Source organism: Odontesthes bonariensis, chromosome 1 (assembly GCF_027942865.1).
Source record: "Odontesthes bonariensis isolate fOdoBon6 chromosome 1, fOdoBon6.hap1, whole genome shotgun sequence".
NCBI classification, from domain to species: domain Eukaryota; kingdom Metazoa; phylum Chordata; class Actinopteri; order Atheriniformes; family Atherinopsidae; genus Odontesthes; species Odontesthes bonariensis.
In genome coordinates this window covers 10,493,075-10,565,163 of record NC_134506.1, presented here as the reverse complement: position 1 = coordinate 10,565,163, position 72,089 = coordinate 10,493,075, and the positions used below count along the sequence as shown (strand labels likewise).

The window sequence follows — 72,089 nt, the reverse complement described above, 5'->3', positions numbered from 1 at the left end:
AACATCTTGCAGGCAGATGGTAGTTGCTGCAGGTGGAGATGGAAGGTAGAACATTTTGCAAGCTGATGGTAGTTGCTGCAGGTGGAGATGGAAGGTGGAACATTTTTCAGGCTGATGGTAGTTGCTGCAGGTGGAGATGGAAGGTAGAACATTTTGCAGGCAGATGGTAGTTGCTGCAGGGGGAGATGGAAGGTAGAACATTTTGCAGGCAGATGGTAGTTGCTGCAGGTGGAGATGGAAGGTAGAACATTTTGCAGGTTGATGGTAGTTGCTGCAGGTGGAGATGGAAGGTGGAACATTTTGCAGGCTGATGGTAGTTGCTGCAGGTGGAGATGGAAGGTAGAACATTTTGCAGGTTGATGGTAGTTGCTGCAGGTGGAGATGGAAGGTGAAACATTTTTCAGGCAGATGGTAGTTGCTGCAGGTGGAGATAGAAGGTGGAACATCTTGCAGGCAGATGGTAGTTGCTGCAGGTGGAGATGGAAGGTAGAACATTTTGCAGGCAGATGGTAGTTGCTGCAGGTGGAGATGGAAGGTAGAACATTTTGCAGGTTGATGGTAGTTGCTGCAGGTGGAGATGGAAGGTGGAACTTTTTGCAGGCTGATGGTAGTTGCTGCAGGTGGAGATGGAAGGTGGTACATTTTGCAGGCTGATGGTAGTTGCTGCAGGTGGAGATGGAAGGTGGTACATTTTGCAGGCTGATGGTAGTTGCTGCAGGTGGAGATGGAAGGTAGAACATTTTGCAGGCAGGTGGTAGTTGCTGCAGGTGGAGATGGAAGGTAGAACATTTTGCAGGCAGATGGTAGTTGCTGCAGGTGGAGATGGAAGGTAGAACATTTTGCAGGCAGATGGTAGTTATTGCAGGTGGAGATGGAAGGTGGAACATTTTGGAGGCTGATGGTAGTTGCTGCAGGTGCAAATGGAAGGTGGAACATTTTGCAGGCTGATGGTAGTTGCTGCAGGTGGAGATGGAAGGTGGTACATCTTGCAGGCAGATGGTAGTTGCTGCAGGTGGAGATGGAAGGTAGATCATGTTGCAGGCAGATGGTAGTTGCTGCAGGTGGAGATGGAAGGTAGAACATCTTGCAGGCAGATGGTAGTTGCTGCAGGTGGAGATGGAAGGTAGAACATTTTGCAGGCTGATGATAGTTGCTGCAGGTGGAGATGGAAGGTAGAACATTTTGCAGGCTGATGGTAGTTGCTGCAGGTTGAGATGGAAGGTGGTACATTTTGGAGGCTGATGGTAGTTGCTGCAGGTGCAAATGGAAGGTGGAACATTTTGCAGGCTGATGGTAGTTGATGCAGGTGGAGATGGAAGGTGGAACATCTTGCAGGCAGATGGTAGTTGCTGCAGGTGGAGATGGAGGGTAGATCATGTTGCAGGCAGATGGTAGTTGCTGCAGGGGGAGATGGAAGGTAGAACATCTTGCAGGCAGATGGTAGTTGCTGCAGGTGGAGATGGAAGGTAGAACATTTTGCAGGCTGATGGTAGTTGCTGCAGGTGGAGATGGAAGGTGGAACATTTTTCAGGCTGATGGTAGTTGCTGCAGGTGGAGATGGAAGGTAGAACATTTTGCAGGTTGATGGTAGTTGCTGCAGGTGGAGATGGAAGGTAGAACATTTTGCAGGCTGATGGTAGTTGCTGCAGGTGGAGATGGAAGGTGAAACATTTTTCAGGCATATGGTAGTTGCTGCAGGTGGAGATGGAACATCTTGCAGGCAGATGGTAGTTGCTGCAGGTGGAGATGGAAGGTAGAACATTTTGCAGGCAGATGGTAGTTACTGCAGGTGGAGATGGAAGGTGGAACATTTTGCAGGTTGATGGTAGTTGCTGCAGGTGGAGATGGAAGGTGGAACATCTTGCAGGCTGATGGTAGTTGCTGCAGGTGGAGATGGAAGGTGGAACATTTTGCAGGCTGATGGTAGTTGCTGCAGGTGGAGATGGAAGGTAGAACATTTTGCAGGCAGATGGTAGTTGCTGCAGGTGGAGATGGAAGGTAGAACATTTTGCAGGCAGATGGTAGTTACTGCAGGTGGAGATGGAAGGTGGAACTTTTTGCAGGCTGATGGTAGTTACTGCAGGTGGAGATGGAAGGTAGAACATCTTGCAGGCAGATGGTAGTTGCTGCAGGTGGAGATGGAAGGTAGAACATTTTGCAGGCAGATGGTAGTTGTTGCAGGTGGAGATGGAAGGTGGAACATCTTGCAGGCAGATGGTAGTTGCTGCAGGTGGAGATGGAAGGTAGAACATCTTGCAGGCAGATGGTAGTTGCTGCAGGTGGAGATGGAAGGTAGAACATTTTGCAGGCTGATGATAGTTGCTGCAGGTGGAGATGGAAGGTAGAACATTTTGCAGGCTGATGGTAGTTGCTGCAGGTTGAGATGGAAGGTGGTACATTTTGCAGGCTGATGGTAGTTGCTGCAGGTTGAGATGGAAGGTGGTACATTTTGGAGGCTGATGGTAGTTGCTGCAGGTGCAAATGGAAGGTGGAACATTTTGCAGGCTGATGGTAGTTGCTGCAGGTGGAGATGGAAGGTGGAACATCTTGCAGGCAGATGGTAGTTGCTGCAGGTGGAGATGGAAGGTAGATCATGTTGCAGGCAGATGGTAGTTGCTGCAGGGGGAGATGGAAGGTAGAACATCTTGCAGGCAGATGGTAGTTGCTGCAGGTGGAGATGGAAGGTAGAACATTTTGCAGGCTGATGGTAGTTGCTGCAGGTGGAGATGGAAGGTGGAACATTTTTCAGGCTGATGGTAGTTGCTGCAGGTGGAGATGGAAGGTAGAACATTTTGCAGGTTGATGGTAGTTGCTGCAGGTGGAGATGGAAGGTGGAACATTTTGCAGGCTGATGGTAGTTGCTGCAGGTGGAGATGGAAGGTGGAACATTTTTCAGGCAGATGGTAGTTGCTGCAGGTGGAGATGGAAGGTGGAACATCTTGCAGGCAGATGGTAGTTGCTGCAGGTGGAGATGGAAGGTAGAACATTTTTCAGGCAGATGGTAGTTGCTGCAGGTGGAGATGGAAGGTGGAACATCTTGCAGGCAGATGGTAGTTGCTGCAGGTGGAGATGGAAGGTGGAACATCTTGCAGGCAGATGGTAGTTGCTGCAGGTGGAGATGGAAGGTAGAACATTTTGCAGGTTGATGGTAGTTGCTGCAGGTGGAGATGGAAGGTGGAACATTTTGCAGGCTGATGGTAGTTGCTGCAGGTGGAGATGGAAGGTGAAACATTTTGCAGGCAGATGGTAGTTGCTGCAGGTGGAGATGGAAGGTGGAACATCTTGCAGGCAGATGGTAGTTGCTGCAGGTGGAGATGGAAGGTGGTACATTTTGCAGGCTGATGGTAGTTGCTGCAGGTGGAGATGGAAGGTAGAACATTTTGCAGGCAGATGGTAGTTGCTGCAGGTGGAGATGGAAGGTAGAACATTTTGCAGGTTGATGGTAGTTGCTGCAGGTGGAGATGGAAGGTGGAACATTTTGGAGGCTGATGGTAGTTACTGCAGGTGGAGATGGAAGGTAGAACATTTTGCAGGCAGATGGTAGTTACTGCAGGTGGAGATGGAAGGTAGAACATTTTGCAGGCAGATGGTAGTTACTGCAGGTGGAGATGGAAGGTAGAACATCTTACAGGCAGATGGTAGTTACTGCAGGTGGAGATGGAAGGTAGATCATGTTGCAGGCAGATGGTAGTTACTGCAGGTGGAGAAGGAAGGTAGAACATTTTGCAGGCAGATGGTAGTTGCTGCAGGTGGAGATGGAAGGTAGAACATTTTGCAGGCTGATGGTAGTTGCTGCAGGTGGAGATGGAAGGTAGAACATCTTGCAGGCAGATGATAGTTGCTGCAGGTGGAGATGGAAGGTAGAACATTTTGCAGGCTGATGGTAGTTGCTGCAGGTGGAGATGGAAGGTAGAACATCTTGCAGGCAGATGGTAGTTGCTGCAGGTGGAGATGTAAGGTAGAACATTTTGCAGGCAGATGGTAGTTGCTGCAGGTGAGATGGAAGGTGGTACATTTTGCAGGCTGATGGTAGTTCCTGCAGGTGGAGATGGAAGGTGGAACATTTTTCAGGCTGATGGTAGTTGCTGCAGGTGGAGATGGAAGGTAGAACATCTTGCAGGCAGATGGTAGTTTTGCTGCAGGTGGAGATGGAAGGTAGAACATTTTGCAGGCTGATGTTAGTTGCTGCAGGTGGAGATGGAAGGTAGAACATTTTGCAGGTTGATGGTAGTTGTTGCAGGTGGAGATGGAAGGTAGAACATTTTGCAGGCTGATGGTAGTTGCTGCAGGTGGAGATGGAAGGTGGAACATTTTGCAGGCAGATGGTAGTTGCTGCAGGTGAGATGGAAGGTGGAACATTTTGCAGGCTGATGGTAGTTGCTGCAGGTGGAGATGGAAGGTGGAACATTTTGCAGGCTGATGGTAGTTGCTGCAGGTGGAGATGGAAGGTGGAACATCTTGCAGGCAGATGGTAGTTGCTGCAGGTGGAGATGGAAGGTAGAACATTTTGCAGGCAGATGGTAGTTGCTGCAGGTGGAGATGGAAGGTAGAACATTTTGCAGGCTGATGATAGTTGCTGCAGGTGGAGATGGAAGGTAGAACATTTTGCAGGCTGATGGTAGTTGCTGCAGGTTGAGATGGAAGGTGGAACATCTTGCAGGCAGATGGTAGTTGCTGCAGGTGGAGATGGAAGGTAGATCATGTTGCAGGCAGATGGTAGTTGCTGCAGGTGCAAATGGAAGGTAGAACATCTTGCAGGCAGATGGTAGTTGCTGCAGGTGGAGATGGAAGGTAGAACATTTTGCAAGCTGATGGTAGTTGCTGCAGGTGGAGATGGAAGGTGGAACATTTTTCAGGCTGATGGTAGTTGCTGCAGGTGGAGATGGAAGGTAGAACATTTTGCAGGCAGATGGTAGTTGCTGCAGGTGGAGATGGAAGGTAGAACATTTTGCAGGCAGATGGTAGTTGCTGCAGGTGGAGATGGAAGGTAGAACATTTTGCAGGTTGATGGTAGTTGCTGCAGGTGGAGATGGAAGGTGGAACATTTTGCAGGCTGATGGTAGTTGCTGCAGGTGGAGATGGAAGGTAGAACATTTTGCAGGTTGATGGTAGTTGCTGCAGGTGGAGATGGAAGGTGAAACATTTTTCAGGCAGATGGTAGTTGCTGCAGGTGGAGATAGAAGGTGGTACATCTTGCAGGCAGATGGTAGTTGCTGCAGGTGGAGATGGAAGGTAGAACATTTTGCAGGCAGATGGTAGTTGCTGCAGGTGGAGATGGAAGGTAGAACATTTTGCAGGTTGATGGTAGTTGCTGCAGGTGGAGATGGAAGGTAGAACATCTTGCAGGCAGATGGTAGTTGCTGCAGGTGGAGATGGAAGGTAGAACATTTTGCAGGCTGATGGTAGTTACTGCAGGTGGAGATGGAAGGTAGAACATCTTGCAGGCAGATGGTAGTTGCTGCAGGTGGAGATGGAAGGTAGAACATTTTGCAGGCAGATGGTAGTTGTTGCAGGTGGAGATGGAAGGTGGAACATCTTGCAGGCAGATGGTAGTTGCTGCAGGTGGAGATGGAAGGTAGAACATCTTGCAGGCAGATGGTAGTTGCTGCAGGTGGAGATGGAAGGTAGAACATTTTGCAGGCTGATGATAGTTGCTGCAGGTGGAGATGGAAGGTAGAACATTTTGCAGGCTGATGGTAGTTGCTGCAGGTTGAGATGGAAGGTGGTACATTTTGCAGGCTGATGGTAGTTGCTGCAGGTTGAGATGGAAGGTGGTACATTTTGGAGGCTGATGGTAGTTGCTGCAGGTGCAAATGGAAGGTGGAACATTTTGCAGGCTGATGGTAGTTGCTGCAGGTGGAGATGGAAGGTGGAACATCTTGCAGGCAGATGGTAGTTGCTGCAGGTGGAGATGGAAGGTAGATCATGTTGCAGGCAGATGGTAGTTGCTGCAGGGGGAGATGGAAGGTAGAACATCTTGCAGGCAGATGGTAGTTGCTGCAGGTGGAGATGGAAGGTAGAACATTTTGCAGGCTGATGGTAGTTGCTGCAGGTGGAGATGGAAGGTGGAACATTTTTCAGGCTGATGGTAGTTGCTGCAGGTGGAGATGGAAGGTAGAACATTTTGCAGGTTGATGGTAGTTGCTGCAGGTGGAGATGGAAGGTGGAACATTTTGCAGGCTGATGGTAGTTGCTGCAGGTGGAGATGGAAGGTGGAACATTTTTCAGGCAGATGGTAGTTGCTGCAGGTGGAGATGGAAGGTGGAACATCTTGCAGGCAGATGGTAGTTGCTGCAGGTGGAGATGGAAGGTAGAACATTTTTCAGGCAGATGGTAGTTGCTGCAGGTGGAGATGGAAGGTGGAACATCTTGCAGGCAGATGGTAGTTGCTGCAGGTGGAGATGGAAGGTGGAACATCTTGCAGGCAGATGGTAGTTGCTGCAGGTGGAGATGGAAGGTAGAACATTTTGCAGGTTGATGGTAGTTGCTGCAGGTGGAGATGGAAGGTGGAACATTTTGCAGGCTGATGGTAGTTGCTGCAGGTGGAGATGGAAGGTGAAACATTTTGCAGGCAGATGGTAGTTGCTGCAGGTGGAGATGGAAGGTGGAACATCTTGCAGGCAGATGGTAGTTGCTGCAGGTGGAGATGGAAGGTGGTACATTTTGCAGGCTGATGGTAGTTGCTGCAGGTGGAGATGGAAGGTAGAACATTTTGCAGGCAGATGGTAGTTGCTGCAGGTGGAGATGGAAGGTAGAACATTTTGCAGGTTGATGGTAGTTGCTGCAGGTGGAGATGGAAGGTGGAACATTTTGGAGGCTGATGGTAGTTACTGCAGGTGGAGATGGAAGGTAGAACATTTTGCAGGCAGATGGTAGTTACTGCAGGTGGAGATGGAAGGTAGAACATTTTGCAGGCAGATGGTAGTTACTGCAGGTGGAGATGGAAGGTAGAACATCTTACAGGCAGATGGTAGTTACTGCAGGTGGAGATGGAAGGTAGATCATGTTGCAGGCAGATGGTAGTTACTGCAGGTGGAGAAGGAAGGTAGAACATTTTGCAGGCAGATGGTAGTTGCTGCAGGTGGAGATGGAAGGTAGAACATTTTGCAGGCTGATGGTAGTTGCTGCAGGTGGAGATGGAAGGTAGAACATCTTGCAGGCAGATGATAGTTGCTGCAGGTGGAGATGGAAGGTAGAACATTTTGCAGGCTGATGGTAGTTGCTGCAGGTGGAGATGGAAGGTAGAACATCTTGCAGGCAGATGGTAGTTGCTGCAGGTGGAGATGTAAGGTAGAACATTTTGCAGGCAGATGGTAGTTGCTGCAGGTGAGATGGAAGGTGGTACATTTTGCAGGCTGATGGTAGTTCCTGCAGGTGGAGATGGAAGGTGGAACATTTTTCAGGCTGATGGTAGTTGCTGCAGGTGGAGATGGAAGGTAGAACATCTTGCAGGCAGATGGTAGTTTTGCTGCAGGTGGAGATGGAAGGTAGAACATTTTGCAGGCTGATGTTAGTTGCTGCAGGTGGAGATGGAAGGTAGAACATTTTGCAGGTTGATGGTAGTTGTTGCAGGTGGAGATGGAAGGTAGAACATTTTGCAGGCTGATGGTAGTTGCTGCAGGTGGAGATGGAAGGTGGAACATTTTGCAGGCAGATGGTAGTTGCTGCAGGTGAGATGGAAGGTGGAACATTTTGCAGGCTGATGGTAGTTGCTGCAGGTGGAGATGGAAGGTGGAACATCTTGCAGGCTGATGGTAGTTGCTGCAGGTGGAGATGGAAGGTGGAACATCTTGCAGGCAGATGGTAGTTGCTGCAGGTGGAGATGGAAGGTAGAACATTTTGCAGGCAGATGGTAGTTGCTGCAGGTGGAGATGGAAGGTAGAACATTTTGCAGGCTGATGATAGTTGCTGCAGGTGGAGATGGAAGGTAGAACATTTTGCAGGCTGATGGTAGTTGCTGCAGGTTGAGATGGAAGGTGGAACATCTTGCAGGCAGATGGTAGTTGCTGCAGGTGGAGATGGAAGGTAGATCATGTTGCAGGCAGATGGTAGTTGCTGCAGGTGCAAATGGAAGGTAGAACATCTTGCAGGCAGATGGTAGTTGCTGCAGGTGGAGATGGAAGGTAGAACATTTTGCAAGCTGATGGTAGTTGCTGCAGGTGGAGATGGAAGGTGGAACATTTTTCAGGCTGATGGTAGTTGCTGCAGGTGGAGATGGAAGGTAGAACATTTTGCAGGCAGATGGTAGTTGCTGCAGGTGGAGATGGAAGGTAGAACATTTTGCAGGCAGATGGTAGTTGCTGCAGGTGGAGATGGAAGGTAGAACATTTTGCAGGTTGATGGTAGTTGCTGCAGGTGGAGATGGAAGGTGGAACATTTTGCAGGCTGATGGTAGTTGCTGCAGGTGGAGATGGAAGGTAGAACATTTTGCAGGTTGATGGTAGTTGCTGCAGGTGGAGATGGAAGGTGAAACATTTTTCAGGCAGATGGTAGTTGCTGCAGGTGGAGATAGAAGGTGGTACATCTTGCAGGCAGATGGTAGTTGCTGCAGGTGGAGATGGAAGGTAGAACATTTTGCAGGCAGATGGTAGTTGCTGCAGGTGGAGATGGAAGGTAGAACATTTTGCAGGTTGATGGTAGTTGCTGCAGGTGGAGATGGAAGGTGGAACTTTTTGCAGGCTGATGGTAGTTGCTGCAGGTGGAGATGGAAGGTGGTACATTTTGCAGGCTGATGGTAGTTGCTGCAGGTGGAGATGGAAGGTGGTACATTTTGCAGGCTGATGGTAGTTGCTGCAGGTGGAGATGGAAGGTAGAACATTTTGCAGGCAGATGGTAGTTGCTGCAGGTGGAGATGGAAGGTGGAACATTTTGCGGGCAGATGGTAGTTACTGCAGGTGGAGATGGAAGGTAGAACATCTTGCAGGCAGATGGTAGTTACTGCAGGTGGAGATGGAAGGTGGAACTTTTTGCAGGCTGATGGTAGTTGCTGCAGGTGGAGATGGAAGGTGGAACATTTTGCAGGCTGATGGTAGTTGCTGCAGGTGGAGATGGAAGGTGGTACATTTTGCAGGCTGATGGTAGTTGCTGCAGGTGGAGATGGAAGGTAGAACATTTTGCAGGCAGATGGTAGTTGCTGCAGGTGGAGATGGAAGGTAGAACATTTTGCAGGCAGATGGTAGTTACTGCAGGTGGAGATGGAAGGTGGAACTTTTTGCAGGCTGATGGTAGTTACTGCAGATGGAGATGGAAGGTGAAACATTTTTCAGGCAGATGGTAGTTGCTGCAGGTGGAGATGGAAGGTGGAACATCTTGCAGGCAGATGGTAGTTGCTGCAGGTGGAGATGGAAGGTAGAACATTTTGCAGGCAGATGGTAGTTGCTGCAGGTGGAGATGGAAGGTAGAACATTTTGCAGGCAGATGGTAGTTACTGCAGGTGGAGATGGAAGGTGGAACATTTTGCAGGTTGATGGTAGTTGCTGCAGGTGGAGATGGAAGGTGGAACATCTTGCAGGCTGATGGTAGTTGCTGCAGGTGGAGATGGAAGGTGGTACATTTTGCAGGCTGATGGTAGTTGCTGCAGGTGGAGATGGAAGGTAGAACATTTTGCAGGCAGATGGTAGTTGCTGCAGGTGGAGATGGAAGGTAGAACATTTTGCAGGCAGATGGTAGTTACTGCAGGTGGAGATGGAAGGTGGAAAATTTTGCAGGCTGATGGTAGTTACTGCAGGTGGAGATGGAAGGTAGAACATTTTGCAGGCAGATGGTAGTTACTGCAGGTGGAGATGGAAGGTAGAACATTTTGCAGGCAGATGGTAGTTGCTGCAGGTGGAGATGGAAGGTAGAACATCTTACAGGCAGATGGTAGTTACTGCAGGTGGAGATGGAACGTGGAACATTTTGCAGGCTGATGGTAGTTGCTGCAGGTGGAGATGGAAGGTGGAACATTTTGCAGGCAGATGGTAGTTGCTGCAGGTGGAGATGGAAGGTGGAACATCTTGCAGGCAGATGGTAGTTACTGCAGGTGGAGATGGAACGTGGAACATTTTGCAGGCAGATGGTAGTTGCTGCAGGTGGAGATGGAAGGTAGAACATCTTGCAGGCTGATGGTAGTTGCTGCAGGTGGAGATGGAAGGTGGAACATTTTGCAGGCTGATGGTAGTTGCTGCAGGTGGAGATGGAAGGTGGAACATCTTGCAGGCAGGTGGTAGTTACTGCAGGTGGAGATGGAAGGTGGCATATTTTGCAGGCAGATGGTAGTTACTGCAGGTGGAGATGGAAGGTGGGACATTTTGCAGGCAGATGGTAGTTGCTGTAGGTGGAGATGGAAGGTGCTGCAGGTGGAGATGGAAGGTGCTGCAGGTGGAGATGGAAGGTGGGACATTTTGCAGGTTGATGGTAGTTGCTGCAGGTGGAGATGGAAGGTGGGACATTTTGCAGGCAGATGGTAGTTGCTGTAGGTGGAGATGGAAGGTGGAACATCTTGCAGGCTGATGGTAGTTGCTGCAGGTGGAGATGGAAGGTTGAACATTTTGCAGGCTGATGGTAGTTGCTGCAGGTGGAGATGGAAGGTGGAACATTTTGCAGGCAGATGGTAGTTACTGCAGGTGGAGAAGGAAGGTGGAACATTTTGCAGGCAGATGGTAGTTGCTGCAGGTGCAGATGGAAGGTAGAATATTTTGCAGGCTCATGGTAGTTGCTGGAGGTGGAGATGGAAGTTGGAACATTTTGCAGGCAGATGGTAGTTGCTGCAGGTGCAGATGGAAGGTGGAACATTTTGCAGGCAGATGGTAGTTGCTGCAGGTGGAGATGGAAGGTGGAACATTTTGCAGGCTGATGGTAGTTGCTGCAGGTGCAGATGGAAGGTAGAATATCTTGCAGGCTGATGGTAGTTGCTGCAGGTGGAGATGGAAGGTAGAACATTTTGCAGGTTGATGGTAGTTGCTGCAGGTGGAGATGGAAGGTAGAACATTTTGCAGGCTGATGGTAGTTGCTGCAGGTGGAGATTGAAGGTGGAAAATTTTGCAGGCAGATGGTAGTTACTGCAGGTGGAGATGGAAGGTGGGCTGTTTTGCAGGCAGATGGTAGATGCTGCAGGTGGAGATGGAAGGTGGAAGGTTTTGCAGGGTGATGGTGGAAGCTGCAAATGGATCTTGAAGGTGGAGGTTGTCCAGCAGGTGGATGGCTGAGGCTGTTGATGGAGACAAAAACTGCATTTACTGATTCAAATATGAAAAAAAAACTTAAAGCTATATAACTATGTACAATTATCATTACATTTAACCATCTGACTCGTATTTTAAATCTCAGATAGATTGTTAAATATTATTTAGATTGAATGAATATTAATATTTTGTGGGTGGATTTCTCGGCTTAGGCTCATGAGAAATATCCACTTAGTAAAAGGGAGGATACAGTCCAGTCCCAGAGAAGACTGAGGTCGTCAGTGATGGACGAGTCAGTTTCTCCCAGAGCTCCTGCTTTATCTGATGTCCCAGGTCCCAGAATTTGGAGCGGACGCGGACATTTTTATACCTACAAGAAACAGAAATGACATCATAAAAGTATTGAATTTATATGTTTTAGTAAGTTTTAAATGTGATGACGATTCATCTGAAAAAGTCACATCATTTGATAGAAACACACCACAGCTTGTCATCAGTGGGTTGGGAGCTCTGGAGGGCTGGAGGCTGAGGGCCACAGGAGACACTGCTGGAAGGTCTTCAGGTGGGATGGGGTCTCTAGGCTTTGGCACCAAACTCCGAACCTTTAAAAAAGGTTGAGAAGGGCCAGCCCGGCTGAGGGCTACAGGAGACACTGCTGGGAGGTCTTCAGGTGTGATGGGGTCTCTAGGCTTTGGCACCAAACTCCGAACCTTTAAATAAGGTTGAGAAGGGCCGGCCCGGTTGAGGGCCACAGGAGACACTGCTGGGAGGTCTTCAGGTGTGATGGGGTCTCTAGGCTTTGGCACCAAACTCTGAACCTTTAAATAAGGTTGAGAAGGGCCGGCCCGGCTGAGGGCCACAGGAGACACTGCTGGGAGGTCTTCAGGTGGGATGGGGTCTCTAGGCTTTGGCACCAAACTCCGAACCTTTAAATAAGGTTGAGAAGGGCCGGCCCGGCTGAGGGCCACAGGAGACACTGCTGGGAGGTCTTCAGGTGGGATGGGGTCTCTAGGCTTTGGCACCGAACTCCGAACCTTTAAAAAAGGTTGAGAAGGGCCGGCCCCCTCGCTGCGCATTCTCTTCCTTGAGAGGTTTGCACTTGCAGAGCGCTTGCGTTTTTGGGGTGCTTCAGCCACCTGCAGAAGGTCAACAGAAGAGGGATTCAAAGTGGAGGAACCTATAGTTAATAACATTTACAATTCTACAGTACAAAAGTTTCCCTGTGACCACTTTAGCAGATGAACCAGTTGTCATGGACTCTGTCCATTATGTAAGATTTATCAAGTCTAACCTTTATTTTTATTCCATTTAGTTTCAAACATATCTGATTATTATCAGACACAATACAACGGAAATATTTTAATCTATAAATGAGAAACAGATGTCTTACCTGATCGTCCCTGCAGAAAGGAAACTGCCTGGGGACCCTGCTTGAGATCATCCAGGATCTACGGACGTCCTGGTGGTCGGCTGACACGTCACACTGAAAGAACAGACCAACATGTCAGAGAATGGCTTCAAATGAAATGTAAAGGAAAGAAATGTGAAGTTAATTCAATCCTCTGAAGCTGTTTAACTTCCAAAGGAAAAGCAATGATCTTCTTACTGTGATTAAGAAGATTTGCAGCCCCCTTCAACCAACATAATTACGTTGTCAGAACTTTATTTATTTATTTATTTATGTGAATTTGTTTGAATAACTGCTGTTTCATTATTTCTTTTGTAAAGCCCAAAAAAATACAATTAAAAACTTTTTTAAAAATCTCTTCATCTCTTCCTTTGAAATTAGTTTATGAGGCTATAATACAGCAGAACACCAAGGTCATCTAATAAAGAAAGACTCAGCTTAAGACCTTTATCATGTCTTTTCTTATTGAGTTGTGCTGCTTTATGTTTTATGAAAATATATGAACATTTCTTCTTACATGTCTGTCTGGGATTAGGGATACTGAACAATTATACAGATTATAGAAATGTATTTCTCAGTCAGTTTACAGTTGAGTAAACCCACTTCTACCTTCTCTCTGATGAGAATCACTTCCTGCACTTTGCTGCAAGTTAAACAAGTTTTCCTCAGATGGTGAACATGAGACACTTCTCTACATCTGTCGAATTGACTTCTTTTCTCATTAGATGGACTGGTTAAGTTCATGAATTAGAGCTGACTACTAGTTAATATTATAAGCAAATCACAGGCGGAGTAAAGAGGCTAATGAAGTCACATGCAGCTCTGCTGCTTTACCTGAATTTTCCTTGACGTGCTGAACTTAAAAATTAACAACCTCAGTAACTTTAAGTGTGAAGACATGCAGGTGGACGAGTCCTTTTTCATACATATGCACTTTATATTAACATTCAGACATGTTTTCATATCAAGATATTGTACTTTTTTCTAAAATTATAGCTCAGCAGTGACACAGCTGAAGAGAATTCCAGAACAAGTTGAATAACAACAACATTCATCATTGTTGCTGCTGAGTTGTATTTTTTCAAAATGTTCAAAGCCCTGCACTAAAACATATCTAAATTATATATCAAATATAATTGAACATATTGAGGATTATAATAGTTTTAAGCTCATTTCCAAATGTAAATATTAAGTTCCGTTCAATCAATACAGTTAAAAATTACTTTCTCCTTAACACAGGCATATTTTTTTTAAAAAAAATAAATCTTTGAAAAACACGTTTTCATTATTTTCTTTCATCAACTTCTGTGTTTTTCTGTACAATGTCACCTTTGTGTGGCTGTTTTTAAATGATAAAAAGATAAAGTCTCACATGGAGGATTTTATAAAAGTAATTAAGAGGACAGATAATGTGAACTGCTCAAAGGAAAACGTTCAGAATTAAAATGACATGAAGATAATAACTTTCCAAATCAAATTTTCATAGTTAAATATGAAGTTCAAGTCTGACAGTCAACATCATTCCAGTAAAAAGAACTTTTTTCTGAACGTAGGCCCACTTTCTTCATACAAACATGTTTTCCCCTTTAAATTAGTCCAAATATTAACATTAACTATATATTCTTATTTCTGTTACAACATGACCTCATTGACTGTTGGTAAAGTCTTCACGATAAAAAAAGAAAAGAAGAAGAGTAGCCTACAGACTTTCAAAGTGCTCAAGTCTCACATTTTCCATGTTGGAAGTTTGCTGAGTCAAAGGGGGTCTCTGGTTCTTTTGAAGAAAGGGTGAGTTTTCAGTGGAAATGCAGAAATCAACAGCAGCAGCGTCGAGTGAGATGTCAGAAACAAGTGTCTTCAATGATAGAAGTGTGTTTGTGTTTAAATGATGATGACATCTAGAAGATGCACCTGAGGAGGAACCATAGCAACCATGGAATGCTGGGTGTCCAGTTTGTGCATTTTGTGACTCAGTGACATTATTTATATCGATTTTCCATGCCCTCTCAGGTTAAAACCCATTCAATTTTGCTTAAGATTTAATTTACTAGATTTTTTAAGATTTCCTCATGATTTGATTGTTCATTAGTCCCTAAAACCTTGTTCCCTCTTCTAAGGTTGCCATTACTTTGATCAAGTTTTGTTGTCTGCTTTAAGAGACAAAATTTATTTTCTATACAGTTTAGATCTTGATCAATCAGAACAACTCACATATTCATTCATATATACTTTCCCTATAATTCAACATACAGTATATAGTATTGTATGATATGATATACAGGAATATTGAGAAAATATCAAACATTATAATAACAATTTTTTTACACCACTAGTGTAAAATACATTCCACATTACATGTTTGTTAATGTTACGGGTCCCAAGGATGGGGACCGCGATGGCAAATATGTTACCTGCAAAAGCAGCTGAAGAGCGGAGTAACGCTAGGCGTCCATTGTTCCGTCAACGCAAGCCGTATCCAACGCATTCAGTTCATTTTCAATGAAATCCGGCCGATCGTTGTCGCCGTGCTCGCAAAGCATGCTGGGATTCCGGCACGGCGAGCGGGGGACCTGCGGCACGTCAAAATGTTGGGCTCGCCCGAAGTTTATGCAAATTTGCCACGGCAGATGTAGTGCGTTACCCAATGACAGTAGATCATGTAGGCGTGTCATGATAGGTTTGTCGTGACAAAAGCATCGTGGAGAAAAAAAAAAAAAAAGATGGAGGAGTGTTTAATTACTGCGGTTAGCGGGTTCCCCGTTTTATTTGACCTATCCCTGCCATCATACAGGGATACAAACATAAAAGACGAGGCGTGGAGGAAGGTGGTGGAGATTGTGGGTGTCCCTGGTGGGTTGACATCTGTGTGAACTGTACAAAATTACATGAACACCTTGCAAACATCATGGCCAGTAATGTATGCTAATGTAAATGGCTGGGTCATTACCCTGGTTGTCTTCGTGGTGATGAGCTAGATATATTATATTATGTATAGTAAAATAATGAATGAAATAAATTAAGGGTATCACTCAGTTTATTTCCCTCTTTTTATTCACCCCTGAACATTTCGGGTATTGCTCATGTCATTGCTATTGCGGGCAAAATGAATAGCAGCAGTGGCCAGAATGGCTGTGCTAAAACAATTGTAGGCGAATAAACACACCTAAAACATCAAGCAATTGTGTGAGCATCTCCACTTTTGCAGTGAAATAATGACCATCAAGGAACAGAGGTTCAATCCAGTGCATCAAATTCTTTCATAGGCAGAGGTGGAGTAGTGGATGAAACGTAATCAATAATTGTGATAGGCATTCATTTCAACAAAAGAACCAAATCATACCCATGGCCATGTTGTCACAAGATGTCTTGTTCATGTTTCATTTTTAAATCAGAGAAAAGGTGCAGGGACAGGTGGCGCTCCCTCAGGGACACATATGTAAAGGAGTACAAGAAGGAGAAGGAGAGACAGAGGAGTGGCTCTGTGGCCTCCTCACACAGGCCATGGAAGTATTCTAAAATAATGTGCTTCCTGGCTCAGTTTATTGAGACGAGGGAGACCTCGTCAAATCTGCCGAGGAGAGCACCCATGGCATCTTCCTCAACCTCCACCATGCCTCTGCCCTCCACCACCCAGCCACCCAGGGAAGAAGCATTACAGGAGGATGATGAGGAGGAGGAGATAGAGGAGGACTCCCTTAATTCCCTCCTCGATGGCGACCTCCCCGGCACCACAGAGGGTCACTGCCCTGCCCCTGCCACCAGTGGAGCCGCATCCACCCCTGCCACCAGTGGAGCCTCATCCACCCCTGCCACCAGTGGAGCCGCATGCACCCCTGCCACCAGTGGAGCCGCATGCACCCCTGCCACCACAGCTACACCTGTGGCTCGTAAAAGGAGGGGGGCTGCCGCCTTCAGCCCGTTTCAGCGGTCCGTGCTGCAGGCCCTGGAACAACAACTACGAGCACCACCACCACCACCACCACTGCCAGCACTTTCATCCTCGGACGAGGATGAGCTTTTTTTTTGTAGCCTGCTGCCCACCATGAGGCGCCCACCTGGGCCGAAGAAGGCAGAGGTCAAATTTTTCATCCACAAACTTTTATTTGAAGCGGAGCAAGCGGGGAGAAGCGAGGGAAATGAGTAGGGTTATTTTTTTCAGTTCATTTTAGTTCATATTGAGTTATTTATATTTCATTACACTTAGCTGACATTTTTGTTATTTTATAAGTATTATATTTTTACAAAGCGGTGTGGGGTTATGGGCATTGTTCAAGGGCAACAGCAACAAGTTAATAGTTTAATAAATATGTTGTGCATTTAAACCTGTGTGTTTTTTTTTCAAGACAGATGGAAAACAATTCATATTTTCCATAAGAAGTCTGTACAACATGTTAAGTTGTGTATCACTGCACAAGACAGACATACTCCTATCACTTAATCAAAATCAGGTTCATTATTCAACCATTCAAACCAAATCAAATGTGAATTTTCAATCACAGTTCTTCCTATGCCATTTTATGCCATTAAACACTGAGCCTAGGAACAATTTTGATTTTAAATGCAGTCTGATTAAATGGTAGCACTTTTATTTAAGATATAAAGCACCACATGCATACTGTAAATCCCTGAAAAGCAGCCTTTTAACCTAAAGCAGTGTATGCAGCCTATCAGTATGCCAACACAACGAACCTGCAGTGACTTATGGTAATGCAGTAGGTCAACATGTTTCCAGTCACATACATATATTAGCTATTTATATTATAGTATTGATATTTAGATGGCCATTGCAAATAAAGAAGGGGAGGGAAGTAATAATCATGTTTCATCCATAAAAACATTGTTATTCTCACTTATGTAACCCCTGTACAGAAAACTCTCAAGTGCCCTAAACTTTGGAGGGGTGAAAGTGTTTTCTGTAGAGGGGTTACGTCATGCAGAATAAGAAACTTACTGGATATTATATTGTATCAAACATAATGTCAGTGTGTTATGTGCCCCTGTAGAGAAAAGTATTTTCTGTAGAGGAGTCAAATAAGTTAGAATAAAAATGTTTTTATTGAAGACACTTGGAGATAATATTATATAATATCCATGTTTCATCAAAAAACTCTTATTCTCACTGATGTGACCCCTCTATAGAAAACATTGTCACCTTCAAAGTTTAAAAATGTATAAGGGTGAAAGTATTTTCTGTGAAGGTGTTACATCCGTGAGAAGAACAATGTTTTATTCATGAATCATGGATGTTGATGTGTGTAGTGATGTGTTGTGCTTGTGCAACTTGGAATTCAGCTGTTAACTGATTAATGGAGTGGCTCTTAAAAGAGCCGTTGTTTGCTGGATGAAGCAGGATCATGGCTGGATCTGCCAGGGAACAGCACCCTCCTCGCTGAAATAGGAGACGAAGCGGTTTCGGACCCTCATCGCCTCCCGAGTTGCATTGTTGCTCCCCATCCTGGCACAGCGCTGCAGGCAGTCATCAGGGTCCTCTGTCGACTGGTGTGGTTCAGATGCCCTCTGCTCCCTCCTCAGTGTCTCGACACGCAGGTAGTTGTGGAGCACGCAGGTGGCTTTGACACATGTCTCAGCAGTGGTGGGGTTGACACCCATCACACGTCTGTACATTCTCCACTGTGAAGACAAGATGCCAAAAGCACACTCCACCACTAACCTGGCACGACGGAGGCGGTAGTTAAACACCCTCCTCTCACCAGGATGGTGACTGCCTGGGAAGGGCCACATCAGGTTCCGGCGCAGGGGAAAGGCCTCATCCCCGACAAAAACGAAGGGCATTGGTCCACGATGCTCCGACCCTGGTATGACGGCATCCTCAGGAAGGCCCAGGCTGCCATCACGGAGACCCTCACCGAATGCTGATGCCCACAGGGACCCACCGTCACTGGTCCTGCCATATCCCCCGACATCTACTACCCTGAACAGGTAGTCGGCATCCACCACAGCCAAGAGGACGATGGAGTGGGCTCCCTTGTAGTTGTAATACAAGGACCCAGAGTTGGCAGGTGCCTTGATGACAACATGCTTCCCATCCACCGAGCCCACGCAGAGTCTGGATTTCACTCGACCGGAGCAGTGGCCGGATTGGCGTCAAAGATTTCAAAGATACCGGCTAGCTACAAAGATGAACTACAAAAGCGGTGCCGTGCAGGTGAGCACTTTGTTGTACGCCCTGGGCAGAGAGGCCGAACAAGTTTTTAATACCTTCGTCTTTGAAGAAGAGGAGGATGAGGACGATTATGATACAGTTTTAGCGAAACTAAACTCATACTTCATACCGAAAGTGAACGTTATTCATGAACGTGCCCGTTTCTATCTAAGGGGACAGAAACAAGGGGAATCGGCAGAAGAATATATACGGACTCTGTATGAATTGGCAGAAACTTGTCAGTTTGGGTCTGTCAAATTTGAGAATATCCGTGACAAGCTGGTCATAGGGATCCTCGATAAAGAATTATCCGAAAAACTGCAACTGACAGCCGACCTAACACTGGAAATGGCCGTTGAAATGGTGCGGCAATCGGAGAAAATCAAGGGTCAAGTTAGCCAGCAGGCTACAGTTAGCTCCTCAGAGACTAGCTACCTCAGCGAAGTTGCTAGGAGACAATCTCGAGCTCAGAACCATCACTCTGGCTCGAGGGGGTGGCAGCAGCCTGGAACCAACCGTTTCCAACCGCCGGGGGTGCAAGGAAAAAAATATTTTAGGTGTGGCAAAGACTACCACACACAGGCACAGTGTAAAGCGGTGAACGCTACGTGTAGAAATTGCCAAAAAGTTGGGCATTTCGCAACCGTATGCTGGTCAGCCAAACTCAACGAGCTTGTTAACATGGGGGCAGAGTACAAGGCAAGCGGAGACAATGGGCACTTTCTCGGCGAAATCAAAGCCGCCTGTACCGTTACCGACTCCACCACCCCATGGACTGTAAAGCTGCGAATAAGTCAGACCCAAGTAGAGTTTAAGATCGACACAGGGGCCGACACTACCGTCATATCGGAAGACACATATCGCCGATTAAAACCCAGACCAGCGTTAGCCAACAACACCACATCCCTCCAGAGCCCGGGAGGCAGACTGGATTGCTTAGGAATGTTCAACACGACAGTGAAGTACTCGGGCAAGCTGTACAAATTCAGCATTCATGTTATTAGAACACAGGGAAGTAACTTGCTGGGGCACAATGTGGCTGAGGCGATGGGGCTGGTGAAGATGAGGTACAGAGCAAGTTCAACACAGAGCTGGGCTTACTCAAAGTAAAAACCGTGAAAATCCACCTAAAAAAGAACGCTATTCCCTACAGCGTGAGCACTGCTAGGCGGGTGTCTGCTCCTCTTTTCCCCAAAGTCAGGGCTGAGCTGAAGAGGATGGTGCAGTGTGGCGTCATTGAGGAGGTCAAGGAGCCGACGGAGTGGTGCGCACCCATGGTCCCGGTTCCCAAAAAGAATGGCGAGGTGAGAATCTGCGTCAACCCCAAACGCCTGAACACCGCAGTTAAGAGGGAAAGGTATGTCCTACCCACCGTAGATGACATCCTGCCGAGGCTGGCAGACTCTCGGGTGTTCTCCCTTCTAGACGCCGCTAGTGGGTTTTGGCAGATACCACTGGACCAAGAGACGGCGATGCTCACCACCTTCATCACACCCATGGGAAGGTACTACTTCAAGCGGCTCCCTTTTGGAATCTCCAGCGCCTCCGAGATATTCCAAAGGGAGATGTCGGTGCTGTTCCGCGACCTGGAGGGCGTTGAGGTATTCATGGACGACATCCTTGTCCATAGTGCTGACGAGGGTCAACATGAGGAGCGACTGCAGGCAGCCCTACGCATCCTGAAGGACGCAGGCCTAAAGCTCAATGAGGACAAGTGTCGCCTGCGCCAGAGACAGCTGACATACCTGGGGCACTGCATCGATCAGGAGGGCATTCGACCCGATCCATCAAAGGTCAGTGCCGTCATGGAGATGCCAGCGCCGAGCGACGTGCCCGAGCTGCGGAGGTTCCTGGGTATGGTTCAGTACCTGGGCAGGTACCTGCCGAACCTGTCAGCGACAGCAAAACCCCTCAACGACTTGCTGAAGAACAACGCTGTGTGGTCCTGGGACACAGCCCAAGCCGAGGCCTTCAGCAAGGTAAAGAGACTCGTTTGCACAGCACCCACACTGTCATTCTATGACATCAACAAGCCAACAATAGTGAGCGCTGATGCCAACAGCTATGGGCTAGGCGCCGTGCTGCTGCAGAGGCTTGATGATGGACTAAAACCAGTAGCATTCTGTTCTCGGACACTAACTGACTCTGAGATGCGCTATGCGCAAATAGAGAAAGATTGCCTGGCAGCTGTTTGGGCATGTGAGAGGTTCTCCCAGTATCTGTATGGCCTAGAGAGTTTCACAGTGCACACAGACCACAAGCCATTAGTTCCACTGATCAACAACAAAGATCTCGACACAGTTCCTCTGCGATGCCAACGCTTACTCATGCGTATGATGAAGTACAACCCCACAGCAGAATATGTACCTGGTAAAACACTGACTGTAGCAGACACACTTTCCAGACAACCATTACCAGCAGTACAAAGTGAAGTGTCAGAACTGATCTGTGATGTGACAGCTTTTGAAAATGCAGCACACACCGCCTGGCCAGTATCCCCATCGAAACTGGAGCGGATTAAGCAGGAGACGAGCAAGGACTACGAACTCCAGGTGGTCAGCAACCTGGTGGCGCAAGGCTGGCCAGCCCACGTGAGTAGTGTTCCAGTCCAAGCCAAAGCTTACCACCAGTGGGGAAACAGCTTGTCTGTCTCAAAAGGACTGGTGCTGTACGGTGAGCGCATAGTCATCCCGCACAGCCTGAGACACGACATTCTCAACCGTCTGCACGAGGGGCACCAGGGCATCACCAAGTGCAAAGAGAGAGCGCGCATGAGTGTGTGGTGGCCCGGTCTGGAGAGAGAGCTCCAGGACCTCGTGACAAAATGCCCAGAATGCCTGCAGGTCAGACCAACACAGAGGAAGGAGCCTCTGATCACGACTGAGCTGCCGTCCAGGCCGTGGCAGAAGATCGCTGCAGACATATGTGAGTACGACAAACAGAACTATTTAGTTGTGATTGACTATTTTTCTCGTTACCTGGAGATCGCCCACTTGCCTGACATGAGCAGCCAGACCACCTGTGCCCGTCTGAAGAACATCTTCGCGCGGTGGGGGTGTTCAAATGAGCTGTACACAGACAACGGAGGTCCATTGAGCAGAGAATTCAAATCCTTCACTGACAGTTATGACATCACACACCACACTTCCAGTCCTCACTACCCACAGTCCAACGGTGAGGCTGAGAGAGCTGTACAGACAGCCAAAAAGATCATGCGGCAGGCTGACCCATTCCTTGCTCTCATGAGCTACAGAGCAACACCCTTGCAAGCCACTGGTGCCAGCCCCGCACAGCTGATGCTGGGCCGCCAGATCAAAACGACTGTGCCTGCTCTCGACACAGTCCTTTCCCCAAAAGTGGCCTGACTTGGAAGCAGTCAGGCAAGCCGACGCCAGAGCCAAGGAGGGCTACAGGCGTGCATTCGACAGGCGTCACGGCGCCCGTGCACTTCCACCTCTCACCCCGGGGGCGAGCGTGGCGGTGAAAATGGACAACGAGCCTGGTTGGACAACAACCGGCACGGTCCACAGCATCCACCCTGCGCCTAGGTCCTACCTGGTGCAGACCGACAGGGGAGTCCTGCGTCGCAACAGACGTCATCTACGCCCAACATTCGACACAGCTCAGCGGCATGATGAAGACAACGTGCAGCTGAGCAGTCAGCCAGGTGAGGCAGAGGGCACGGAGGCGTGCCACACAGATACTGTTCCTGAACAGCCTGTTCCTGCAGAAAACACCCCAACTCGAGTGACTTCCAGAGGCAGAGTCATTCATACACCCGCAAGACTGAAAGACTTTGTGTTAGATCGACCATAGTTTGCCACATGGAGCAGAATAACCTCCGGCAACTGTGCAGGTTACTGGGTAGTCCACCCCTTGACCACCCCTTAGATTACCTGTGTAATATATATATATATATATATATATATAAAAAATTGATATCTTTGATATTTATTGTGTGTTTATTATATTTATTATAGTTATTGTATGTTGTATTGCATGAAAAGTTAAGTATATAGTAGCCTATGTCCAATGTGCCTTATGATAGAGTAAGAAATATTCAAAAACAATGAAATCCTTGGCTTATATTTAAAGTGTTGAAATCACTTAGATTGTTTCAGATATGCGTTTGCGTAATGTGTGAATATGTATGCTTGAAAGAGACCTGTCTGTCAGTGTGCCTGGGTATAATAATTAATAGTCAGTTAAACAATTTTGTTTCATTTCTGTGTTGAGCCCAGCCATTGCCTTCGTCTCAAAAGGGGAAGATGTCATGAGCCACTCATGTAGTGTGCGCATGCGCCTAATGTTGTTACAATGAATCTGATGCGCGTGCCACAGAGGATATGACAGTACTGTGACGGGCAGTCGTGATGTTTGATCAAAATAAATACCGCTAACCTATGTTTACCCGGTTCATAAGTTCTACACTATCTACAACTTCGTCTACACGCCCCTCTGTAGTAGCAACACGGCGACACTAGGCATCCAATCCGGCGAGTTAAAGGGATACAAGGTAGTTTAGCGGCAGTATAGCGATCTCTATTGGTCAAACTGAAATTCTACACTGTCGTAAAACTGTGTCTCAGACCAAATGGCTATGACCTGTGGGGTTCCCCAGGGGTCAATCCTGGGACCTGTATTGTTCAATCTGTACATGCTTACACTAGGCCAGCTAATACGCAGCTATAATGTGTCCTACCACAATTATGCAGATGACACTCAGATCTACGTGTCACTGACGGCAGGAGAACACGGGCCTGTAGATACACTGTGTCGCTGCATCGAACAGATCAGTGTGTGGATGCAAAACAATTTCCTCCAGCTAAACTCAGACAAAACTGAAATCATTGTCTGTGGCCCACAGAAACAAAGAGAAAGTGTTATCAGTCACCTTGAGACTCTCTCTCTAAAACCTAACTATCAAGTTAGAAATCTCGGGGTAATATTAGACTCAGACCTGAACTTTAACAGCCACATTAAATCTGTAACATCAGCAGCTTTTTACCATCTAAAAAACATTGCCAGAATCAAAGGAATAGTGTCTAAACCAGACTTAGAGAGACTGATCCATGCGTTTGTCTCCAGCAGGTTAGACTACTGTAACGGCCTGCTCACTGGGCTCTCTAAACGGGCTGTAAGACAGCTGCAGTACATCCAGAACGCTGCTGCTCGAGACCTGACTAGAACCAGGAAATACGACCATATTAGTCCAGTGCTCAGGTCTCTGCACTGGCTTCCTGTCGCTCAGAGAATAGACTTTAAAACAGCTCTGCTTGTGTACAAGTCTCTTCACGGTCAAGCGCCAAAGTACATCTCTGACATGTTAGAGCCATATGAACCAACTCGGGCTCTGAGAACCTCAGGGAGGGGTCTCCTGCTGGTGCCCAGAGTCAGGACTAAACAAGGTGAGGCTGCGTTTCAGTTTAATGCTCCTAAAATCTGGAACAGCCTTCCAGAAGATGTGAGACAGGCCTAAACTCTGACAATGTTTAAATCCAGGCTGAAAACAGTTCTGTTTAGCTGTGCAAATGACACCTGAAAGTATTTTATCTGCACTCTTCACTTTTTAATTACTCAATGATTATTTTAATGGGTTTTAAATTTCTTTCTTTTTTAATTTCTTTCTTTTTTTTTTTATTCCTTTTTAATGGTTTTATTGCCTTCTTGTGATTTTATGTAGCTGTAAAGCACTTTGAATTGCACTGTGTATGAATTGTGCTCTATAAATAAAATTGCCTTGCCTTGCCTAGTAGCAACACGGCAAGACTAGGCATCCAATCCGGCGAGTTAAGTTGACGTGCCGGAACAGTGGACGGCTACAGAATCTGATGTTGTGCTTTTACAGGCAGAACATGTCAGGTCTGCCATTTTCACAGCAAGAGCAAATCACAAAAAAAACAGCTTCTACTCTTTGCTAGTTTTTTATTAGAATAGTTCCTCACAACAGATGCAAATTAGCTGTAAAACCCCACCCTGCGAATAGTCAAGATTGGTTCCAACATTCATATCGAACACTTGGGTTGGATGACCTCATCCTTTTGAGACTGTAGGTGGTGCTGTTGGTGGTGCTCTGTAGACTCTCAACAGGAATCTGCAGCCACGGCATTGATAGCTTATTTTGCTCATGATATGACTTGTAAAACATGTTAAAAAACTTGATTCTTAGCCGTGGGAATTTAAAGACATCAAGATAAAGCACCCACAATCAAAATGAAGCAAATCATAATTTTAAAACATCAGATGTTGAGAGACAAATACTGAAAATTTTACAGTACGTGTTGTAAACGGCTTTTGTATAATCAATGTGCTCACTTCTCTCAGGAGAAAAGTGAATAAATCTTCTTCCTTACTTGTCATAGAAGTGAGTCTTTATGAAAGGTTTTGGAAGAATCCTCGTCTTATTGAGTGTCTTTCTCTCTCCCTCCGCCGGTCAGTTCAATTTCTGGAACAACCTGAAGGATCAGGTTCCCATTTTAACTCAAGGCTGAAAAGAATGATCTCTTTAATTCCAGGCCATATCAATTTCCATCCTACCTGAAACTGAAGTCTTCAAAAAAATCATGTTTGGTTTGCTTGCTTAAACTAACAGTGCATTTTTGGCCATATCTGAAGTGGGAATACGTGCAGAGGTGGAAAAGAAGAAAGTTCTATGAGAGAATGAGTCACATAGTGTGCAATGACGGCCCACATGTTTTAGTAATAGAAAGTCTGTAATCATGTGAAGTGAGACAAACACATAGCTTGAAACCAGACGGCCAGACCTGCCTCAGCATGTGCCTACACTCCATATTAGAGCGTTGGAAACAGATGCCACGCATGTCTGGAATGTCTGCATTACTTCCACCACAGCGATGATACTGAAATCAACTTGTAGAATAAATACTCATTTGCAAGTGGCAGTCGATTCAAGGATCATACGGCTTTGTGTGAGCTGTGCTTCCCCTTCTCTCTTGGGTTTTAGGTGTGTAAGAAGAAGCAGGCAGCTTAATGAATAGGTCAACCTTCAGTGCTGCAGCACGGCGGGTCCTCTCTTTGTTTTGTCTCTCATTCTTATTCACACACACACGTCACTTGCTTCACAGCATCACAGTTAGAGTCCACCAGCTGGCAGTCATCACCATGGTAACAAAGCCCAGCCGATGAGGACCCTTGTGTGTGGTTTATTGCTTGTGTGTGATGTTGGTTTAACAGGGTTTTAATAATGCATAGGGGCAGACCTGTGTGTGTGTGTGTGTGTGTGTGAGCACACATTGATTTTCTTGTCTGTTTCAGACAAAGGGAAAGAATGAACAGAGATGGGAGATTTTAACGTTAAAGAGCATCTGATGCACAGCCAACTGCGCGTTTCAGTTAGAACGGTTAGTATGTTGCTTATGTGCACATTTTATTGTGTTTTACAGCAACCGTCCATGTAGAATTTTAGTGTGGCCCTCTGGGATACAAAAGCAGGGAGATGTAGGAGAAGAGGGAATGGGGGGTTGAAAATACAGGGAAGTGAGGAATTTCCAAACCTTTTGAGAATTTCACCATACAAGGTGGAGTAAAATGCAACCACAGCATGTAGATAGAGATGGCAGAAATGTTCAAATGAAAAGGGCTGTGCTTCCCAGGGGAGACTCTCTTTACTAATCTTATCAGCACCAGAATACCCAACTGTGAAGTGAAACCAGCATTTATTGGTTTAATTTTTTCAAAACATTTGAATATCTTACTGGGAAATCCATCAGTGTAGGGAGTTTGAATTCCCCTGCTTGTAATTTTAAAAAGTCTAGTCATTTCAAAAGCTTTTTTTCTTCTTTTTTTTTAACTCAGAGAAGCAGCAACTCACACATTGAATATCCTGAATCTCAAGTCCCTCCTCGTTTCTTTAGCCATTACTGTGGAAAAAAGGCCATACAGCAGCGATTTATTCAATTCTATCCAATTTCTAAGTACACACTTCACACCATGCTGAGCTGTGCCAAGTTTTCAGCTAACATCTCTTTGGGAATCACCTATAATGTGTAGACACAGCATACCCACACATTCAGCTTCTGAGTTAGGTGTTGTTTTTATTGTTTAATTATTCATAACTTAGAGTTAAGAAGAAGACAAGCACATTCGGGCAGGTCTGAGTTCTGGACTGAAAAAGAAGGAAAACAGCCACTATCCAAGGAAGAACTTCAAGGAACTTTGCTGCATCAAAGTGCCCAAACTTGAAATTTCATTGTAACAATTGTATTTCATTACATAAAACATGTCATGTTCCAAATTTAATGAACTGCACTTTAACGTAAGTGCATCTTCAAAGAGAGTAACTGTGAGACTGAGGGTAGGGGTGGTGATGGGGGGGGGCGGTATTATGTATTTCTGCACGAGGGTTTTTCCCTTCTCTTCACGAGTTCTTCTAAAAGGCATTATATCTGGTAGTTTAACTGCAGCTGTGGGTTGGTTTATTTAGTTACCTCTCGTTATTAATGATTCTCATCTCCACTGCTATATTTGTGCACATGTTGAATATGTCTACGTGTGTCCCGTAAAACTGCAGTTTGCCCACATGTACGTGAAATAGCAGCACATGTTAAACCATACGAACTCAGAATGGTTGCAACAAAACTGGGTGAAATGCACTCGGTGTTGCTGAACTTGGGAAAGGTGTAAGGCTGATTTAAACCCCTGTTAAAGCTCTTGCGTCTGTATTGAAAGCAAGCCTTGCTCTTTTGTGACTGTGCTGTAAAGTCGTTCAAATAGGCGAAAATAGGTGAGAGACCCCAAAAGATTCTGAGACCATTGTTGCTGAAATTGACAAGAAAGGCTCCTGTGAAAGGCCAGCGTTTGGAAATGTCCTCAGTAACATAAAACTTGATGTTTGTTTCTGAATACATTAAAGTAAAGTAAAAAATTATGATTCAGAAACAGGATTTGGCGGAAATCTCTGCAAAGCCTTGCATGTAGTGACGGGTGCTGTGGTCGGCGGTGTAGATCCTTTAACAGTGACTTGGCACAATGAGTTTTTTTTCTTCTTTCCCAGGTTACAATGTATCATTGTTACGACCTTGGGAATGCTTTATTGTAAGGAGGGGTGTGTTTCCCATGCTTATTTACACAGTTGGAAATGTGCTCATTCCAAAATAATTAAGTGGGCTTTACGGATTAGAACATTTGCTTTTAGATAATGTTCTTTGTGGTAGTCTATCACTGTCACGTGTTGCAGTTCTGAATCACACCGTCCTGTCTTTCCTACTTCCTGTAACATTGCCATTCAGGTAAATTGACCGCTGTGTCACATGGTAGACTGCATCTAAAAAGTCAAGTTCAGACGATCGTGGATTCCTTTAACCACGTCTGGAGATTCCTTTTAGTGATATCCAATAAGCTAACCCCGCAAGATGACAAGCATGACCAAACATTTGCTGCTTCACTCCCTTCCCTGGTAATGCCAGGGGCCCTAATAGCTCATCCATTAAGAGAGGAACTCAGACGCTCACAGAGCCTTTATGGTCTTGCATGGAGATGGACGAGAAGATAACAAACTTGTGTAGGCTTGAAACTCTGCTGACTGGAGCGGCTGGAGCTTTTTATCTGTTTTTTCCTCTCACTGTTCTCTGCCTCTCATCAGTTCTTTGGTTGTCTCTCACTATCTCTTTCCTTCCGAATCTCACAGCAGCTTTTTTTTTTTTTTTGGGGGGGGGGGGGGGGGGTCATAAGTGTACTGTCACTTTTGTCTGCGTTTGTGTTCTACATTTGTGCGTCAGTGTGTGTGTGTGTGTGTGTGTGTGTGTGTGTGTGTGTGTGTGAGAGAGAGAGAGAGCCCAAGCACACCTGTCATCACAGAGACAGCGGGCCGTTTATTATCCCACGCAATTCAACGGACACATCCTGCGCCACACAGGCAACCACACGCTTACATGCACACACGCAACCACACGCTTACATGCACACACACAACCTCTCACGTAGACGGTTGAACAGAAGAGAGGACAGGGGCCAGGTGCATCAGAGCGGTGCTTCTTCCTCTCTTCTCCCTCCTCTTTCCTCTTTTTTCCTCTAGTATCGAAAGGAGAACCTCAACCTAAGCTCAATATTTAACCTTTGTGCTGCAAGATGCAGTTTGGACTGTTGAGTAAGCGCCATTAGTGGCATCAGACATTAAGAATGCTGGCTTAAACTTTAACCTTCTTCCACACCTGCAGCTCCATGTTTTGCAGAATGGTAGAGGTGTTCAGTAGTTGCAGTAACGCTCTTGGTTACATTTTTCTTTCATTGAAAGACGGAAGGAAGCAATAATGAAGCTGATGACAAGTCTCATTTCTCTTTTATAGCTGTTCAGGGAAGATTACGTTTAATCCCCAAAACACTCATGTGTTGGCTATGTTTGCATTTTATCTTCAGGACTGTTTCTTTCTTTTGTTTTAAAGCTTATGTACAATCAAGATGTGGTCTGCGGTGATAACTGAAACCTGACAAGTACCAGATACGTGCGCCATCATTCACTGGCTCCCCCACTGCCACTGTAGCAAACAGTCTAGGCCTACAGAAAAGCCACTTTCAAGGCTTTTGGCCGACATGGTCCTTTATTATTACACCCACAGACAGATTGACAGGTCTCTTAAAGAGTGCTGGCACCTAAAGGCACCCTAAGGAGTTCTTAATTCAATCTGAGAATTCCATTTGCAATATCCTGAACTGAACGTGGGATCTACACAAATGTGCACTTTCAATCCATATCAATCTAATTACAGGGATTAAAGGATGTGATAGCAAAGGCTAATGTAATAAAAGGCTATAAGTCGATAACAATGACATTATGTGGTTATTTTGTCGTTAAAAAGACACTGAAAACTTTGTAGCGCTATTTGTCTGCTTCATGGATGAGAGCGGCTTTAAAAAGTCAAATTACTGGCTGTACTCCCATTTAGGCCCCTCAGGCCCCCCTCTGTTCCCATACCCATCCATTTCCCTGCCAATCTTCACGTTTCACACCTTGTTGCGCTGACAACGGTCAAGTGAGACAGAAATAGCAAAGAAAAGAATTACAGAACGGGACTGTACATCAAAATAAGAGCGCAAATTTGGTTACGAGGGGGGATTTGTACAATAATCACTTAAATTCGCTAAAAAGACAGAAAAGAAAAAAAAGAGGGGGGGGGTGAAAGAATAAATAAATAGCGCCGTGGTTTATGAATATATATAATATGCCTTTGGTAAAGCTTCCTAAATTATAAGCTTTTGGGCCAAAACTGTGATTGCTTTTTTATTTTTTCTAAAAACAAAAGAGAAAAACACGTTTGACTTGTGAACAAATTCGTTATCAAATTGTGAATAAATACACGGAGCGTTTCGCTGACTCCTCTGCAGCTGGCAGCGTGTTACTGTGAAAGTCTTTCAGGAAACAGCAGCTTTTCACTCAGAGTGACAGACTGTTTCTCTTCTCGCACGTGAGGACGCAGTGGTCAGCTCTGCGCACCCGCTTCTCTCTCTGCGCACTTTTCCATTTCAGATCATATCTTATGTGTCTCGAGCGTTCGGACACTGAAGAAATATTTTTCAAAGCTTGTGACGAGGATTTTATTTTTTTAGCTGATCAACCTGAGTCCCTTTTACATGACGGACAACAGAATTGGAGTTTCCATTCCCAAAGTTATCGCCGCGTTTTGTTTTTTTTAACCAAAGGACTTATTCTGTTATTTCTCATTGGTATCACTTTGTGTGAAACATCCAGTTGAAGCTTCATTTTCCGGCGTTGAGCATCTGAAAGTCGTGCAGCAGACTTCAGGTGGACCCCCGACAGCACTGCTGGAACCCCTGAAGGTTAGCCCTCTTCTTCTGCTTCACGCTGGACTAATGGTTTATAATGCTATGAATATGACTTGTGGAGGGTTTTATATTTATAAGCAGCTCAGTTACAGAATGGCCTATTATAAACTAAACACTGTCACAGTTTAATTTTAATTTCCTCAAACGGTGGCATAAATATTAATATTCTGGAAGTCATCGTTATTCTCATTTGGACATGAATCAAACCATGTCCGTTTCATACCGTTGAAAAGTCCTAAATTGATTATAAAAGCAGTATTTTGTAATAGACTGATTTGCACTCCTTTGTTGTTCTTTTTAAATTGCATTTGGCCCCTCATTCAAATGAAACTTTATCGTTTTTCTTTTTTTATTCTAAGTGAACGTACGCGCTGATGTTTTTATTTCCTGGCCCTTGTTGGATTTACAGTGACCGGGTCTTCATCATCTTCATAAGCCTTCCTGCACGAAGTGGTGAGGTTTTTGTTGTTGGTGTTGAAAGGTGTAAATGAAAGGCACAGAGCAGGGACTTTATTGCTCTAACCTGCTCTCTGTGCAGCTGTAGTATGTGGTTTCCTGGCTGTGCCAAGGTGTGGAATCAAAAGACTTCACTCAAAGAAGAAGAAGAAAGAAAAAAAAGATGCGAAAATGAGTATGAAACGAGGGCATTGCCCTGTTTTCAAGATCTAGAACCTGGCAGATCAGAGAAACGACTGAAACCAAAAGTCAATAAATGACACATCAGTTGTTGTTGTTGTTTTTTTAAAAAAAAAAACCTATTTCTGCAAATACAAACGATGTGGCTGTGAGAGTCACTTCAGAAACCCCTTCTGCTTTGTGCTGACATAATTTTTCATAATGCGGAAAAGAAAGCCCTTAATGGCGAACTAAACCTCGTGACCCACACCTAAAGACACACAAGGTGATTTAGGCCTAATAATATGCTGCCTTTTGTCTGTCTGTATGTGTGTGTGTGTGTGTGTGTGTGTGTGTCGTTTTATTGATTTATTCATGGTCCTGAAGGACCTATCTGCAGCATTCCACCTGCTCCTCCAATTTCCTCACCAGATAAAAGTCACGATACAGATAAAAGAGCACATAAACACGTGCACAGGCGTGCACGGTGCATCACTGTGGTGCTGTTACAAAGAATGCAACTCAAATGTAGCCCAGGGAGCATTCCACGCCGGCCATATTACTTCCAATCTCCCGCAGAACATTTCTGTGCAGAGGGCTTATATTCTCACTGCTGCTATGATGCAGCTCTTTTAGTTTTAGTTTCAGCATTTGCTGCGTGTGGGAACATGAAAACCATTACAAATAGATTGTAGACGTCTCAGTTTAGAAACGTACTCAGGAGCTGATGGATACATGACTGTAGACATGTTTTCACAGACTTCTGTGCCGCTAACAGCGTGTTATGTACAGCAACAGCAACCACAACACGTTGCTCGCTTCTTGTATTGTGACACAGGGAAACCAACATGATAACTGGCAGAGGCAGTTCCTCTGGCATAAAGAGTGTTTATTCACTTCTTCTTACAGAAACAAATGTAAGAAGAAGGTATTTCCTGGCAAATTTCCTCATGGGGCCTTTGTTGTATTTTACTGTTCCTGATACGGTGAGTAGGATGAATCAAGAAACCCAAAATACAGATTTTCTTTTTTTCATTCAAACACAAAGCTTTCAGTTTGAAAATTTTAAAAGTAGCCTTTGAGCTGCATACCTGCCCTTTTATTTTGTCCACACTGTGCAAAGAGTGAGAGCTGCCCGTGTGTGCGTATATTTGTGTAGGTGTACGCGTGTGCGCCCGTCTTTTAAACAGCCTCTGAATCAGCCAGTGATCTCTGACCCTTATTCATGCTCGCTGTCACTTCGCCTCCACAGCTCGACAACAAAGAGCTGCTTTTGTTCCACGGTTCACTGTTCCCTGCACATTCTTCGCTGCCTCACTCTGCTGCTTGTGGAGGAGTGGCCGCCTGCAAACTGCTGCTGGACGATAAAATCCAATCAAATCTCGCTTTTGTCAGGTTTATCGATACAGTTTTGTCGTCAGTAGAACCCAAAATGTGGTGTGCGAGCTCAAGATTCGTCCAAGAGAAAACTGACATCAAATGGTTACAACTCATCGGGATATCTTTTTTTAGTATTTCCTTTAGGTGACGAGTCAGCAATATAGACGTACAGACATGAAAAGTGTTAACAGACTGCTGAAGGAAGGCAGGAAGTGGTAATTTCAAGTTACTGTACTGCAAACACGGCCCACGTATCATAGGAAATTAAATGAAGATTTGAGATTTAGATTAGGGCTGAGAGCTAATTCAACTTTTTGATTTATAAAGTCTTTCCAAAAACTTGTGAAGTAAGACAATACGGGTTTATACTGGTACAGTGTGGTGATGCATCAGACAGCCTTTCCTTCAGCCACTCACAGCGCAGTCCTGGCCTCTTCTTTCCCTCTCTTTCTCCCAACAAATGTGAGCTGCGTGGTCGCCGCACTTCTCCTCATTTTGTTGCCAATTTATCAACTGTCCAAAAACAAAGCAAAAAATGGAAAAGCAGCCAGTGTGGAAAAATGCACCTAATCTAGCATCTTTTTGGACGAGCTGTAAACACTTTGTGTGGAAGGGAGCCTCCGGGACAGCCCTGTGAGGACGCCTTGTACCTCACACACCCATCTGTCTCCCCCTGCTGAGAGGGAGAGGCATGTCTAACTCTGTCAGTCATTATTTCACTTGTAAACACAGAATAATTTAAAGCGCGACCAGTTTTTATTGGGATGAAAGTGCAGGTGCACTCGCACAGCCATCCCATGACCAACAAGTCCCACTGCAACTGCCCAGCCTAGTTAGATGTGTCAAATTAGGGATTACTGGTTCATGTTGCTCACTAATTTCAACTCATGAAAAAACATGAAAATCCATTTTTTCATTTGAATTTGGGGCTTTAGCTGTGATGAAATATAGTACATGACAGCACAGAAAGTTGGAGAGAAGCAAAGATTTGATCACAGAAAGCAGAGTGTTAGTTTTCTTTTGATTGAATTTTCTGTTGAATTTCTTTTTATTTAGTGGCACTATATGGAGCTGTTGTAAGATTTTTCAAACTGAAGCAGCAGTAAAGCCTTTGACTCACCTTAATACCAGTATGGCGGAAGACAAAAGTGATCTACCCTCGCATATCTGTACATAGTTGAAACATCACTGAGAGGAGTCTCACTCTGTCTGTCACCAGCTCTCTATTATGCGGCTTTTTGGCTGCCAATCCACTCTGCGAGCTTCACCAAAACCTGCAAAGATGATTAATAATGACGAGTGAGTCAGACCGCCGTACGATGACTCAGGAGGGGAACATTTACTGGAAAACCCAAGCACAACACTGCCATCAGAGGAGTCGGGGGTGTCTGTCACATTTGCTTGTGGGTAGCGGGAGGATATGCACGAACACACACACACAAATAAGAGGCCTCTACCGTCTTGGTGTGTGAAGGCGAGCTGTGAAGAGTTAAAGACACAGTTTCATTATGAGTGTGGATGCCATACTTTGAACTGAGAAATCTTAAGGCCACAGTAGGTGAGCAGTGTCTGCATTTTACGCAGTCACACACACACAATCTCTTAATGCCAGTGCTCGCTCGATGCCTCTCGCTCTCACACAAGAGCTGGGAAGTGAAAGAAGAGGGGAATTCTTTTGCTGAATGGATGCCTGGTTGCAGTGCAGGGACAATAGAGTGGGCGTGGGAGTAGAAAAAGAGTTAGATTACATGTCATGCCAATTCAGCAGGTTCAAACGCTGTGTGATGGAAGGAAAGTAGAAAATTATGAACTGAGGAAGAGTAAATTCTTCTGTCATTAAATGCCAGAGAAAGGAATTTCACGTTTCATCTTAAGACACGCATACAGAGACTTTGTGCCCCATGCAGGGTAACTGAATGTAAATCTCAACTGGGATATTAGACACTTTTCTACAGGCCACTCACTATCATGAAGGCACACACACACACACACATAGTGAAGGCTGCTGTGTTGACGATGGGGCTCATTTATGCCTCTCCTCAAACATTTCTGTGAAACTGAGCGTGTTCACACTTATCTTTGGGTGGGGTGACAATGGTGTACTGGTTCTTCTTCTCTTCTCTGTAACTTGAGGTCATCTTTGCCAATATGCCGTCAGTCACAGAAGTGTGATGAATTCACCTCCGCCTCTGCAGTGACTATTGTAGCATCTTCTTGTTGAGTTTCTGCATGTGTCATCATTTCACCCCAAAAACACATTAGTTGGCCCAAATTCAGCCACTTTGGACATTGTTGTTTGCGTAGCCATTAGTGAACCTAGCATCATTTATGATTTATTTGCAAAAAAAAAACAAACAAAAAAAACATACCCTGTGTTACATTTATTGTTTAACTACTTAGAAGTTTTGTTTGGAGAAAATGGGGACAGTTGAGACAAATAAATTCATCTTTTGAATGAGCTCACTATGCAGCTTAGAGACAGAAAATGTAGCATCGGATTTTATCACACGCTTTCATCACAATGTTGATGACACTGCAGGGTTGTCAGTGTTTTATCTGGGATGAACAGCATTGGAAAGGATAACCGTGCACCACCACTGGCAAAACAAAAGGGGGATTTAAAAATCTTTGATTAAAGTCTGCTCAGAGCCTGGGGCCCAGTCGAGCTGCACTCAACTGTGTTTCCATTCTGAATGTAACATGGCTGGAGCCTTTCTGCAACTGGTGGTGCGTCCGATCCATTTACACCGATTTAATATCCGTTTTTATGACGAAACGTATCATTCAGACAAAAATGAACAAGTAGAAATTTCCGTCAGGTTACCAAATACAATTCATGTCGTGAAAAAGTTACTCAATTTTGAATCTTCTTTATTAATTTCTTTACTAAATCACAAAACATAAATACCCCGTGACCCTGAACTGAATTAACTGGGTAAAGCAAACTGATGGATGGACAACACATATAATGATGTTACAGGAAAATACACATTACTATAATAGTATTGCAACAATCAACACTTCCTATGGAGGATGTTTTTGGGAGGTTATTTCGACCAAAGCACAACCGCGGCGGGTTTCTGCATGCCTTAGGTTAGTAGACCACTGCCACATTGTGCATTTACTACCACCACAAGCCTACACTATGCACTATGAAATCAGACCAACTGAAATCAACTTTGTGTCGATCAACGTTTTTATCAAAGTTAGTTATCCTGTTCAGTACGTCGTCATTGGACAGGCTATGTCAAACATATGGATTTAGGGTTGAAATGATTTGCAAATCATAGCATTCTGTTTTTACTGTCACACACCACCCTGATGTCTTCAAAAATTGGCCTGTAAGAATTGTGATTCTTTCAAAAAATTAGATCAATGAATCTGAAATGGTTGATGTACTAGTTTTGAACATCACCAGTTTAATTCCCATTGACTTCTAAATCACAACATTTCTGAGCCTAAAATACAACGTATCATTTATATGACAAATGATACGTAATCAATTATTAACCACTTGAATTTACACCGTGGCAAGCCCTAAATATTTCATGTCAATTAAAGAAAAGGGAACAAAAACCACAAAGATTTCTTGCGCGTTACGCAGAAGTTTCATTTTCACACATTTTTTGGATTAAGCTGAGGTGAGAACCAGGCTGTGTGATATTGTTTGCTTTCAACATTATTACTTTGTCCTATTTGGTCCACTTGTCCTCCGGATCTGAGGTGTTCTGGTTGACTCGCATGCACACAGGCCTTTGTCAAAGTGAAACAAAAAATGTCATATGCCGAAGCCTAGTTTCCACTTATGTAATGCTTCGTATTTTACTGAACTGAGAAAGAGATCAGACTTGTGTTATTCCTTTAGAGCCCTTTATCTACTTTTCCCCTCAGTACAGTAAGGAATGTATCTGATGTCGAGATGAAAGGAAAACAACAGGATACTGGCCTACATAAGCATACATAAAACTAGTTCAAATGTATTTGACTTTTAGTTACATACCTGAGCTAACTAAGAAACAGAGGTATTACAGCACTGGGTTGATTTGGAAACCTTGCTTGAATAAGATCAACAAATCCAATTAATTTTGAACCAGGATGAAGGATATCCATCCATTCATCCATTATCTACTCACTTCATCCTGTTCCGGGTCGCAGGGGGGCAGCAGCCTGTCCCAGTGAGAGGCGGGATCACCCTGGACCGTCATCAGTCCGGATTAGGGATGATGTCTCGTGTAAAAGAAGTGTGGAAACGTGAGGGAGCACATGAATTTGTCTTGAGTGAGACGGGGACTTACATTGTCTGTGTCTTGTTAACAGACTTTACAGCTTTCGCTTTTACTGTCTGTTAACTCCTTTAACAGGAGTCCCAAAATGCCAAACTTGAGGCCTCAATACGCTAGTCAACTAAGCAATGAATAGTGTCACGGTGTGGTATGTCCATCTTAATACATTGTATTATATCCAGTGTACGAGTCCAAGACAGATGAACAACCAGAATGGCATGAAAATGTTTCACATTGTTGCTCTGTGTTGTTTTAACTGTTCTGTCTGCCTTTTTGTGTTGTTGTCCAAGTCTTAAGTACTGCTCAAATATCAGGTGTGTGTCTCGGTATACGCTTCTATAAAAAGCCAACTGAACTGACCCCCCCACAAGACTATGCAGTCAGGTATATTTTCTGCTCTCTGTTGCTCTTTGTCTTAGAATATTAGAGTATCATTTCCTTTCTGTCACTGCCTACTACATGGTCTGTGGTTCAGTCAGTTCCTGTCTGTCCTATGATGTTCAGGAGAACTGTAGCATTTCTGTTTCCCCTCCAAAATCAGCCTCTGCCTCTGTCTCCCCACACAAAGAATCAGTGTTTGGTTTAAGTCAAAATGTGGTAGTTCTTCTACAGAACAGAGAAGTGTGTTATCATGCGGCCAATTGCTTAAACCTTTCAAGTCTGTCAGTGTTGCGAAAACTGTCTGGGATGAGCTTGCATCTGAGGTCAAGACTGAACATTGATAAAATGGCTGTGCATTCATGTGGTTTAGACATCACTGTAATATTACATAAAATGGGTTTTTTTAAAGGAAACTGCTTTTTTTCCCCCTTTTATTTAGCTCTCACTCCTGCTGTTTCTGCACTTGACTGTTAAGAACCAAAACAGTCGATATCAGCGATGTTAGCCGTCGTCGCTGGAGTAAGAAAAATGAACTTATTAAAGGGACGATGGAAAGAGTGAGCTGTTGGTCCGTGTGTGCATTTGGCAGTTAAAGGGGAAGACTGTTTCCATTGATAAGAGCGCATAAGGGTCCCAGTGTGTATTTTGAGCCTGAACTCATTTGTATTCAGTGATATGAGTGTGCAGATAAGAAACCAGGCGACTGGATAAGAATAGTATTGATAAAAAAATGTTTTATTATGTCAACCTTGTGCTGCGTCAGGGTACCCTTTGTTTTCTTCAGGATGTGTGTCTGCACATAGTGACAGTGGGAAGGATATGCTGGCGTTTTTAAAAGATTTGCCTTGTATAGTCATGAACTGAATGCGAATGTACACGAGGCATTTTTAGGAATTTAATCCTCCAGTTGATAAGCTCCTGGTTTTATTTTGTGGGATGTCTGTTTTTGTTTTGGTCCTTTATGCATATGCAGAAATGAAATATAGATCTGTTCCTGTTTTTTTTTCTGTATTTCAGTTTTTGTCTCTCTGTGTTGCAGCTGTTGGTTATGGAGACCCGACTAACGGATCCTCTGAAGACTGTGCTCTTCTTGATCCCCCTCCTCTGCGCCGGTATGATTACCTCACTGGGACCACAGTTTATTCCTCACGTTCACATGTCCATCGAAACTGTCGCAGCTCACCACTTTTTTTTTTGTTTTGTTTTTCAAATTAAAGTCATTTCAAAGTTTTCCTTTGTTCAGCATTGGAAGGGTTATGCCTTCCATTCTGTGTCAGTGATTCACAACAGAAAAAGATCCTCATTTTGACTGTGTGGTCTAGATGTAAAAATGGACCATACAATGAAATCTTTTGCACATGTCTGCATAATGCCATGGCTGACATGACCACAGAATAACAGACACATCAGTCTGCATGAGGCTGGACTGAGAAGAAAAAACAAAACCAGAGAAAAGAATGTCAGTTATTTCAAGGGCTGAACACCTGCAGCACCTGCATACCACCATAAACCCTTAACCGGGTGAGTCACATGTGACTGCCACTTGACACGATCAACAAACTTACCTTTTTTTAATTTCAAAACATGTTTCTGCTGTTTCTCTCATCTTGAGGCGCTCCAGATCTCCGAAGCACTCAGCTTTGTTATGTTTTGACGTTAAAATGTCCCGTTAAATCAAATATAGTTTTGTCATCAGATCCCTATTTTCAAAACACTAAATGATAGGTGTGGTGCATTTTTGGAACCCTGAGAGTATTCTTTGCTGACATGAGAAAAATTCCACTTCCCACCAGTGAACTTTCACTTGTACAAAGAGTTATCTAAGGGTCAGATTAGGGCTCCAATGATGACTGAAAGCAATAATGATGAGTCATATCTTGAAGTGTGTGCAGCAACTCTGCATTATCCACTAAGACAACAGAAAGCTCAATAACTCCTGAGGCAACAGTGGTTTGTATACACAACGATGGATGTGCACGCCACACAACTATTTGACAACATTTAAATGCCAGAGCAAAGTCAGAGCAAAGAAATACAGAGTAGGGGGAAGGTAACAATAATTTTTTTGCACAGAATATTGTGCATTCACCTGTTGTACGTGGGAGTCATTGAAATAACTGAATAATCGACATGTCCTTAAACAGGAATTCAACTTTATAAGAAACATTGACTGCTCCTATCAGAATGCTGTGCTCATATCCGTCCATGTCTCCCAGGCAAAAGTTTATTTTCTCTGACGATGACAGCCTCATGTTTAAATTGGATGGAAATAGCGGGTATAGTGGGTGTCCATGACTGTCACAGCTTGTGACAATCCCACTTCTAATGTAAGAGAATAGTTGCCCAATAGCTGTGCAAGCTTACCTCACACACCTGTGTGGCTTGGCCATTAAATGACTAAAACGTCCTTTAGCACATCTACATTTGACTTTATACACCTGTTGATCCATGGACAGAAATTGTTTACAATTTCACATTAATCACAGTTAAAAACAGATCTCTGAACACCATTTTACAAAACCCCGTATACTACTGTTTCATATTAAGTGGCTGAAGAAAAAAATAAATGACAATTTTTGTTTATGATTTGTTTCTATATCTTCATTGTGTACGTTTTTTTTAACAGTTTCCAGTGAAAATGACCTGTATTTGAAGTTTTGTGGCACCTGGCGTCACGGCAAGAACGCCCTGAACCTGAACGTCAACCTCTCTACCGGCTGTGGTGGGATCTCCATTTCAGCCAATGAGAGCTCCCTGTCCATCAATGGGAAGATCACAGCGCAGTGTGCCAGGTCTGATGTGATTCCTCTCAACAAATTTGGACTTAATTCAGAGGTGGACAGTGACTTCTGTCTGTACTGGGAGCCACTGCTGGACCAGTTGAAGCTGAAGGTAAATCAGAAAAAGAAAACTTTTAGCCCAGCAGGTCCTCATCTCTCACATCTCAGAGCTAATATAACTCAGGTTTTTCACTTGTTATCTGTAACGGATCATCCTGCTCTATTGAGCAAGTAAAAGTGTAAAAGCAAAAGAGAACAAAGCTGAGTGTGTCTTCCTTTTTTTCAAAGTCAGCTCGATGTGAGAAGGCGTGGAAACATAACAGCTTCATTTTTTAACTCAGAAACCAGATCATCAGTTCTGAAAATAAAGCCATTTGTTGTGCTAAAATGCATGCATGTGAAACGAGTAGGAGTCTTAAGAGTACTTCATTGCTGGAGAGGATAAAAAGCTATGTTCTTTTCAATTTTATGCAGTTTTGTTTGTTTTATTTTGCTGTTTAGGTTGGAGGAAGGAATCTCACTCTGTGCTGGCCTGCAAGCCCGAAGGACTCCTGCTGCACTGATCTGAGTTATGGTGCCAATGCACCCGAAGCAAAGTATGGAATCATCAATGGAGCAGTCAAAGATGACATCATCACAGATAAAATACTGACAGCCTACAACTTTTCAGGACGTTCCACTAGCACCGGTAAGGAAGGATGGGAATCTATGTACAAATCTACAAAAAATAGTCCAAATGGGTAATATTAGATATAAAGAAAAATTAGTTTTTAAAAAAAAAATGTACAAAGAAAACTGATGAATTCATATGTACTCACCTCCACAAGATGAGTACTTTGTAAAGCCACCTTTTGGAGCACTTTCATTTTTTAGGGTATGTCCCTATGAGCTCGCCACATCTGGCAAGTGGGATTTTTTGGCTATTCTACAAAGTGAAACTGCTCCAGCTCCACCATTAATCTTGAAGTTATGCCACATATTCTCACATCTGTCGCGAAGAATAAACCATATACTAACCACCTTATATTTAGCACCAACCATCACTCCCTGCTGTCCCCCCCACAGTATGATGCTGCGACCACCATGCTGAATGATGGTGTTCTAAGAGCGATGGGAGGTGCTGGGTGTGTCAGACACATCGTTTTCTTGATGGCCAAGAAAATTCAGTTTTAGTCTCACCTGACCACGTGACCTTCATCCATATGCTTTTGAAATCCCCTTCATGCCTTTTGGCAAATTTTTCTGCAAGCAATGGCTTTTTTTTAATACTTTTTCACACGGCCGTAGTTATCAAGATTAATGTTTCAATTATTAACCAAATATTTTCTCAACTGTCCTCTACTTCTGTCACATTTCCACAGCAGTTGTTATTGTCTTTGGTCAAATAAACTGTGCTTAGATAAGTCCGAATCTGCTTAAATCTGAAGAAGATACTATGGCTTCATTTTAACAGTCTGCCTTTGTCTTTTCTTTTTTTGCAGATAAATTATGTAAACAAGCAAACCAGACCTTCTTCAACAAGTAATTTTTCGCACCTTTTTCATCAAACCCATTCCATCTGTTGCAGAAGTATCATGACGTGTATTTTTGACAACACCCTTCCTCATTCATCTTTGTCTTGTTTGTGAAAGCCACTGCAAGTGAAGGTTAATCTAATCACAGAACACATTCTGACTCCAAACAGGAAGCTAAGCATTAAACTTTGCAAGGGTGTGGTCTTACTAAAATAACTTTGTTTTCAACTTAAAATCCTGACTGTGTGGGTTTTATCTCTCTCTCCAGCACTGGAGAGACTGCGACGAGGCCTCCCTGCGCTAAAAGATTTGAGTCAGGGTTGAAGGAGGCAACAGGCAGCGACATCACATCATCTGTAAGGCAAAGCTCACAAAGAACTGTTACAAGAAACTCACTTTCACTTTGGGAGAGTTTCCTCAACTGAGTTAATTCCTAAAACTTGAGCACCAACAAAACTCGTGAGGAGACCCAAAGAAAAAGTGTGTCGGCAATCAATATGTTATCCTCAGAACAGAAGCTGCGCTCGACAGCAGGGAAGAATAACACATCAGACTGTGGATTCACGCCCACCTTAGTTCACAGCAGGAACAGGACACAATAATTAGTCATACCTGTTTCTGTGTTGAAGCTACTGATGTCACCAAGGCCTGATCATAAACAGTAACCACTGTAATTGTTGTTTTTGCGGCGTTTTACCTGCATCTCTTCCTGAACAAACTAACAAGCATCCAGCTCTTATTCTTGTTGCTTTGTTTTTCATGAAACTCCAATCTGAGTGAAGATTAAAGACTTTTCCCAGCATGCATCTAACACAGCAGTGCAGTCAAAAAGACTTGGAGTCGTTCGGAAAATACGATCTCTAACCAACAATTTCTTCTTTGTTTGTCTTCTTGATGTTGCCACTTTGGCAGCAAGGCTGCCTTACTCCTGCAGCTGTGCAACCATTTTTATTCAGGCACCTACTTAGTAGCAGGCTTTGAAGTCGAGGGCACTGGTGTTTTAGTTGAGAAAAAAGGTGGCAGGGTAGCCACATGAGAGAGCAATGGGGCTGCTTTTTTCTGGCAAGTAGAGGATGGATGTAGAAAGTTGACATTTTCAACCAAAGTATCTTAAAATAAAACCACCCAGCAATCTACAGATGTACTCATTACAGCTGTTTGCACTGTGGGGGTGGTGATGTTCTTACAAACAAATAGAGCTGCTGGGCGGTACAAGTTGTGTCTCAAGCTTTGAACAATGCAAAGATCTTCCATTGCATATCTAACTGCAACAATTAAGAATTCATTTGGCTGATTTTTGATTGGGTCCATTTCTTTTATGTATTGACTTTAAAGTGACTAAACTGAAGCCATGGTGTGCTAGCTGTGTCATGCTGTGCTCTCTTTCCATCCTGTTTTCTAGGCCACTTCAGGTTTATCAGAGCCCGCTGTAGCTGTCCTCCTTCCTCGAGTGTTAAACAATTTGACAAAATCTTCAAGCAAAGTGGTCATTACTTTCTTCAACAAGAACTCGCTGTTCCAGGTGAGCTGTTGTTTGCTCTCAGTCAACGTAGATATTTGATGACCTCATGCCCTGCCTACCTGCCATTTCTTTCCAAGATTTGAGTTGTGGACATTGTACTGTTTGTATCGACTGGAATGTTTTAAGTCTCAGACACTTTTGTTCTCCCATGTGCAAATATAAAGGGTGTATTTCAAGAGGGGAAGGTAACGAAGTGTGTATGTATTTGTGTGTTATAGGAGGGGTACAACGAGGTCAAGCTTCTTAATGATGTGGTGGATATTTCAGTGGAGAATGAGATCATCGCAGATCTGTCTGAGCCAATAAGGATTGGCTTTAACCATGATGTCATACCTGTAAGTTTGTCTACTTTGTTGCCTATTATGGCTCATTAGTTTGTACAAAAAAATTTGACGGCCTACTTCAATTAAACACACTGGTTTTGACTCATATAGTAAGATGTGAAACACTGATGTCCATAACGCCATTTACTGTACTGTGTGCACCATAGAGCTCAACAAACTCAGCCCCTCACATTTGGTTTTGCAGCAGATGCTGTTCGAAAAACAAGGGATGTTCCTTTTTATTTCCATGACGTCCGCTTGTGTTGTTCAGCGACTCAGACAACACGCAGAAACCACCTGTAGGTTTCTTTTCTAACCAGACACAGAATGTGCTCTTCACTCGGCTCAGTCTGTTGCTTCTTCTCTGTTTTGCACACGGCAGCACATCGAACCACCTTTTAATGTCTGGATACAAGCCGTCTTTGGCGATGTGGTCACAGTCAGCAAGCCACCTTTTTTTTGCATTGAGGACACAGTTTGCAGTTGCAGCACTTTCAGTCACAAGCATATCTGAACATCCAAAGCTTAGCTGACATCAATAAATCTGTGTTGCATCTTCCTCTTTATTTCAGAAAAAGCATTCAAGGAAATGCGTTTCATGGGACACTCGGAAAGGTTTGAAGCCTTTAAAATAAATATCAGAACCTCTTTTTATACACCACACTGTATATCTGTACTTTATGTACCGTGACACACAGGAATAAGCTGAACTCTGTATTTTCTTTGTGCAGATCCATTGCTGGTGAATTGGTTGGTGGATGGATGTGAGACAATAGTGAGAGGAGCAGAACACACAGAGTGCATGTGCAACCATCTGACTTACTTCACTGTGCTGGTGGTAAGACAAACAGCAGATAAACAGCTATGTTTTATATGACAAACAAACTACAGAGAGAACTTAAAAGTAATACAATCGTCGAACGGAGGAAACGCATGAAATGCATAGTACTGAGAATACAGACTGGCCCTGTTGCGCTGCTCATTGCACTTTATCCACTGGCAGGAAATGAAGCCTCGACCAGTGCGCCATCTGCTGGCACTTTCTGCCATTACGTCTGTGGGCTGCGCTATATCCTTCATCAGCTGCATTGCACTCATTGTTTTACTCTGCAGGAAAAGGTAATACCATGTTTTAAAGAGTTTATACGCTATATGAATAACAATTTTTTATTGTTATTATTATTTTATTACAACTAACCTAATTTCCTCTCCACGTTCCTCTCAGGAAACGATCAAAGGAGCAGTCCATCCCCATCCACCTGGGCTTAGCTGTGTCCCTGGCCTTACTCAGTCTGCTCTTTTTCTTTACTGGGGTCCTCGCCAACGTGGGAGGGGAGCGTGTTTGCACATGGGTGGGGGGATTCCTCCACTATGTGCTGCTCAGCTCCTTCACCTGGATGGGCATAGAAGCGTTCCACACCTTCTGGTTGGTCTACATGGTCTTCAGCCCCTCCCCAAAGTCCTATGTCTGGATCCTGGTTGGCTTCGGTGAGTATGTGAAGTCATATTTCTGAAAATGTATCTCGTGGTTTATGACGGTGATGTACAGTACATGTATGACCCTCTAATATTCTCTTCCAGTTCTCCCCGTTGTTCCTGTTGTCATCCTGACAGCAGTGGGTGATATTTATGGGCTGAGAGAAGTGGTGCCAAGCGATGACATCTCCAGCCCTTATCTGATGTAAGCTTTTTGTTCTATGACTCTTGCCATTAAGAAACATGCAGCAATACTTGGGCAGTGAATAAGTAAAAGTACACAGATCTCGAAATAATGGTAGACTGATTGTATTTGTTTTCTGCAGGTGCTGGATGAAGGGAACCAGTAAGGCCTTGCTAGCTCACTATTTCACTACTATGACAGTCCTGACCATCTTGGTATTGTCAGGGATTGTGATGCTTTTCCTCGTCTTCCGGGAGATCCGCACCAGGGATGAATGGAAGCAGAACCGAGTGGCTTTTCTCAGCATCTGGGGCCTCAGCTGCCTCTTTGGCACAACTTGGGGTCTGGCCTTAATAAACATCGAACCACTGTCAGACTTCATCCACTTCCTCTTCTGCATCCTAAACTCCTTTCAAGGTTTGTGTCTGTGTTTGTGGTGTGCAGTTGCTCCAGACTCCACTTTAGGTTTAAAATATGTATCAACTTGTGTGAAATATTTCAGATTTTTTTCCCCTATTTTTTAAAGAGGTTTTATAACAGCAGAGAAACACTTATGTGTGTATGTTATCTTATTTAACTTATTCGAACCTTTGCTGAAGGTTTCCTATCTGTATATGCTCACTTAAGGGTTTTTTGCCCCGTTCAAAGAGAACTTGATACGCAACATAGGAAATTAAACAACTTCATCTGATATAGCAAAGATTAAGATGAAGTGACTCCCTTCCTGTTGTCTTTGAATAATAAAAGTCTTTGATGATAGTCTAAATGCTGTGAGGTTAAGGAAAGATGTTTGGAGGACTTCTTAAAGTGATGGTTCGGAGTAGATTCACCCTAGGGTCATTTGAACCGTGACATCCAGCCAAGTAGCCCACCCGAAGTTTTTCCGATATTGGCCGAACATCAGCTGAGTTACTGAGTTATCCCGAATAGCTTCGTACAAGCGCTAATGGAACCTGGCAGTATCTCCAAAATTACCACACTAAAATCACATGCCATGACACCAAACTTCTACAGTAGTACAAATATGGTCTGTACTCACAAAACGATGCATTTGGAAGTTTGTACATAGTCCAGGAGTTTATTATTATCAACACAAGCCTAATAGCTTCTCTGCTGCTAAAGCTGCGTCGACGTCACTTCCTTGATCTGGGAGCTTCAAAGTAAGATGAGGGTTGATCTACTACTGTAGACAACAAAGCAAGGCTGCTCAATTTCTCCATTGATAAAATAAATTGACAACTGTACAACATAAAAATTCATAAAAATTCATGTAGAATATAGCATATACTTTATTGTCTACAGTAGTAGATCAACCCTCATCTTACTTTGAAGCTCCCAGATCAAGGAAGTGAAGTCGACGCAGCTTTAGCAGCAGAGAAGCTATCAGGCTTGTGTTGATAATAATAAACTCCTGGACTATGTACAAACTTCCAAATGCATCGTTTTGTGAGTACAGACCATATTTGTACTACTGTAGAAGTTTGGTGTCATGGCATGTGATTTTAGTGTGGTAATTTTGGAGATAGGCAAGGCAAGGCAAGGCATCTTTATTTATATAGCGCATTTCATACCACAGGTAACTCAATGTGCTTTACATAAAGACAAGGCATTTAAAAGAACAGCATAAAGCAGCATAAAAACAAGCAATTTAAAGAGAAAAAAAATAGAATAAAAATTAAAGCAATCAAAGAAGAGGGGAAAAAGAAAAATATAAACTCAACCATAGGCACACCGAAAGAGAAATGTTTTTAACCTGGATTTAAAAGTGCTTACAGTTGTGGCTGATTTCAGTTCTGCTGGTAGTTTGTTCCAGTTGTGTGCAGCATAACAGCTAAAAGCTGCTTCACCGTGTCTAGTTTGAACTCTGGGCTCCACTATCTGACCTGAGTCAGCAGATCTCAGAGCTCTGCTGGGTTTATACTCAGCTAGCATGTCATTCATGTATTCTGGACCTAAACCATTCCGTGATTTGTAGACGAGCAGCAGAACTATAATATCTATTATGTATCTGACCGGGAGCCAATGTAAAGACTTGAGAACTGGGGTGATGTGATGTGATCTCTTTGTTCTGGTTAAAACTCGGGCTGCAGCGTTCTGAATGAGCTGCAGCTGTTTGAGACTCTTTTGGGGGAGTCCAGTCAGAAGACCGTTACAGTAGTCAAGTCTGTTGGAGATGAAAGCATGAATCAGCTTCTCCTGATCTGTTTGGGACATGAAACCCTTAATTCTGGATATGTTCTTAAGTTGATAAAAGGCTGATTTGGTGACTGATTTGATATGATTGTTGAAGGTCAGGTCTGAGTCTATCAGCACGCCGAGGTTCCGGACTTGGTCTTTAGTTTCTAGAGACAGTGACTCAAGATGTTTACTGACAGCAAACCTCTTCTCTTTGTTGCCAAACACAATGATCTCAGTTTTTTCTTGATTTAACTGAAGGAAATTTTGGTTCATCCACTTTTTGACTTGCTCTAAGCAGTCGCACAATGACTCTATAGGACTGCAGTCATCTGGAGACAGTGCAAGATATATCTATGTGTCATCTGCATAGCTGTGGTAGTTGACTTTAGAGTTCTTCAGAATTTGACCCAGAGGCCCAGAAGGGGTCCAAGAACTGATCCCTGAGGAACTCCACATGTCATAGCCACTCGATCAGATTGATTACTTCCAATAGTCACAAAATAACTCCGCTCCTGCAAGTAGGACCTGAACAATTCTAGGACTGTCCCGCTGAGTCCTGCCCAGGTTTCCAACCTGTTCAGCAGTATACTGTGATCCACAGTGTCAAATGCAGCACTGAGATCCAACAATACCAGAACTGACACCTTGCCTGAGTCAGTGTTCAACCTTATGTCATTTAACACTTTATTAAGAGCCGTTTCTGTACTGTGGTGAGGTCGGAAGCCTGACTGAAATTTGTCAAGGAGTCCACTGGAGTTCAAGAAGTTACTGAGTTGATTAAAAACCACTTTCTCAACAATCTTGGCTATAAAAGGAAGATTTGAGATGGGTCTGTAGTTGGTTAAAATGGAAGCATCCAATGTTGTCTTTTTTAGGAGTGGCTTGATGGCAGCTAATTTTAAGGGTTTAGGAAACGTGCCTGATTGAAGTGAGCAGTTTATTATTTGCTGCAAATCTGTTTGGACAGAGCTTACAATAGTTTTAAAGAAGTCAGATGGCATTGTGTCAAGACAGGATGTCGATGGTTTAAGATGCTGGACTGTTTCTTCTATGGTTTTTTTGGTCAACTGTATTGAATCTGACATCATAGTTGATTGATTCCTAGGTGGTTTTAAGGTTTGTGTCATTTTATTATTTTGCTGATTTATGTTGATATTTAGCCTTATAGATTTGATTTTTTTTCATTGAAAAAACAAGCAAATTCATTGCATTTTTCTGTGGAACAGAGTTCTGAAACTATCTGTTTTGGGGGGGTTGTCAGCTTATTAACTATAGCAAACAGAGCACGAGTGTTGTTGATGTTCTTATTAATCATTTCAGATAAGTGTTGCTGTCTAGCGCGGAGTAACCCGTGGTTAAAATTACAAAGACTTTGTTTGTAGAGGTCATGGTGAATTTGAAGTTTAGTTTTTCTCCATTTACGCTCTGCTTTCCTGCATTCTGTTTTCAAGGCCTTTATCATCATAATGTTTCTCCATGGTGTTCGCTTTCTGCTCAAGATCATCTTATTTTTAACAGGTGCAACAGTATCCATGACATTTGAGATTTTCAAGTTAAAGTTATCTAAGAGTTCATCAACTGTCTCTGCACTCGCAGTTGATGACATAGCTATAACTTCCATAAACTTAGCACTGGTATTCTCATTTATGTACCTTTTTCTAACAGACACACGGGTTAACTGAATGTTTGGAACTAACTGTAAGTCAGAGAACACACAGAAATGATCAGATACTGCCAGGTTCCATTAGCGCTTGTACTAAGCTATTCGGGATAACTCAGTAACTCGGCTGATGTTCAGCCAATATCGGAAAAACTTCGGGTGGGCTACTTGGCTGGATGTCATGGTTCAAATGACCCTAGGGTGAACCTACTCCGAACCATCACTTTAAGGACTTGTGAGAAGACGACCGTGCTGCAACAAGAATTCAAACACACTTACTCCAGGTTTTGACGTGGGTCTGCAGCACTGAAATTACATGTGTTAAGTCAATATTCTACAAAAAGTGCTCTAGATACTGTGTCTAATACACCCTTATCATATATCAGTTGTATGCTAAAGGAGATAATAAAGAAGCACTGAAGCTCCTTTCCCCAGTTTTAAGAGAATACGAAAGGCTCCTTTAATGACTGCTGATTAGATTCTTTCAGGTCCTTTCCACTCATTTTGGAACCTTCCAAAACCAAAAAGACTATTCGACAAGACTTTTAGTTTCTTGTTAGGAATAATACTTCCTCTATTTGAATTACAGCTACTGGCTATGTAGCTTAGCCGCGACCCTCTTGCAACACTGCACAGCCTAGTTTATTTGCCTCAGATCAAATCTTTTCATATTTTTTCAAAAGATTGCTTCAGATTTGCTTTGCTACTGAATGAAAAGCCAGCTATTGTTGGCTCAGAGATTGCTGACTGTACTTGGAGACAGAGGTCTATTGTATCAGCGTGGGAATGAGACCATAGCCATGGCTAATCTGGAGACTCTGTTGCTGGTGCCTATCAGACATAAAGCTATTTCCTCTCACAGGCAGCAGCACACTTGTTTTTGATTCAGGTCCAAACACTTAACCCCATTTCATATGCTGCTAGTTCAACGTCTGCGTCTCATACTCGTGGCAACAATGAACAGGTTTGCCAACATTTTGAATGGTATCTTCAAAGACAGCTGTGTTGTAATACAGCAACAGGTATTCTAAAACGACATTTGAAGCAGAACAAAGAACAGAACAGACTTTTTATTAGCATGCACAAGTGAATTGTGCCGAGACAACAGAGTGAAGGTGTGTAAACACTGTATAGACAATTAGATTATTATTATTAGATTATTACTAGATTATTAGATTATTACTATTAGACTATTAGATGCTCACAGACAGCATCTCACATTTTCCTCTTTTATCACATTAAAGGTGGCTTGCTGCCTTTTCTAGAAGCCGAAGAAAACGGAAATTCTGCTGAAACACTTTTTTCTCAAAAGGATTTCCTTGTAACTTTCTAGCATTAATGCTATAAACCATTGTCCTATCACATCCTGACAGCTAACACAAATGGAATAGATTATTCTCTGAAGCGTCATTTGGTTAAATAAAAAAACATGAAACAAGTTTTAGTATCCTAAAACTACGAAAACCATGTTAACTATTCTTGTCTTATTTTAGACTGCATCCACATTCAAAGTACGCACATATTTATACATTGATCAGCTATTCTGCTGGCAAAATCTGCATCCTGCCACTCACATGGACCAGTTACAACCCACCTAAACAGCTTTGCTGACCAGTCACATCTCCCATATGACAACAGGACTCACCCTACAGTCGCAGCTTCCTCCAGCAGTAGGGCAGTGAGCTTTTTAAGCTCCCCCGCTTCAAACTCTCCAGGTACCAATCTGATGGCATCTGTGGGAAGCAAGCTCAATCCACAAAGATCCCAGCTCAATGTCAGGCTCCCCGGGACACCCTCAGACGTTCTTTGTTCACGCTTTGACGATTCAAAGTTCAAAGTTGTTCTTAATATCATGGCTAATCTAAGTATTTAAGAACTGAAAATTGAAATGGATTCTGAAAAAGGATGTTTAAAAAGGTAAAGATGCGTAATGAATGAATCCTGGGTCTGGTTTGTTCCCCAGGCTTCTTCCTGATGCTGAGGTTCTGCATGTTGGACTGGATGCGGAAACAGGCGAGTGGCTCTGTTCTGGGCAGCACCAGCTCTGGATCTACAAGGCAACACATGCTGCAGTGCCAGGAGAAGAGTTAACTGGGCTGAATAAAGGTGTGGTGCAGAGTACAGCAGCAAAATCAAAGCTGCAGCAGTCAGGCTTTTGTAGAAAAATGCAGTCTACCGTCGGACTATATTGTTGGGACAAACAGACCGGAGAAGAATGCACCACCACTGTCTGAGTTGCTGTAGATTCCCTGTTTGCTCAGCATGTGGTGAATATGTGTGGGAGCAGTCTTTGTATATGGATTGGTTTGCACAGGCACACCAAGTAAGTTTCTAAAAAACTTCTCCCCAGTCAGTTTGAGCCACCGCCTGCTCGGTGCGGCTTCAACTGGCGGCTTATTCAGTTTTTGTGTTGAGCTAATGATGATGGGATGACGGTCAGTATTTCTTACTATACAAATTATATTAGTTTTAGCTTCTAAAGGACTGTTTTTGTATAAGCCAAAATTTGTGATTTAAATCTCTCTGTATGGTTCATTCCCTTAGATGTGTTGTGTTCATTAGAAATCACGTGAGGTGAAGAGTTAGAAAAGTGCATTTTGCAAACATTTTTTGCGCAGTTATAGTGGCAGACGTCACTCCTAGTTCTCACGCATTTGGGTGAAGATTAACTAAACATAATGTTCAGTCACGTTTTGCTGGAAGCATGTTTGTCAGGGGCCAGATGCATAAACTATAAGCACACACATGAAACACGTGTTTGCCTTTTTGTGCACATAAACAGGTTTTACAAAGGAAGAACGTGTGCACCTCTTCAGCACATGTTGGATGTGCAGTGTTTCCCATACATTGAGGAAACTATGGCGGCCCGCCATAGTTTCCATTTGGCCGCCATAGTTTGGCCGCCAATCGTTTGAAACACAGCTATTTTTTTTTTTTTTTTTTTTTTTTTTTTTTTGAAACACAGCGATTTCCTCGAAAACCAACCAATATGACTATACAACAGGTGAATTAGTAATTAAACATGTCCTAAAGTGTGCAATGTCAGAGTTTCGAAGTTTAGTGGCAAAAAAGATTTATGTATTATTAGTCGCTGTCGGGGCGATTGACACACGTTATAGATTAGTGGGTGCGCGTGCATAAAGATCAGCTGTAATCATCGTGATTTCGTTGACAAACATATTTTTTTGACCTATTTATATTCTGAGAAATAATGTGAAATTTGAGCAATGACGAGTACACTAGTATGTTGTCCGGTATGTTGCTTAAAAAAATAGTAAGCTCAATAGTTTCTGTTTAAAATAAGGTGTTTCATCCGTCCCGCATGTGTGGTTCAACCATCCCGACTAGGCAGAGCGGGGTGAAGTTGGTTTTATATTCGACATTCGCCTATTTTCCAGCTTTGTAATTGTAATAGCGTCGCGAAAACCGCACCAATTAGCCTCAGGATGGTATTAATATTTACAGAAAACTAAGACTAACATACCACAGGCTTTATCAACTCACCAAAGTAAGCCTGAAAGATCAGAGTAACCGCGCCGAATATATTTCTAAGTGAACTACGGCAGCCGGAGCGCTTAGGGACCGTCGCAAAAGTGCAACGCCTTTTTTTGTTCTCACTGGATAGTCAACCAATGAACACCAAACCACTTCGGATGGGTTTGTGAACTCACTATAAAGCTTTCACAGTCTTTTAGTTTCCAGAAAAATCATTTTAGGTAGAACATTTACTCAGTGTGCATAGTTAATTCCATTTTAGATTTTTATTTTGTAATAGCTCTCTTGTTTTTAAAGATATCAACACCAAACCACTTCTGATGTGTTCCTGAACTCATTGTGTACTTCCCACACCCTTTGTTATCAAGGACAACCTTTTCAAGTTTCTCAAAAAGGCATAAGTCCTCACTGTATATGATCCATTCATATTTTTCATGAAGTTTAGTTTTAACCTGTAAATATTTTCTATTACAATTGTTATCATATTGTTTTAATGACAAGATGAGGTTTCCTCATAAGCCCACAAGGGTTTCTGACATCTCCAGCACACATTCCTTTTTTTTAATTTGTTGGGTTTTATTGTGTATTTTTTGTTATATTTGAATGAATGTGTGCAAATCAATCAAATAAAATAAAATCTGCAGTCGTACAAATTTACGCCGCGTGAATTTACCCCCCCCCCCCATAGTTTCCAAAAATTCTGTGGGAAACACTGATGTGGTGGAAGCAGAATAAAACAATTTCACAGAACCTGCTCCTGAGTATGACAGTAGCTTTTTTGTGTTTTTGTTTCTAATTAGTTTTTGTAATATCCTCTTAATTGAGTGCTATAACCGATGAGCATTTCAATTTTACATTTGATTAAATTGCGCTTTTTCGTACCTGGTACTTTTATGTCTGTTCAGTAGTGGTGCAAACAGTGCTTTTATATGCAAATGGATGGGGGGGGGGGGGGGGGGGGAATCATGGCTGAAGATGTGAGTGGAAATCAGGTTCAAGCATGTTTATACAATTACACCATGGCTGAGATTTGTGAAAGAAAACCGTGTGGAAACATGGCTTTATAAATGTCATGAAAAAGGGATGTGTATACACAGTTTTAGTCACGAAACACCTGAGTTTTATACATCTCGCCCCTTGTGTGGTAAACTCCATCCATTCAGCAGTCAAATCAGGTTTAAAAAAATGTGCGTGTCTGAGCCAGTAGCAAAGAAAACACCACAGTGACTCAGGAAGTCAAAACACCGGCCCGGAGCCTGTGTCTGCACAATACCTAGACTGGTTCTAGTTCAAGATGGGATGGAATTTATTTGAGATTTAAATAATAATTTGGGGATAGAGTTGAGCTTTATTTCCAGACAGAAACATTGGGAAGCTCAATGATTGTAGGTTACTTTGCTGTGATTTCTATTATACAGTGTATAAAGAGAAGCATATATTATTATTGAAAAACCCTTTTGTACCTTGGATAAGCTTTTTATTTGAATTGTTTTACTTTTTAATGTTTTGTACTGCGTCTTTCTTGAAACTGATTTTTTATTTGATGTCTTTTGAAATAGCACTTCAGCTGATCATTGTGTTATAGAACCTCAGTGAGTTGTCTTTTTGTTCTTTGACTATGCTTAGAAAGCTCGTGTAGATTGTAAAATGAATGTTTTGTGATAGTTGACTCCAAACTGACTCCATGCTGTTTTAGCATTCAGTTTAAGCCGTAATTTAAAGCACATTTGTTTGGAGGAATTTGGTCAGATGTCAAACAGAAATTTCAAATCCCTACATCATGAATTGCAGTAAATATGTTTGTTTTTTCATCTCCAGATAAATCCACCATTGAGCTTTTATACTTTGATCTTTGCACTTTCTTTTTCTTCTTTTAAATTTTATAAAGAAAATGATTTTGTTCCTCAGATTATGTATGTTTGACTTGTTGTTGATTGCTTATAGAGTTAATAAAAAATGTGATTAAAGAGCTTGTAGCTGTTTGCTTGTATAAATTTGTGTGTGTGTGTGTGTGTGTGTGTGTGTGTGTGCAAGCACATTTACAACTTGCTGTTTTTCTGCTCAGTCGTCCCTCCCTTGTGTATGTGTGCTTCCTCCCCTTCGTGTTTGTTATTTTCTTTAGTGCTTGTTTGCCTCTATAAATATGCCACAACGTGACATTGAATAGCCTAAATATTCATGCCACTTTTGTTTTTGGGAAGAAACTGACTGAACGTTTCATTGTGGCCTGCACTGCCAAAAAAGCCTCAAACCAGAAATAGAGCAATACTACAGAATATAATATAGATAAAGTATCTCCTCCAGAAAGAGCAGCTCTACATTTACTGATCAGTTTTAACAACCGGTGGAACCTGTAGGTTATCATTTCAGTAGTTTTTGGTGTCTCTTCTCTGTCAATTATTAACAATGCAGGTTTTTGGTTGTGATGCATTTCCCTCTCATAATGCCAATGTGGCATACAGAACCATCAGTGGGTTAATACACCTAAGTTATTATTATTGGTGGTTAATTTTATTTCCCATTTAGGACAGCTCATGTTCAGGGTGGTGGAAATAGTCTGGGTGTTTTCTGATTAGATAGGAGATTATATTATTGTTGTTATTATTTAGTGTAAAATATTGTCATCAATCAATCGATATGCGGTGTCTAACCCCTACCAGCAGAGGGCTCGTTCGCTACACTGTGTGTGCAGAGACAAATAAAGTCTCGCGGGAATACGTTCCGAGAACGAGAACACACACGTGAATGTGAAGGAAGCTGTGTGTGACGAACTGTAATTACATTAGCCTACATTACATTACGGTCATTTTGCAGACGCTTTTAACCAAAGCGACTTACAATAAGTGCGTTCAACATCAGCAGGCAAAAGAACTTCAGGTCACAAGAAATCATAAGTGCATTTCCTTCCAAAACCAAACAGCTAAGAGCAAAACTAGTGCTAGAGTAAGTGCGAAAAGTCAGGTACCTATATGGGAAGACAATTTAGAAAACAAAGACAATTTAGGATTCAATATAAACACAAGAAACTTGTGCTAAAGAAAATAAAAAAATAAAATAAAATAAAGGACCAGACTCAGTGAATTAATAAGTTTACCTACTTTTGCTCTTTGCAGGTAAGAAGGGAGGGTTAGAAGGGTGTAATTGATGTGTGAATCTGTTATGTGGTATTTTATAATCCCGGTTGGACTTAATGTGATTTTGTTTATAAACGTTACTTGTTCAGCGAACGTAATATACTGAGGATGGCTGGCCAGTGGTTAGTGTTGGTCGCCTAGCAACCTCGAGCGCCCGTTAAGCTGGAGAATAGTAGGAGTCGATCTGCGCTGCTCATGTGTAGTTCATGGTTTAAGAAATAAATAACTTAAAATAGATACATGATTAATTTGGTTAATATGACAATGTTTATGTGGTACTTTATAATCCCAGTTGGACTTTGTGATTTTATTTATGAAAGTTACTTGTTCAGCGAACGTAACGTACTGAGGATGGCTGGCCAGTGGTTAGTGTTGGTCGCCTAGCAACCTCGAGCGCGCGTGAAGCTGGAGAGGAGTAGAAGTTGATCTTAAGAGCCCGCGCTGCTCATGTTTAGTTCATGGTCTAAGAAATAAATAACTTAAAATAGATATATGATTAATTTGGCTAATATGACAATGTTTGGGAGACGTGATTGATTGACTGTGTATTTCAGAAATAAGTTGATATTGAATACTTGATGAAACTGGTTTTTGAATAGTGATGTAACATACATAATTATTTGTTTTGATGTTGGTGCTGATGTTATTAGAGAACGAGAACACACACGTGAATATGAAGGAAGCTGTGTGTGGCGAACTGTAATAAATAAGTTTACCTACTTTTGCTCTTTGTAGAACAAAATAAAATACAACAAATTAAATGTGTAGTGAAGGGAGTCTTCACTCTGCACCACGCTACACCAACTAATCTAGGATAAGAAAATACAACAACCATTTGAAGTAGATATTTCATATTAACAAAGATAACGATAAGAATAAATGAGATGTAATACATTGGATAACTCTGAATGGTCTATATTTAATTAGGTAATATTGTTTGTCTGGGGATGGAATCCTGTTTGAATTGTAAATTAAACATAGAATATTATTTTCTTCATCAATAAAGGTTTAATATCTTTTCCACTAACAAACTAATGAACATTCTCCAAGAGTGGTGAGTCCATAGTTTTTGCCGGGGTTGTACCCGCATACTGCAGTCACTGCAGAAAAATGAATAAAATGATTAAATTAAAGGAGATAAAGAAAGATATACAGAAAAAAATGGCTATGGGGGGACTATCTGTACCAGTACTTGTAAATTGTCATTGTTATTATCACATGGTGTACAAATGAAAACATAGTCATGAATATGATGCTGCTTTGCTCCCCGTATTCTGCCTGAAATGTTCTGAACTTTAAAATCTTTGTTTCATTTGCTGTTGTTTGTTTTATTGATATATAGATATTCAAATTCAAAGTAAACACAAGAAACTGGTGCTACAAAAGAAAATGGACCAGACTCAGTGAATAATCCCTATAATCCCTATATAGACCAGTGAGCAGTGCTGACATTGGGGTCATCAGGTGGGAACCTCCTTTCATCAGTGTTTCTCGTCTAGTTGGGCCTACGACACCTCCAGGAGGCTACACAGCAGCCGCGGCTATTCAGAGACAACACGGGAAGCCGGGCAGCCTCTCCCATTCTCTGGCGAAATTGCTACATCTTCAATGTTAAATTGATGATAAAACAGTTATTCACAAAACACAAGATGTGCCCAATACTGCATTTACTTTCATAACTACAACATGTTGTCCTGTAGCTTGATGAAGTGATTTGTTCTGAAATCGCCGCCGTTCACTGAGGAAATCATGTTATGAAGCCGCCACTAACAGCCGGGCTTCCGAGCCGAGGGCTGCCCGGCTTCGAGGAGGGGGCGGGAGAGTCAAGTTTTTTTCTACAATTATAGGTCATCATTGGCTAAATCGACAAAAACTCATCACTTCCGAGGCGTCTCTGGGGGTAGATTAGATGTGGGCGTGTCAATATGAGGGGTTGTGTCATGATGGTTGGAGTTAGTGTTTGTCCATCATGAGAGAGAAAAAATGCTCCACAGATTCTGATCCAGCCATTTACAGGCCTTAGATTCGATCATATGTGATTTTGGCCTTGCTGTGTGAAGTCTATACCTTCTTTCTGTGTATTTGCTGGGCATACTTGTCATACTAGACACAGCTATGTTATAACTAATTCTTTTTAACTTTGCTATCTTCTGCTTTGGGATGGCACGAGCCACTACAACCCTGAACGCGTCATATGGGCTTCCCCTGTTTTAAAAGTCAGCAGCCGCCACTGCTACACAGTGATCACTGGCGTCCCAGAGTCACTTCGCTAATGCCAGCCATCACTGCTCCTCACAACACAACAATCATCTTTTTTCTTTTTTTTTGTTCCACAACCACAAGCTACCCCAGCCTCTCACGAACTGCACACCAGTCATAGCGGGGTGGGGATACAAACCCTGGTTTGGGTAGGGGGGTAATGAAAATATAGAGGGTGCCAGAGATGGAGGGATGACAAGACACACTAGCAGATTCAGTAGAGAAACTCACCTAAACAGTCCTACAGTCACTAAAAATGCCAGCAAATACAAGGCCATACAGGCCAAGTCACCTAAAAATGTCCGCTTGGTTTCAAAAGGCTCTCACGGGCCACACCCTCCACTTAAATACATCCTGGATTTCTTCCTTGCTTCTCTCAAGAGTCTGTTTACCCTAAGTGCTCCCCCTGCTGGGCCCCAGCTACTATTGCTTCTTCTAATCCAAATCCACTGACTGGACTTTACTGCCATCTGACACTTCCTTCACTATTTTCCTCACACTCTGTCCACTTATACCCAGCTCCCTCAACAATGAGACTGCAGACTTTGCAACAAATCCTCTACATCCTACTTCCACTGGACAGATCCTAACCTTCCATCCTCGCTGATCTGCTTCTGCCCCCAACTCCACATGCCTAAGCTTTTTCCTTTCATATGCTTCTACCAGGGCTGCACGGTGGTGTGGTGGTTAGCACCGTTGCCTCACAGCGAGAGGGTTCCAGGTTAAACTCCCAGCTGGGGCCTTTCTGTGTGGAGTTTGCATGTTCTCCCCGTATATGCGTGGGTTCTCTCCAGGTACTCCGGCTTCTTCCCACCGTCCAAAAACATTCATGTTAGGTTAATTGGTGTCTCTAAATTGTCCCTAGGAGTTAGTGTGAGCGTGTGAGCATGTGTGTGTGTGAGGTTGTTTGTCTGGTTTGTCTCTGTGTGGCCCTGTGATGGACTGGCAACCTGTCCAGGGTGTACCCCACCTCTCGCCCGATGACTGCTGGGATAGGCTCCAGCCCCCCCGCGACCCGACTGACGGATTAAGCGGGTATAGAAGTTCCTCCCAAGGAACAGTCAGCTCTATGAAATAGACTCTCATTCTACTCCTAGACCACAAGTCTATATCGGGCCTTAGATTTGTAGAGACTATTTCCTGGGGAAACAACAAGCTTTCCTCCCAAATCTACCTGCATTTCCCAATCACAAGCATCCTCTAAGCCGCCTTGCCTCCTTATTGTCTTAGTAACTTTCTCCCCCTCTTGAACAAACTGAATTGCCACTCTCTTCAGCTTAATCTCTCCTAAAGCCTTTGTTTATCTTCAATACATGCAGTTAAGCTTCTTAATACTTGGTTATGTCGCCAGGTATACCGGCCTTGTGACAGACTAACCTTACAGCCTGACAAAATATGCCTTAGAGTTGCAATACCTGAACATAACGAACATAACGGGTCTCCGTTTACCCAGAGTTTTAGGTTCTGGGGAGTTGGCAATACATCATATGTTGCCCCTATCAAAAATCTAATACTCCTTTCGTCCAACTAATACTCCACAGTTCTTTCCAACTAAGCTTTTTCTTCTCTACACCTTCCCAATTCAACCACTGCCCCTGCTTAGCCTGAGCCACAGCCTTTGTACCCCTTAACATTTCCTCCTGTCTACGAACCTGCTCAACAACTAGCTTTCTCTTCTCCTTGGGACCTGCTCTACTCCACGCTGGTTTGCCTGGGCCAAGCTCCAAGCCTCCCCGGCCTATTTGCACATTACCCACAATCTCTGTATGTCTAAGAGTTGCTTCTGCCTCCTGAGCTGCCATTCTTGGTTTCTATTTCCTATAGACTAGATACTGGGAGCTGGAGTATGCCTTTCCCATACAGTGCCACAGTACTTAAGAATCTAGGAACACCTAGCCACTTCCTAATATAAAAACTAACTAATCTTTCCATTTTTTCTGCAACAGATATTGGAATCTCATACACAGACAGTGGCCACATCAACCTAGGAAACAATCCAAACTGCAAACACCATAGCTTAAACTTTCCTGGAAGCTCTGATTTATCTATTCTATCCAGTCCCTCAGCAACATATTTCCGAAATTTCACTGCCTGCTCTCCATCATTCATGTCTGCCTGGTACCACCTGCCTAAACTCTTTACTGCCTTTTCCCTAATTATTGGAACATTTTCTTCATCTATTATAAACTTTCTATCACTTAATTTCCCTCTACTTATTGAGATACTTCTAGACTTAGTAGGTTGGATTTTCATGCCAGCCCACTTTAGATTTTTATTAAGTCTCTCAAGTATTCTCTTCATACATGGCACTGTTGTAGTCACCAACATCATATCATCAATGTATGCTCTAATTGGTGTAAGGCGCATTCCATCCTGACGTCTTTCTCCACCTACAACCTACTTGGAAGCTCTAATAATTATCTCCATCGCCATTGTAAATGCTAATAGAGAAATCGTACACCCTGCCATAGTGCCTACTTCTAGCCTCTGCCAGCCTGTTGTGAAACCTGCTGTACTTAGGCATAGTCTAATATCCTGAAAATATGCTCTAACTAAGTTAACAACTACTACGAGTACTCTAAAATACTCAAACGCTTTCCAAATAAGGCTATGTGGAACTTGTAGGAGCTATTTGTTATTTTGTATATTTGCCTCACTTATTAGTTAGTTATCTTTTGGGGGTTTAGTTTGGGGAATAAACCTTTTTTGGTTGTTTATGATATTTAGTAATGTTTGAGTTAATTTGGGTATTTAATTGTGCTTTTATTTTGAAAGCAAGTGGTAGCTGGGGTGCACTGGAGAGTTTACTTAGATGAGCAGGCAGTCACAGGTGAGCAGGCACCTGGGAGGGCAAATAGGTTTTTACCAGGGCAAGAGAGGCGGCAAAGGCCATTGTCATTTGTTTGTTTGCTTGTTTTTGGAGAAATAAACCGAAAGAAACGTAATTTTTTGCCTGGACAATGGACTCAATTACCTGCGTAAATTCACTCCCAAGGTGTCTCAGTGGCCATTTGATTTAATTTAGTTTATTATGGTTTTGACATATTTTTTTTTGTTTTGATTATCGACATAAGAGGACGAATAGCCACTACATAAAGTAAAAACCTACCCTAAAGTGAAGATTAGGCGGATGGAATCTCTGGAAGCTGGGATATTGGATTGATGGTAAATGAAAGAGGAATGCTGGATTGGAAAACGCGTCAGTTTTGGAGAGTCACTGGCCGACGGACATCGCACGAAACCACTCAACAGCATCGGTGAGCAACGAATTACAAGCAGGCTGTATTGGAAAACGGCTTAACTATTGGAGTGTTTGAATCATCGTTTCTTCTCACTTGATGTTTATTGGGATCTTTGGAAGTTTGGATGACGCGCGTGTGCTGAGCAATACTGCTACTATGTCATGGTAAACCACGCCTACTCTCATTCATAAAGTTCTTTGATGCGGAGCCGTGTGTCACAAACGATATCCCTGTGTGTTATAAATAGTTCAACAAAGAGTGTGGAAATTAAAGAAGACTGAAAACTATTTGATATGGAAAACATGTCTGAGGTTTCATCTAAAGCAAATGATGCTGTGTCCGTGCTCTCAAAACGGAGCGTCAAGTTTACCTCAAAGGGTCTGGAATTCTATGTAAAGACATGTCAAGAAAAAAGGTCTACGAAGTGCAAACAAGTAAAGAAGTGTATGGATAAAATACGCGATTTGATGGAATCCAATGACAATATGAACTCAGTGCAAGCTCAGCTGAGCAAATGTATTAAGTGCTTTGAAAAAGCCAATGATAGGCCTATGCATGAAGCCATTTTGAATCTTAATTTGCCAGAGGATGAAGTTGAACAGCAAAATACGTATTTTCATGAAAAACGGTCTGTGTTTTCTGATTTCATTAAAAAGGTCAAATGTTGGTTGTCTGATGCTGGCCATCCATATGCTCAATCAAATGATGATGAACAACCTCCTTATGACTTAAGTGTGGCTTCTGACGAGATTAATCCCGAAGACAGTGTTTCAAACGTTTCAAGCCAAGAGGAGAAACGTTCCAGAGCACATTCTAAGTTATCCAAAGCATCATCTACATCATCTGCAAGAATAAAGGCTGCATTAGAAAGGAAACATGCATTGGAAGCAAAAGCGGAAAAACTCAGAAAGGAAAAAGAACTGTTCGCTCTGGAAACGGAACTTGCTGCCACTAATGCAAAACTGAATGTGTTGGAAATCAATTCAAAATGTGTCTCAAAAGGATGAACTCATATTTTGACAGGAACTGGACTGGTGCTCAAGGAACGCACCGGCTGAATCTCCACGCAGATGATTTCGTTCCACAAAAGGATGCGGCAAATAACATTCAGAGTAAAGCTCACATTGACGTTCAAGCTGTCACCGTCAGACCATCAATGACAACTAATACCCATGTGAATGTCAGACCTGGACGAGCAGCAACAACACAAACTGACACTGGCCCAATAATAAGTCAAACTCAAACAACACAAATGGTTCCTAACGTTCTGAATCGAGTCAGCAACAGGAACTCACGCAACGATATTATGGACATTATGCAAAGGCAGAATGACATCACTGCATTGTTGGTTCAGCAAAATTTGGCATCTGCTTTGCCAGTGAAAAATATTCCTGTGTTCGATGGCAGGGCCATATTAAGTCAATGTGGTGGCACTTCCTGGGCACTAAACCTCAAGTGCCCCCCCCACCCACAAAACCACGAAAGGTTGGTATCACGTGCACCTTTATAAAATCACACATTAAAAAGTCCTATAAAAATATTTTATATTTTGAATACGTTGGGATGTCCCGCCCCGACCCGACCCTTAGCAAACAAGCTATTACGCCTTCTTTATAAAGTTAACTAGTCGCAAGTTTGCCGTAAAAAAAAAAAAATGTAGTTGGGTTGTCGAGGTCAAAACACTAGCAGCTGTGAATCAAATAAAGTAGTTTTTTTAAACTCTTACACTGAATGTTTGCTGCTTCAATCCAGATGAGTATTGAAAAATCTTTTCCGCGATTGAAAAAGAGACGTGCGTGTTGAGGATGAGGACCAGCCTGAACCGGAGGTATCAGTCTGAAACAGAGCTGAACAGTCCGACCAGTGTAATTAGCTATGTTATTAATTTGTTTACAATGAAGATGTGAAAATCTGCAGATAAGCCGCACCTGTGTCACCCACCGTGACACAGGTGTCACACATCCTTATGTCCCCCATCATTTTCCTTGATGGAGAAATTATCCAGGTTCTTAACTCCCAATGTGATTTATGTCACATTACAGGGGTCCGTTTCACAAAGCAGGTTCAACCAACTCTGAGTCTATTCCTGATCTCTGAGTTGATCTACTCTGAGATAGAAAACTCTGAGTTTTCGGGTCCAGAAACGCTGATTTGAGTGAGGTTAATCAACTCTGAGTAGGTTCACCTTGAGTTTAGCGCGTGCACCACAACTTTAAAATGCCAGCATCAATGGAGCCCCGATTCGACGAGTCACCTTGGCAACGGGGAAGAGGAGGGGCTATGTTTTTCACCAACCTCGAATTGGAAATCTTAATAAGCTCATATGGCGAGTTTCAATACGTTTTTAGAAATAAGTGCAACATCCCTCGACGCGGAAAAGGCGTTCGACCGAGTCGAATGGCCCTATCTCCTTGAGGTGCTTAGGCGTTTTGGATTTGGTGATTACTTTCGCAGATGGGTCGAAATTTTGTTTGTTGATTCTTCTGCAATGGTATCTACTAATAATCTCCTCTCTCAACCTTTTGAATTATTCCGAGGCACAAGATAAGGGTCACCAATTTCGCCTCTACTTTTTGTAATAGCCATGGAACCATTAGCTATTGTGATTAGATCATACCCCTCAATCCATGGAATTAAGATTGGGGACATGGAACACAATACAGCAATGTAGGCTGATGATACCATTGTATTTTTATCACATCTTACAGAATCAATACCATCTCTCTTGGAGTTGTTTATTCAATTTGGTACTATGTCTGGGTTCAAAGTGAACAAAGAAAAGTCATCTATTATGTTCTTAAATGCAAAGGAAAGGAAGAAACCTGTAGTATCCCACCCATTTGTTAACGCCACAGAGGGATTCAAATACTTGGGCATCAGAATAACCCCAAAAATATGTAATCTTAGCTCAGCCAATTATGAGCCCATGGTAGTAGAGGTGTCGGAAGAGATCACTAGGTGGACAACACTACCGCTTTCTTTACTGGGAAGAATAAACACAGTAAAGATGACTATACTACCTAAATTTTTATATATTTTTCAGTCAATCCCGCTTGCCCCCCCTCCTTCTTTTTTTCCTAGGACCAGAAAGCTCCTTTCTAATTTCATCTGGAATAATAGAAAGCCAAGACTCAGACTCTCTCTATTATATTTACCGTATGATAGGGGAGAGCTACAGTTGCCAAATCTAGAATGGTATCATTGGGCTGCGCAGTTGAGAGCCACAATGTTTTGGTTTTCTAAAGATGTTTTCATGCCCTGGATAGAAATTGAAAAACTTTCCTCAAAAGGTTTGTCATTGAATAGCTATCTATACTCAGCATCCTATAAAACATTAAAGAAGAGTACTACTAATCCTTTTGTAAAAAACACTATTGTTGTTTGGCATGTAGTTCAAAAAATGTTGGGGGACTCCCCAGGGTTGTCCTGTTTCTCCCCAATATGGGGTAATGATCACTTCGCTCCAGCAAAGAACGACATGGGTTTTAAAGCATGGCTGAACAAGGGCATAGGAAAACTACAGGACGTATATGACAACTATACTCTAATGTCATTCAGTGAGATAAAGGCCAAGTTTGATATCCCGCAAAAACACTTCTTTAAGTATTTACAACTTAGAAGTTTTATTCTGGCACACTTGAACAATTCAGTGCAACAACCTCCATTCTCCATCTTAGAAACACATGTTACAAAAAACTGTTTGGGTAAAAAATTGGTATCCCGGTTCTATAACATGCTGGTCGAAAACCACAAAGAAAACTCTGATAGTAAGAGACAGCAATGGATACAAGACCTACAAGAAGATATTACACTCACTGAATGGAGTGAAATATGTTTAAAAATACACACTCAAACCATCAACACTCGTTTGAGAAAGATACAATTCAATTGGATAATGCGAACATATATCTCTCTTGTACAATTAAATAAATTTGATCCTAATATACTTGATCTATGTTATAAGTGCAACAATCACCAGGGTACATTATATCACTGCTTATGGAAATGTGAAGAGATTAAAACATTTTGGAGCTCAGTCTTAAAATATATCTCTCAGATCACAACTTCCCCTATACCTTTATGCCCTAAGGCATGTATTTTAGGCATTTATCCAGATGACTGTACTTTATCTGGTAAGGAAAGAAAAATGGTTGACCTTTGTCTATTGCAGGCCAAACGCTGTATTGCACTGTGCTGGAAGAATGTTGGTTGCCCATCTTTTACCCTCTGGTTAAACAACTTTACATCAAGTTTGGCTCTTGAGAAACTGACGTATATCATTAAAAGGGCTTCTGAATTCTATGACATCTGGAGGATGTTTCTGGAGCTGTTGAGAAAGGGAGAATGAGAAAATGAAAAGTATTTGGTTGTTTGTTGGAAGTGCAGGCTGCAGCCTACACTTTGAATACTTTTTATATTTATCTTTTATTTATTATTTTTATTTATGTGTTTATTTACTTATTTTTTATTATTTTTTTAATTGTTTTCATTGTTTCATATTCATTGTACAATGACTTGCTGTCTAATTATTGTGGTTTATTGTGGTTTTTTTGGTCATTTGACTATTATTTTCTTTTCTGCCATGTGTTTTGGTTGTTATATTGACATGAAAAGCCAATAAATATATGTTTAAAAAAGAAAGAAATAAGTGCAACACCGCTGCAGCAGCAGCAAAAGTGTAAGTTTAAATGTAGTCCTTTGCAATCACAATAATATTACAGGGAAACTGCTTGAATGGTAGCCCATTCATTTATTTCATTTAGGTGCAATCCGGTGGGGGAGAAGCGCACTTGGCACCAGTTTAAGATGAAATATAAAAACATTGTTCAAACAGGTGAGACCTCGGCATGGAGGCTCATTTTGATCACACTGTAAAGTAAATATTAAGTGGCTAATATTTTATGCAGTTATTTTATTTCCAACATGCTGTTTTCACACACATAAACTATGTCTTCGCATCTATATCATCCATCTATCCATCCATTATCTACTATACCGCTGAATCCGTCAGTCGGGTCGCGGGGGGGCTGGAGCCTATCCCAGCGGTCAATGGGCAAGAGGCAGGGTACACCCTGGACAGGCCACCAGTCCATCACAGGGCCACATAGAGACAAACGAGACAAACAACCACACACACTCACAGTCACTCCGAAGGACAATTTAGAGTCATCATCTATATCATGTTCTGTTAAATAATTAAGCCTATTTAAACTAACACAGACTTCTGAGCCAACAGAAAGAAGGCAGACGCCCGTAAAACGGGTGGTGCCCAGCACCGCCACCTCTAACGGGAGGGCAGTGGCAGCTGAGGGAATCCCCGGAGGGAATCCACCCCCCACACACGATCGCCTTTATAAAATATAATAGGCCTATATATGTCTTTTTTAAGCCTATTCATACAAATATTTATTTGTCTTTTATGTCTTTTTTTCTTTTGTCCCAACACATTCTGATGGTGCCGCTCAAAAAGATAATTGTCTGTAAATGCAAAAATCTATGCGCGGTCTGATAACCATCTCCGACGAATATTTATTTCTCTGCGCAATTATGCTGTACCTTCATCCACGGGATCATTGTCAGAAGGACATGTTGGTGAAAAAAGTCGCCTCCTACTGTGCCTAATGGACTTATAGAAGTAGAAGAACTCGCTCTGCTGACTGAATGAATGAGGAAATCAAATGGCGTGTGTGGCTGAAAGAGGGCGGAGACAGAAAGAAACTCGAGGTTTCTTGAATAAAACCTGGTCTAGACTAGGCAAAAATCTCAAGAAACCCTTCAGAAAAAGGGTCTAGCGGCAAATTTGAGGAAAAGTCAGTAAACATGCTATTTCCCATAATTTGAGGGTGCTGATTCCAAATATTTTGTTTACCAAGCTCAATTTTGAGTTTTAAGCCTGCTAATTAGCATTATAGCATAGCAGTCATACTAGCCGAATGGGGATTCTTTGTTTCTGTGATACCTTCTGAAAGGGTTGATAAATTGTCACCAAATCTTGTATGATGATGCTCTAGCATGTGTACATGTATTGTCTATATTTTAGAAGCCAACGGTTTCAAGATGGCTGACTTTCAAGATGGCCGACTCATAAAATATTGACAAAAAAGTCCCATACTAATACGCAAATTACAAGGCTTAGCACTAAGAATCCAGCTTGGTAAGCACAATATTACAAATCAGCACCTCAAAAATATGTAAAAACAGGTGATTTACCAACTTTTCTTCAAATATGCCACTAGAAGTCCTCTTTTCTGAAAATTGTACTAGTACATAACTGGTCAAAAATCGCCAAAATACCTTCAGAAAAGGGATCTAATGGAAAATATGAGTAAAAGTCGGTAAACATGATATTACCCATAATTTGAGGGTGCTGATTCCAAATATTATGTTTGCCAAGATGGCTTTTGAGGTTTAAATGTGTTAATTAGCATAATAACATAGCAGTCATATAGGCGAATTAAGTTCTCTTTAATTAAACATATTTCGTAAAAAGTCCACTAAACAAATATCAACATGATGTAACAATCTAGCACATATTATTACAAAATGTATAAATCACCATATGATCCTTGAGTAGCATTAGAGTCTACTATACTGCAACTGCTATATTGCAACTTTTTAAAGCTTGTATTTTTCATTTCATTCATTTGATGAACATAACTGAAACACATTCCTAACACAGATGTTAACTAGAGTTGGATTCTAGATGGAATTCTAGCTGGCCATTTATGTTTTTATTTCAACAAGTCATTGGTCACTGATTGCCATCATCAGCTTTTACCCTTTATTGAGAAGAGTCTACTGCTTCACTGAAATATTGGGATATATTACTTGACGTGGAGATGATCTCTAGTCATTTCTACTACGGTGGTGGACAAAAATGCAAGGGCATGCTTGTTTGAGTCCTTTCATGTTGACTGGACATTTTTGTTTTTATTTCAAAAAGCCATTGGTCACTGTTTGCCATCATCAGCTTTTACCCTTTATTGAGAAGAGCCTACTGCTTCACTGAAATATTGGGATATATTACATGACACGGAGATGCCCTCTAGTCATTTCTACTACGGTGGTGGACAAAAATGGAAGAGCATGCTTGTTTGAGTCCTTTCATGTCTGGCTCTTCTGGAGATTGTATCATTTGCCAGATACCAAAAAAAGATACAATTTACAAAGGAACAGCTCAATGCCTACAATCACTTAAGGCATCAGCCGAAGAAAGACAGAAATTTCAAGATGCAGCTAATATTGATCGGATCCAGAGAATTTTGACCATAGGGACTGGGGATGAAGGGAAAGTTCATTGGCATAAGAGCTGTTTTGCAACTTTTACAGATAAGGGTAAAATACAACGACTAAATGTAACCGGATGGACTGGATGGGAGCAAGGGTGCAATAATGGGGCCAGGACAATGGGGGAGCTATGGGATTTGCTGCTGTGAAATACTGGGTTCATGGGGAGAAGAAGAGGAACCTTTAAAAGCTGGGCCTGTTGAGAGCCCGGGCCCTTGGTCTCCTTTGTGTCAGCAGTGGGTGAGGTGGATGGTGTGCAGCTGAGTTTTCTGGTTTGCTTTGAGTAATTTATGTGCTTTTGCTTTAACAAGAGCTAAGTGTTGTGGTTAGTTGAGTGCCATCATGGAGCCAGAACAGCCTTAAGCTCTGGTCTCCTTCGATATGAGTTTTGCTGTGTTTATTTGGTTTGTTTTGTGTTAGTTTTGTTTGTTTGTCCAGGCCAGGGCGGCCGACCTGTGCTGGAATGCTGCACACCTTCTGCCTTCCCCGAGTGGCTCAGCCTGAGGTCCAGTAGTCGTAGTTTCTGCTTCATGGTGATTTGTGGTGGCCTTTGCCTTTTTTTAACATAGTACTAGGATTAAACTTAATAAAGTAATGCTTTCTTAACTGTTTTAATGGTAATATTTATGAACTTTGCCAGTTACTGGGGACTGCAGGCTGTAGCCACTGTGTGCACCTACTACTGGGCCTTTTTGTGTGACAATTGACTTGTGGGTAGCCATTAGTAGTTATTGAGTGCCATGTTTGAATTTAGGTGTAATGCTTGCAGTGGTGTCATTTGTGAACCTGAGATATGTATGTGGTTTGCACTCTTTGTTTGGAGTTTATTTATTCCCTGTTACTGACTTGGTGTTTTATCTATTTAAGGTCCCAGTGGTGGGTGGCAACCTCTGACTCCTCCCTCTCATGAGCTTGGTTCTAAATAAATTGTAAACCTTTGGACACTTGACTCTTCATTGTCTTACGTTGGTCGACAGAATCTGGTTACATAAATAAACCATCACATTCAACCGTGACCACACCTCAGACTAGTTCAAGACTACGTAGTACGACATCATCAACCGACTGGAAGCTCTGCTTATTTTGCCAAGAAAGCAAAAAGGTGAAGAAAGAAACACTATGCTCTGTTATGACATTTAAAGTCAGTCAACAAATAATTGACGGTGCATGGTGTGACCATGCTCTTTCTGTACGTGTGGCAGGGGTAAGTGATTTGATGGCTGCTGAGAGCAAGTACCATCCCAACTGTTACAAGAAATTCATTCGAAGAGTATCACAGTCAAGAGGAGAAGCAAATGATGAGAAGGGGCGAATATTGATGTGGCTCATTAATGACTTAAGGAAGTCTGCTGCAAATGGACACATTTTGGAACTGAAAGAGGTATTTTCTCACTACTGCTCACTTGCTGGTGAAGAGGGTGTTGAAATACCACCGTCATTTCTTAGTCGTATATCTACGTTCAAGGAATACATTGAACCTCATATCACAGACATATACGAATTCGTAAAACTACGGAATGAAGAGATCACAGGGAGGCAAACAGTGCTCCTGCCAACTGAATTTGCACATGTTCCAGTATCTGAAATTTTGAATAAAAGAAGGGATGCTGAGCCTGATGAGTACCCGATACCTGTCTACAGGTCTGATGTGGAAGATGATTTTCTGGCAATGGTGCATGTAGCCTCTGAAATGGGTTATGTGGTCTATTTAGTCTGTGTTATAACCCCCTTAATTTTCATTTAAGTAGAAATGGGTCTGGGTTCTTATGGGTTAATACAATAAAGTTATGTGACCAATTATTAACGGAGGAATTATTTTGAAGAATTTTTATTTTTTACACCCCCCTCCCCCCTGGCCCACCACCACACATTCACATCTGTGAGAAACACTGCACGCACACTTAAAAACTTAATCACAGCCACAATGCGTCGCAACACCTCTCTCCAATACTTCGCCGCATCCTCTTTTTGTTGTCTGAGAACAACATCAACCGTACCCGCATTCCGTGACCTCCTGAGAAGTGCGAGCAGACACTCGCGGTGGCTTGCGCTCTTCTCATGGGCTGTGACTGTCCGGGTGTTTCCAGTCACTGTACCCCTCGGTGAACATCGATCTAACACTGGAACATTTTTAATTGCCGCTAAACGCCTGGAGTCTTTCTCTTTTTTTATTTTTCTCTTCGCACAACCACTCAATTGATGTCTATCCATTTATTTTTTATTTTTACCGCGTTTTTTAAAAAACATGACACATTTCACCATAGGTGGACTGGCTCAACTGACAGGTTGAAGGAGGGGATTTAATGTTCACATTAGGCCACTATTGCTCAGAATTATGATATATCGTTGCTGTTCTTATTACATTAGTTTTAATAATGAATTTTATATGAATATTTATGTCAAGTGTAACCATTTTAAGTGTACAAACATTCATGAAAAAACTATTTTTAAAGTTTGTCGTGTGGTGCTCCTGGGCACTGTGCCGCAGGCCCATATAGTTAATCCGGCCTTGTCGATGGTGACCCTCTTCAGTTCCAGTCTTTTATGAGAAGGAAAAACTAACAATTTCAGTGATTGCTTGTCATTTTTGGAACAGTACACCAGGGGGCAGCCAAGAGATCTTGTCAGGAGCTGTCAGCATCTACCCCCAAGCGTGGGTTATCAGAGAGCCAAATTCCTTCTTATGGAGCATTTTGGAAATAAGCATAAAATTTCTTCAGCCTACATTGAAAAAATTCTCAACTGGCCTCCCATTAAAGCAGAGGATGTACCAGCATTGCAATCGTTTTCCCTGTTTCTTCGAGGTTGCTCCAATTTGACACAGCAGATTATCTACATGAAGGATTTGGACATGCCCTCCAATCTCAAACTTATTATGATGAAGCTTCCTTACAAGCTACTTGAGAAGTGGAGGAGTGTTGCATGTGATCTGCAGGAGCAAAATGGATGCAGAGTAATGTTCACTGACCTTGTGACATTTGTGGAAAAACAAGCCAAAATAGTCTCTGATCCGCTCTTTGGTAATATTCAAGATCTGCCACTTGTCAGCCGGAGCAAAGCTATCTCAAATGTCAGTTACACAAAGCAAAGAAGAAGTGGAAGCACTTTTGCCGCCAGTGTCGCTACAGTGAAGGAAGGTAACAAAATCTACATGGACAGTAACATCAAGTCCAACTCTGATCAAAGCCATCTCAAATGCTGTTTATTCTGCAAACTTAACAGTCACTCTCTGGATAAATGCTCACAGTTCAAGTTGAAGATGCATCGGGACAAGATAAGTTTCATAAAGGAAAATGGAATTTGTTTTGGTTGCTTGAGAGTTGGTCACACAAGCAAACATTGCAGGAGTCGTTTGGTTTGTATCTTGTGTGATCAGAAGCATCCATCAGTCCTTCACATTCAGGAAAAGGATAAAGCTTCATCCTTTAAAGATGCACAAGCTACTGTGAGCCCCCCACAGAGTGTTTCTCCTGGGCTTTCGCAGACATGTGGAGCTATTGGGGCCGGTGATGAGGATAATGCTGTCTTCTCCATTGTTGCAGTACAGGTTAAATGCCACACGAGTGATGAGATTGTGCAAACTTACGCTTTTCTGGATCCTGGGAGTTCAGGTACATTCTGCACCATCAGTCTGGCAAGGAGACTGGGAGAGGCAAACCAGCCAACATTTTATTGAGAACCATGGGTCAGAGGAAAATTGTGAGTACCACTGTATTGTCTGGTGTGGAAGTGTCTGGCATGGATGCAAATGATTTTATTGAGTTGCCAAGTGTTTTGACACAAGAGACCATGCCAGTGTCAAGATTGAACATTCCACAGCATAGAGGATATTGCAAAATGGTCT

General features: G+C 42.8%; 1 protein-coding gene across 1 annotated transcript; it reads left to right on the top strand.

Moving 5' to 3' along the window:
- The first annotated feature begins 30,137 nt into the window (after positions 1–30,137).
- Positions 30,138–51,779, top strand: LOC142384411 (adhesion G-protein coupled receptor G1-like). The gene is made up of 15 exons (XM_075470680.1): positions 30,138–30,526; positions 38,231–38,303; positions 39,818–40,083; positions 40,473–40,659; positions 41,453–41,492; positions 41,754–41,841; positions 42,888–43,007; positions 43,226–43,342; positions 43,903–43,945; positions 44,062–44,168; positions 44,334–44,449; positions 44,556–44,818; positions 44,912–45,011; positions 45,133–45,407; positions 50,792–51,779. Exons 2-15 carry the CDS (start codon positions 38,240–38,242, stop codon positions 50,917–50,919), a joined length of 1,914 nt encoding a protein of 637 aa, XP_075326795.1. The 5' UTR covers positions 30,138–30,526; positions 38,231–38,239; the 3' UTR covers positions 50,920–51,779.
- The last annotated feature ends 20,310 nt before the right edge of the window (positions 51,780–72,089 follow it).

Excerpts from the sequence above, each read along its gene's own strand:
- LOC142384411 (XM_075470680.1), top strand. The coding sequence starts at position 38,240 with ATGGAGACCCGACTAACGGATCCTCTGAAGACTGTGCTCTTCTTGATC. Across the intron at positions 41,842-42,887 it reads GCAGCGACATCACATCATCT|GCCACTTCAGGTTTATCAGA; the intron begins GTAAGGCAAAGC and ends CCTGTTTTCTAG. Across the intron at positions 43,343-43,902 it reads TTAACCATGATGTCATACCT|AAAAAGCATTCAAGGAAATG; the intron begins GTAAGTTTGTCT and ends TCTTTATTTCAG.